Genomic DNA, 72,089 nt, shown 5'->3' with positions numbered 1-72,089 from the left:
ACAGCCACCCCGAAGACGTACCAGCACAGGAAAGCCCTGCCACATCTCCTTCAGGTCATACAGCCAAGGTTTCTAGAGGGTGAGATGAGATGTGAATGAGACAGCAGAACAACTGGTGTATTTATATCAATGGACTCAGCATGGCGATGAGTCAATGCTGCACCTCTGACAGTACAACAGGTGAGGCTATTGCAGCAAAAAAAAAAGACACGACTACCACGGACACCGCCACGTTACAATGGCAGGGGGGGTGACGGATGAGCATCGGAACATAGAGAGACAAGGGGAGAAGGAGGAGGAGGAGGTGGGGTTGAGGTTAAAATGGCAGTACTCACATCGATGAGGGCAGCCAGGCCAGCAATGAAAGCAAGAAGGTAAAAGGTAAATCTCCAACTGCAAGAGAACACACACACACACGCACACACACACATACACACACACACACACACACACACACACACATACAATCACACTCTCTTTTCAGTCAATGGGGCAAAGACAATAGACAAAATTTCTATCAGCAGACATAAATGCATCACTAACACACACACACACGCACACACAATGGAGAGAAATAACAGGCTGAGTGGACAGTGGGAGAAAAATCCCATGAACTACGCTGAGAATGTCAAATTAGGCCTAACACACAATGATAACTGTCAGACCTAATCCTCCCAGTTAATAAGCTTAAACAGAGATAATGAGTGGGTCATTCCCGCTGCAGCCACTCATACAGGTGTGGAGAGAGGATTTCAGACAGAAGAAAGTGTGTGTGGTAAAGTGTCTGAAAAAGGGACACAGAAAGAAAGAAACAGTGAGAGTGAGAGTGAGAGAAATATACCAGTGGGGGGAAGGTAGGGAGCGAGACAAACAAAAGACTGATTCAGAAGACAAATGTCGTAATACGCACACACACACACACACACACACACACACACACACACACACACACAGTGAAAGTCACACCATAACCAGAGAGTGAAAAACATGCAGACACAAGTAACTCACACATGCTTATCATATGCAGATCATCAGTCCACTGCAACATTGCTAAATTTGAATTTTTACACACACAAACACACAGATTGATTAACGGATCATCTATGAATGTAACACATATCACATATGGTCACGCTAACAGTATCACACTATCGAGACATAGATGTGTCTGTCCTGTTGTGTTGTGTTTATGTGCCACCAGTAGCTACAGTGTGAATCCTGCTGCTGGGACTAACTTCAGTAACATTGTATTATCAGGTTATCTTGCTGCTTCTGTTCCCCAAGTAATTGCCCACACAGCGGTGGCAAAAATAAACAACAGGGGTGACAGAGCCCCGGTTGCTGAGGCCCTGTGTTAATGAGTATGTTGATGTTTGAATTTGTGTGTGTGCGCGTGTGTGTTTGTGAGGGGCTACAGGCATGGCAGCAGCCGAGTAGCATTGTAATGAGTTCATGTTAAAAATAGAGGGCTACTTTTGCCCTCAGAAATGTCCTCATATAGCAAGAGGAACGCAAGGGTGGGCAGCTGTGTCAACCCTTAACTATAGCTCTACAGCATATACATATACATATATATGTGTGTGTGTGTGTGTGTGTGTGTGTGTGCGCGCGCGTGTTAAAAAGACAGAGAGAGTGTGCGGTTGTGCGTATGTTAACCTCGCTTCTCGAAATTTTTTGAGCAAACTCGGTCTGTCCTGGTTTCTCCGTCTCCTGAACCATCTCTGCACGTGTCGTTCCGAGTTGCCAGTCTTCTTGCTAAGACCTGCTATTGAACTCTGAGAAAAGAAAAGAGGCCAGATTGAAGTATTTGTTTTCCCGACAACACGTACAGTATAGTAGTATAGTATTTAAGTGGTTATGGGTGACTGTGCACCTTTACCTGTGTGGGGTTTTTGGTAATGTTACAGTAATGGGACTCCAGTGTGGGGTTGTGAGGGACCTTGAGCCGCACAGTCTCTTTCACCCCGAGTAGAGAGGCCAGGGGTGTAGCCACTGTCCTGTAATTATAAAAAAGGTTGTTATGGGGGAAAAAAATTAAATAAAGTGAAGATGACACAGTGAGAAACTGAACATTGCGCATTGATGCAGTAAAGGTTGGAACCAATGAAATGCTAAGATACGATACTCCCTTATTAGTCCCACTGTGTCGTGTTCACAAGTGGAATTTCAAAATAGAAACGAAATACAATACGAGAACACAAATACAGGGAAATACAAAAAATAGAAATAATATGTAAAATGTATACAAAATATGTAGAGTGTAACAGGACTGCACAAAACATTTAAATTATACAAATAGAAAGTGAGAATTACCTAATTCTAGTTAAACCTGCTTTTAGGTTATATAAAATGACGCAACCAAATTTCAACATGAAATTAAAAAAATAACAACATAAAACTACTGTAACTGGTAATTTTACATGCACAAAACTATCGAGATGAAATGTCCTTGACGGATAATAGTTATTAACAGTAATTTATCATGACACATCATGAATAATGATGGAATATCATTTATTATTTCATGGGCTATTGGGATTTCTGTGGTACTGCATAATAATAATAATAATAATGAAATTAAATAAATAATAATGACAAAATGCAGCATTGAACTACTGATTTGGACGTTGATTACCATGGCAACAGTGGAAACTTCAGGTTGGCTCTTTTCATGTTTATATATGTCAAAATGTTGATATTGCTGTTTGTAATCTAATTCAAGATGGAAAACAATAAAAGTCACTTGGAGGAGATGACCTCCTCCTTACTTGTTATAAAACAGGGCACAGCGTGAGGCGGATATAATATTTTCTAAGAAAATTTACAGGACAAAAAACGTATTCTGAAGTGAAATAATGTAACAAAACGATGAAAGGAGAAAGAATGGAAGCGAAAAACAGCAGACAAGACGAGTTAGATGGGACAAGAGGACAGAGACAAATACATGAATACAAAGGAGTCAAATGTTTAAATTAATAACCAAAGACAAAAATGAGGAGCACAGATAATGAGTAAAAAAGGAACTGACCTCTCAAAGATCTGACGAATAATGAGGAACACAAGGGCGATGGGCAGTGCCACCCACAAATCTTGGGCTTTGGCATAAACACGTCCATCCCGATCCTCCAGGTCAGCCCAGCCCAGACCCTTGGGGAACCACAGCCGCTCCTGCCAGAACCACTCACTCAGCTCTGACAGCATCCTGCAACACAGGACACACGGGCAGTCAGCGCCACATGTACATGTTTGTAAGGCTGCAAAGATTCACATGTTGTAGAGGCAGAATGTCTGACTCTGAATGTATATGGGGGTTCTCTTGCTGTTGCTTTACCCAGCTTTGTTGGGGGCCGTGCCAGACTGGCAGCCAGACATGCTTCATTCACCTCCATAATATGGTGATGTCACCATCATACGGAAGTATCGGCCGGACTACTGACGAGGTGTTTCAGTGTTTACTGTATGGGAGAGGAACTCCCTTTACCATGGACTTTCGGCTTTTTAAATATGCAGATGTTTTACATACACAAAAACCTATATAACACACTGGAGTAAAGGGAAAAACTGAAAAAGCACATTTCTCCTTTAAAGGCATAGACTATACAGGCCTAACGAGTATATGGGAAGAAATCTCTCATTAGGAATGTTTGGCACCATGTCATTAAGAGAATTGGATGATGATGGTTGCAATGTCTCTCTCTTATTGGAAGCCTGCCTGTAGGTTTTGACCCAATGCATATAACAGAGGACATGGAGCATGACGGGAGTTCAGGAGGCCCACGTGAGGGAGGAGAACACAGACCAACAACTGAGCAAACTCTCTCCTTCATGCTTTTAACACCAGCTCGCTCCTCGGCAGCTGACAGCAGCTGTGAGAGTCAGGGAGTGGCAGAGAGAGAGAGGAGAAGGGTTGGTGGCGAGGGAACGATAAGCGTTTGAAGGATGTGAGTCATGTTTCACCCATGTGTGCAGAGCCGTGGGAGCACCCCCACACACACTCCATCTCTGTAGTCTCCTTGAAGATCTACATTAACTCCCCTCCCGCCCACTGCAGCTGTAAATGCCAAAACCATGTAACCGCCTCACTTCCACGCCCATCCCCAGCCGGCTGCTCCCCGCCAGCAATCAAGAAGGATTCCCTCTTTGGCCCAGAAAGGCAAGCCATTTGTAATGCTGTCCCTCCCCTGACTATCACTAAAATATGCATCTTAAATTACAATTTGGAAATAATGTTGTTATAAAGGTTCTTCTGAAGAGGACGCAGGGTGTGGTAAGACAACACTGACTATTCGCTTAATGAATAAGACAAACACATATGATAAATAAGTGCATCTCTATTTGTAGAGCCTGACAGATATACTGGTTGTTCGGTTTAGTGGCCAATATTGGCCTATCACAGGTATTCTGGTATATGTTGTCAGATATGCACAAAAAACTTTTTTTAAGCACCAAGCTGCTTTTAGCAGTTTGCACGGCAGCTTGCTAGATTTTGTTGGCTCTCTTGTTCACAGTGTAACTTTAATTGCAATCCTGCTTCTGTGGCCTGAGCTATGTACCAAGTTCAACATACCCAAGATAACTCTTCGTCGTCCAGGTTTCACTAACAGTAACCTCAGCCATCCTGGACAGACTGTGTTAAGCAACTGGGTTCTGTACTTCAAAGCGAGTTTATCATACACAGTTTATCTCTCCGTTATCGAGCTTTACTAAGACGAACACTAGCTGCCCTGATGACCTGTTGAACAAAGTTGCCTATCAACGTTTTCCCTTGACTTGGGACTTGTTAAGTACAATTTAAGTATCTGATGTGATAGGTGGATGTGTGCAGGTAAATTGTTTCAAGGCCCCGGCTAATGACATGGTGTAAATAATCAGAGGGATTTTATTTGACATGTAAAGATTTTTTTACTGTATTTACATTCTCTGAATATCCATCTCTATATTATTTTCCAGCTTTAGTGGCAGAGGCAGCCATTCCCTCCCTGGATGGACAACAACAGTGTGAGTTTGCTCGGTTGCACTGTAAACAGATGCACCAGATGCTCTTATGTTGTGTTCCTGACATAGTAGTTGCTCAAGGAGTGTTTGCTCTGGTACTAAACTGCACTGGCTATTGCTATGTCAACCACTGGGGTCCATAAATCCACTGGCTCTGAAATCTTACGGATTCCACCTTTACATGATAACCAAATTATTAAAAACTATTGCTGTCTATTTTATTTTTTTTATAATTTAAGCTTGAAAAATGTTAAACAGTGTCTACACTAATGCATAGGTACAATAATTTTGCTCACATGAAATAGTCTCAGCATGGCAAAATCTTGATGGAGATAATGATCTATATATATATATTGCTGCTAACCGTAGCATCTGACACTGCTCCTGAGTGTCATGGTTGAGCATGTCAGCTATTTTCCACGTTGTGTCATGTTAGTCATGGTCCCTGTTTCCTGTTGCAACAGCACGGCTGGCTGATCATTAGGCCCTGGGCTCTGCGAGGAAATCTGTGTAATCTGACCAAAAACAGAAAACTGAATGAGCTTCTGAACACAAATAAAGACGATCCAAAGGGCAGAAGTGCTGAGGACTGTAGACAGGTAGTCTGTATTGACTTTACTGTATGTAATAAATAATTTCCCAATAAAAACTAAACCGATAAACGGTTAATAAGTCCATCAAGTATTATTAGGTGGTATAAAGTTTACTCTCACACACAGTCCTGAATACAGATGTGCACACACCTATAAAAACAAAAACCATAGGAAGTAAAGTCTGCATCTAAACAGGGATAGATTTTTAGGGTTACATGTTGAGGTCATCCAGTAAATTCTGCATGTTAAAGCACTTTTCCCCCCACAGCTTTCCTAACACCACACTCCATTGGCCAACAGGATCATATGATCATACTCTGGCCATTTTAAAGGTCCAATAAAAAAAAGGATGCATCTGGCAGGGGAGGGAGAAAGGAAGTTCTCTGACTGTCTCACTCTTCCTCACTATGAATACACATTACAAATATGTGGTGATTGTAAACAGAGATGAAGCTGACAGAGTAAAGCTCCAGCTGCTGCTCATATGTCTCTGCCTTTTGCAAACCCAAAATGCTGTTTCTCAAAAATGAAGAAATAAGGGGAACAGCCCCCTGAGGAAAACCTAAACAGACCAGACTGGAACCTGGTGCAGAGTCCTAGAATATCCAGAGAATGTAAACATACTGACACCCCACCGAGTGAAAGCTTCAGCCTCCCCATTCACTGTCCATGGATGAATAACATCTGATGGGAGCCCCCCCCAAATCCTTAATTTGTCTGGAAACTGAGTCGACAAAAGGAAACAAGTCATAGCAACGGGCTCCGACTGTGAGTCACTCATAACATAACCACCCATTTACTCATATCCGTCCATACTTAAGTTGCTCACTGACTCATTCAAACCATAACCTCAAAAATAAATGTGTATAGGAGACAGTCCCAGGGAGATGAGACAGCTAAGACAGCGTTATACTTTGAGAGGTCAAAGCTGAGCTTGCAGGTTTTGGAGGTTTGATAATTCAGAGACAGAATGGCACATTGACGAGGCGCTGATATCACAAAAGGTCACAAGACTGGAGTCAAAATGGAGCAGAGTCAGTCAGATAAGTCAGGAGCCCAAAAACAAAAGCATGGCCTTGGATATCACTATCAGTCACATTCGGTTACATATTCAGTTCAGCATTGTATGGACTCATTATTGCCGTGGAATATCCTTGGGTATTGGAGTGTTTGTTATATTGAGCATTTTTCTCTGTTTATTCTGTAAGATAAACGCTGATACCGATATGCCTGTGAAAGGCTCATATCGGCCGATATTATCTGTCAACCGATATATTAGTCCATATTGCTCTATAATTCTTAATTTACACTATATTCTGACAATTAATTGTAAAAAAAAAAACACTTGGGCAACTAATCATTAATGACAATGAATGTCAGTTACAAACCTTGTTTAAATACTGTTTTAATGTAATTTCAGCACCAACAAGAATAAAATGTTTGCCAGAAACACTGGATACAAGTATCAGTCAAACTGTCGCCCAGAGTAGATGATGGGTATTAAGACTGTGAACCTTCAGTACTGAGGGCCTTGTTACTTCCTGAGGTTTTCGAAATGCAGCCACAATTTATAAATCCCAGTAAAAACCATGACGCTCTCAATACAAATGTTGTGGGATGAAGTGTCAGTTCAGGAGGCTCGCATACTTTCTGCACAGGGGTGATTAGCTGTAACTCAGGTCAAGCCTTGGACATTTTGAGGCGGAGGAATTCGAGGGTGAGTCATACACACATCCCTTCACGATTTTCAGACGTTCCTCAGGATCGCGGTTTCACAGAAAAACAACTCAGCGTGGTTTACAGCGAAGAACAAGATATACTGTAAGTGGTAGAACGCGTCAACTCATCCCAGGGGCAAGACGGTCAATCACAAGAAAGTCTACATCAGGCTGTTTGACTCTGTGACCCTGATGAATTATTAATGGAGAGATTCAATCAGTGAGCATACTGATTTGAATAGGCCTGTTCTCGAGGTGTGAAGGGTAATATTGTCATGCTGATTCACTCCTACAGTGCTATCTGTTGAGCGCTGCAGTGTGATGATAAACCAAACACTTAGAAAGTCATGGCCACATTCTTGTCTTCAACAACATGTCTGATTACTCAAACAGAACTGAAGAAGCAGAAGAAGTACTTATTGACAGATGGTGGCTGAAGTTATTTTTTCCCCCAGGTTAGGGAGAGAGGGACCTCCAGGTCAAGTTCCACAGGAAACAAAATTCTGCTACACATGCTTATATTACTGTTTTGTACATTTCTCTAATCTTTACCTTTTTTTGGTGGATGATTGAATATGTGTACCTCTCTGGGCCTCATTTCCAAATGAATTCCTGCAAGGTTTACCAGAGAGAGTGAGCGGTGTCATTTGGTGCTAATCAAATGTGATTACTTTCAGTTTATCAATTCCAGATAACGTGCGTAACAATCTTACAGTCGGTGCTGCATGTGCAAAATGCAAACTTTGTCTACAGAGAAGCTCACAACCCAACATGTATGGAGAATCACGTCTCCAGTTACTAACTAAATGGAGGAGGATGTGCTAGGGAATTTATTCAATGTCCCTAAGTACAGTATTTAAGTTAATGTACTTTCCACCAGGGATGAAGAGCACAATGATGTCAGGGTGAAAAAGGAGCTACCCACTGATATCAATGTTAAGGGTTTACATATTGTTTGTCCCATAATGTTCCTGTTTGTATCTCACAGTGTGTGTGTGTGTGTGTGTGTGTGTGTGACCTGAGTGTGTGTGTGTGTGTCTGTGACCTGAGTGTGTGTGTGTGTGTGACCTGAGTGTGTGTGTGTGTGTGTGTGTGTGTGTGTGTGTGTGTGTGTGTGTGTGTGACCTGAGTGTGTGTGTGTGTGTTTGTGTGTGTGTTTGTGTGTCTGTGACCTGAGTGTGTGTGTGTGTGTGTGTGTGTGTGTGTCTGTGCGTGTCTGTGACCTGAGTGTGTGTGTGTGTGTGTATGTGTGTGTGCGCGCGCCTGTGACCTGAGTGAGTGAGTGCGCGTGCGCGCGTGCGCTCACAGTGACAATGTGGTGCTAAACTGCGCTGCAAGCTAGCGAACTTCCCAGAGAGCCCCCGCTCAGCCAGGCGCCGCCTTCACATCGACGTGTAACGGTTATCAACGCTCTATCAAACGACAACAGCTGAACGACGCCGTTAGAGATTCACAGTCGTTAAAGAACCCCCCCCCCCCCCCCCCAGCGTTACATTTCGTCCACTGGACTCCTGCTACACGAGTGCGTCATGACGCGTGAGCGCCTCACGCGCACAGAACGACCGTCGCCTCGTCCGACATGAGGCGGACCCGACTTACTCTGGCGTCTTCCCCCGCGGCGACTCGGGCAGCAGACAGGCGCTCCCGGGGCCTCTCGGTTGTGTTTGACTCGTCCTGTCCCACAGAGGGCTCCGGGTCCCGCCGAGCCGGCTGCACACCTAACGGTCCTGTCGAGTGAGCCCAGCAGGCGCAGTCGGTGTCCCAAGTTTAGTGTCCGGACTGATTTTTACATCTTTCCATTGCGTGTAAAGTTGTTGGGGTTTTTTTTTTCTCCCCTCCGAGGAAAAAAAGATGAATTGAGGGAAAAAAAGAAAAGAAAAAAAAAACACAGAGGAAGCTCCAGATGGGAGAATGTGTGAAGTGCTGCAATGCGATCGGAAAAAAATATTGTGTCCCAGCAACTGCTCTCTCTCCCCCGCTCCCTCGCTCCCTCTCGTTGGGTCCGAGCCGACCTCTCTTGAGTTCCCCCGGAGTCAGGCTGCGTGTGGCCGGCCAGAGGTGGAGGCCTGCGGGAGAGCGGAGTGAAAGGAGGAGCAGACAGAGGAGGGAGGGATGAGGGGATGACAGAGAGGGAGGGACGCGGATGACGCTCAACACACACGCACACACACACACACTTCTGTTTCCGCTCGGGCAGAAAGTCCCCCCCCCCCCCTCCTTTGTCTCTTGCTTTCAACCCTCCATTTTTTTTTGTGATCCCACGTTTTAATGGACAGTAAATGATCATGTGTTTCTTTCTCCTCTGATATCCTTGTTGTTTGCAATTCACTGCGTAATTGTTCAATCACTTTGGTTAATGCCACGTTCGGCCAATTCAATCAAATGGTTGATCCACAGAATACTGATGTGTAACTATTGTGTTAATCAATAATTGTCTTCAGTTATCTTTTTAAGAAAAAATGATCAAATCTTCATCTTACATTACTTTGGTGGATATTGGATATCTTTAGGTCAGAAAAAAACAGCCAATTGAAAACATCACTGTGGCCTCTGAGAAAATGTGAATGACATTTTTTTTCATATACAATCACAGTCTTGTAGGATTAACATTTAATAAAGGAAATAATTATCAAATTGAGTTGCAGCCCTAAATATAAAGATCCTACAGTCGCTATAAAACAATTGGAATTATCTTATCGTGGCAGTTTGTCTTCCTATTTTGTTATATAGTCAGAATGACAGCTTAACTTTCCATTTTTATACACATGTATTTTTCAGGGTATTAAACTGTGATGAAACTTCTTCAATTTATATCTATATCACATATAAGAACAGCAACAGTAAGTATATGGCATTTACATTTTGAGACAACAAACGACCCTTCTCAAATACAGACATCTAAAAGTGTTGGCCTTCGCAGGTTAATTTAATTCTGTGCGAGGTCAGTTGCAGTTAGCCCTCTCAAAGCCACAGACATGTCTTTTTCCATCCTGGTGACCCATGAACTATTAAAAAGAAGCATGTGGGGTGACATGCTGACATATGTTGCAGTGTGACTGAAGGTGTGCTTCACCAGCAGCCTGTAAAAGACCTCGACCCAGATAGTAAAAGTATGCACATGTGCAGCAGCTTCAAATGGACACAGTCGGTGAGGCTGTTGTGCTGTGGACCATTTGACATTTTCTTGAAAATAATGAATGAACAAAGTGAATGGAACCTTGCTCTTGAAGATAAAACTACACAGCTGATATATCTGCTGATAAACAAGTGGTCTTCCCTGTAAATGAATACAGTAGATTACAAGCATGGCACAGAAACTTAGTGTTGGTGAAAAATGCTCCTCCTCTGATCACATGCTCTCTACTTACCCCCCCTTCTGGTCACAAGGTGGCTGTGCGCTCTCATCCCTGTGGCAAATTTTTGTGTTGAATCATTCCAGAATATTTTTTTTGCGAAAAATAAATCATTTAAGAGTTCTTTACTACTTCCTGTCTTTTCCCCTCACACGCACACACACACACAGACACACTCAATGAATCACACGAAGGACATTTAGTATGATATTTTTTTATTTTAACTTAAAAAGAGAGTGGATCAAAAACAGGATTCAATAAATTAGAAATAAATATAATTGCTGTAATAATTAATACATACATTATAATTACTCGATTGCAAGAGTCTGACAGAAACAGGCCCTCAAAACGTTTTCTCTAAAAAATTCTAAAATGAAAATATTTCAACCCACTCAAAACCCTTCTCCCAATAAACAAAATAATTGATAAATTAGTAAATAAATAAAAAATAGCTCAAATATTAAACCACCCGAATAAAAGTGCAACCCCCCCTCCCCCCGTGATTCAGCTAAATTCTAAGTAGAAATTTAAAATAGGTTAGTGATTTCCCATTTTACAATTTGGAATGTAATATTCCTTTATAAATGATGTTGTTACTAGTGGTAATAATAATAGTAATAACGATAATAATAGTAATAATAATCATAATCATAATGATGTTGCTGTGTCCTGCTCAGTGTTTATCTAAAGTAGTATTCTTTTTGCATTTTTTCTTGTTTTTTAAATGCTGCTCTTTGTAAACTAAATTATTTACAGGTCATTAGGATTTTTTCCAAAGTCTCTCTAGCCTACTCATTTAATTGTCTTTTTTTTTTGCATTTTCTTTTTTTTTTATTATGAAAGTTCGGTCCCTCTATATTTGTCATGTAGTAGACATGGTATAGACATGTTTGAGTCTATTGAAGTGATATATCAGCATTTTTCGTCAGTAAATTCCATACACACTTGGTCTGAGTTGTCTTGACTGAACTAAACACCCTGTTGGCAAACTCCACACAGACTATCGTCAAACCAAGCTCTCGGCTGTATGGGTAAGAGTACGGATTCACGTGAACCATGTGTATCTGTGTGAGTGTCGGCAGACGTGTGTGTTTGTGTGTGTGTGTGTGTGTTTGTCTGTGTGTGCGTGTTTGTGCACTTTATGTACATTTGTATATCAGCCTTGTACCGTTTGAGGTTCAGTGTTGAGAGTGCATGTGTGTGTGTGTGTGTGTGTGTGTGTGTGTGTTTGTGTGTGTTTGCGTGCATGTGTGCGTGTGTGTGCGTGCATGTGTGCGTGTGTGTGGCTGCACTCTCCGGACACTCAAAGGTAGCAGACAGTCTGAAAGCACAGTGAACCCTGGGATTCCACCTCGGCTGGACTCTGAAGCGTCACCTGTGAAGGGAGGGAGAGTTGGGAAGAGGGAGTGATACATAAACATAGAGAGAGGGACAAAGAAGGAGGGAGAATGTGTTAGAGTTATAAATCCATTGGAGCTCTGCGTTTCTGTCTGATCTTTTCATCTTGACAAACATGCCCCTCCCATCAAACAGAACTCCTCTGTAGGCATGACTTGAACCACAATCACCTCGGGATGCTGCTACTTTATTCTTTGTTTCACTTTCATTTTGGTGAGTTAAAACAAGAAGGCGTCATTCACAGTTGTAAAGCTCTGTCTTTCAATAAATCATGGTGCTTTGACACATACACACACAGTGTCTGGATCATGCAACTCAATACAGTGAAAATCCATTATTTGTGTACTTGTGTGATTGGCAGTGTGTGTTTGGAGGTATGCATGTGTGCCTGTGTTTGTACAGCTCCAGTATCTGGGCATAATGTGTTTATGTGTGTGACCTTATGAGCATGTGCTGCACTCCTGTGCCTTGAATCATGGCAAGCAAACACTACTACCGACATGCATCACTCTCTGGCATTTGCAGTATAGAAATTCTGGGTGAGAGTTTAATCCAGACTGATGTAGGAGCAGCAGCTTTTATGGGTTCAAATATAGAATAGTATTTAATGAGATTTATTTCACATAAAACTTTCTTATTACCCACAAGGATTTGTTATGTAAAGGTTTATCTAGAAATAGAAACAGAATCCTTTATTTATAATGTGTGCTGCCATGTGACGGTGCCTCCACACTCTAACTTGACAGCAGCTGCACATTTTCTCCTCATTGGTAAAGGTTAGGGGTTTTTTGGAGGATTAAATACCCAAAACTGAAGAGATCCTCTATTCTCTCTGTTACATTTCTCCCAGAATTCCTATAGTTGAAGGCTGTTCTCCAATAAGCAAGAGGCACTTGTTTTTCCACCATGACAACCACATACTCTTTACCTTAAAACACGAGCTAGAGGGATAGAATGAGGAGGCTGGGATGGAGAGAAGCGAAGAGAGATTTCGACAGAGAAAGGGGGGAAACAAGAGGGAGGACGAGGAGGGAGGCAGTGAAGGGGAGAGGGAGGAAACACCACAAAAGCAATGACAGAAGATGTAAAAAGAGACCAAGGAAGAGAAATGAAGGAGCAAAAAAACTAAGGTGCCACATTAAACAGTGTCACAAATCAGAATCCAGGATTACAAACTCAGCCTATCACAGTACAGCTCAACAAAATGCATGCTCACCCAAAAATAGTGGGCTTGTGTCATTAAACTTACAAAGGCTCGTCTGCTCGGCTCTCCTCCTCTCCTATACTGTATGGCCCCTGTTGTGGACCGGTTCGTAGCAACATTTAAAATTAGTGTGTACTGTACTTTTTATTATCGTTTTATGGCATCTTGTCCAACATGGCCTTCCATTGTTGTATTTTGCATAAAATCAGCACTTAATGATGATATTGTGCAGTAAACTATAATGCTGCTCTGTATTTCTTCACCAGTCCACCTCTGGAAAACCTCTCTATACACACACCGACACAACAAGAAGTATGCTCTTCTGTATTACACACTAACAGTGTAACACAGACACATATGTACACACAGATGCCCGCGCTCACTACTGTACCCAAACAATTTGTTCAAATAATAATGACACCAAACATAACACTACAGAAACTGATCAAAAACAAAGCTGCGAAAAAGTAACGAGCGTTGCTACAGAATTTATCAAGTTACTATGCAGGGATCAAATATCCAATCCAATCAATTGATTCTGAGTACAGTCCTGGCTATTGACAGTTATTGATCAGTATGTGCACAGGTCAATACAAAATAAAGTCACAATGCACCAAACACAGTCTGTGGTCACTACAGCAACAGGACATGCAAGTCAACGCATGGCTGGTTGCTCGAGGTGACAGAACAAAAATTGCCAAAGGCAACCAACACAGGCAATCAATCGCCACAGCAACCCAAACACAAGCCAACCAATCAACTTACAACAATGCGAGAGGAAGGGGGGGTCAGGGCTTTATCGGTCACTAGGCAACCATTGCCATAGCGATGGGGTCCTCGTGAATTATGATTGGACGGAAGGGTCTTGGGTGAGGTAAGTTGCCGTTTCAGGAAAAGATCAAAACAGCAGGAAAGAAAATAAATAAGATTGTGAAAGAAAATAAAAAGGAAAACAATACTTTAGTATTTTCACTTTTCCTGAATTGAGTAACCCAATGTATATTCACTAATATGTCATGTTAAGTTTCTCCTCTTAACTTTTTACCATCAGTTAACATTGTAGTGTCAAAGCTTAAGTTACCTTCTTCACCTTTTTTTCACACTAACCTAATTTCAACGTCCTGCTCCCCCAACATACAACACCCCACTGCCCTTGATGTCGTGTCACTCATCACTTCCTGACCACCACCTCACCTCTCTTTATTTCTTCCTCCTCCTCTTGGTTGTCAATCAGTATGGGCGGTTGGCATCTTTAGGCCTTTTGAGCTGCACTTTCAGTCTTTTCATGCCAATCTGGAAACCATTCATGGCCTGGATGGCGGCCTGAGCGCTGGCTGGGTTGTCAAAACTCACAAATCCTGGAAGGGAGAGAGAGAAAAAAAACTCAGGTTACCTGAGTTTTCCCTCCACAAAGCCATCACCTGGATTTATCATTTGTCCTTTCTTATCTCTGCTACATCTGCTCTCCCCTTTCCCTCCCTCTTTCTCCCCCCATCTGTGTGTCTCACCGAAGCATTTGCTCTGGTTGGTGGCACGGTCCACAAACACTTTAGCTGAGATGACATTGCCAAAGGGCAGGAACATCTGCAGCATCTCAGAGTCACTGAACTCCTGGGGCAGGTGGTAGATGAAGATGTTACACCCCTCTGGACCTGACACACACGTATGCACACACACACCCACACACCGAAACACACACACCCACACACCAACACACACACACAAACACACACACACACACAAGCAAACACACACACACACACACACACACGCACAAGCACACACACACACACACACACACACACACACGCACACACACACACACACACACACACACACACACACACACACACACACACACACACACACACACACACACACACACAAACAAACACACACGCGCATTAGGTAGAGTGTTACAAATGACCTCAGGCTGTGAAATCCTTGTGATAAACAACTTTAAATTGAATAGAGGAGTGTGGCCCCAGTCAGACAGGAAGTCACATCACCTTCTCTCTGCTGCTGTTGCTGGGGTTGCTGGTGTTGCTGGGCAACCAGTGTTGGCTGCTGGGGGAACGGCTGCCCAACCAATCCGTAAGCTGCAGGGTACGCCGCTATTGGGAGAGACAAGACAGTAACAAAATCTGATTGGGTAAAAACAACAGGTGGCAACATAGCTGTGTCCAATAGAGTCATTTCATTTGAACTGAAACGTCTCTTGCTGAAGGTGAAAACTATTAACTGTAATAGCTGAATGGAGCAAGTCTGTTAAACAATGACACCATAGATCTGAGTCTGGTGCTCACACATTCAAGTCCCCCTTCACCATATGCTAGTGAATCATATGAGGAACCTGTCAAATTGTGTAAAAGGCATATCAATCATCACCAGCCATTAATATGTCTCTTGCGTTACAATTAAATCAGATAGATTATAACAAAATGTATGTGATCAGCTGTCCTTTAAAAAATGTCCCTCCTTGACACGTTGGCAGTCAAACTGAGCGCAGACACATTGACCTTGATAATTAACGGGTTGAAATTTGTATGGGCAGGCGTGTCTTTACTTGAAGTGCAACTGAAGGGATTTTCAAAGCATCTCCCATTTACACCAGGACCTTTTAAAGATATTTCACATTCATCCACATACAAACTCAAACATATGTTATTTTAGGGGGGCCTTACAGTGAGAAGAAGTCACTCACAGGTGAGGTCCAATGGTACTGTCCATTCAGTGGGCTTCCCCTGACCATCCTTGTGGCCTGTACACTTTTATCAAATTTTATATAGTTTACATAGAGTACATATAGTGAGCACTTGTCTGATCGTCTTGAATTACCGGAGCATCTGAGCTGCTGCATTTACAGCTTTAAAAAAAAGAAGCACTTTTTGTTTGTATGCCTCATGAGCCTGCCCAGTGATCAAGTAAAGTGCTTTTTAACCCTATAGTGAATCTGCTGTTTCTTCTTAAGGCTTGGCTCCATTGTTAAACATAAGAGTATACTATACATTTTATGTACAGTTATCTAGAGAGTAATATTTTTGAAGAATCCAGACCAAAATTACATGTTGTCAGTGCTTTGATCTGTCTATACACCAACCTGTGTAGTGCTGCATACCAGCGTACGCCTGCTGTAAAGGGTCCAAGGCTGCTACTGGACTTTGAGCTGAAGAGTGAAAAGATGAGATAAAACCAGTGAGGATGATAATAAACCGATTTTCCTAATTAAATGTCTAAATTGCAACATTCTAAACATCTGTATGACTTTGTTAAAATACCTTGATATGGGTGAACACCATTTGTGTATAGTGTTTCTGTTGCTTGCTGTCCATTAGCTTGGGCTGGCAAACTGCTGTAACCGTTCACTCCTATTGGTGGAGGGAGAGCTGGTACAGGCGTTGCTGCAATAGTTGGTGGAGTGTTTGTACCTACAGACATAGATAACATCCCAAACAAGTCTCTCTCATTGCGAGTCTTTAACTAAACCTCCAAACCCGTTTTTAAAGCCTAAAAATCCTTAGCTGTGCATCATTTGTGCAACTAGCTTGCTATATTTTATGAAGATTTTAAGGAAAAAACAACATGATTGACTAAGTACATTGCCCATTACTTTTATGTTGATGAGGCAAAGCATCTAAACGAAAAGTTGCCTTGCATAATAAAGACAAACTAAACATTTTGAGCTTTAATTTACACTGCTCTACCCAATACAGCACCTCTGAATGTGTCTGACCATGCAATTCAAGTGTGTGTGTGTGTGTGTGTGTGTGTGTGTGTGTGAGAGAGAGCTTACCCGAGGATGGTGTGATGGGTGTAATGGGTGTGGCGATGATTCCGTTGGCATTGAGTGCTGCCATCTGCTGCATCTGTACGGCGGCAACTGTTGCCACAGGAGACAAGTATGCTGACTGGGCAACCAGGGCCTGCTGTTGGACAAGCTGTAGACAGGGAAGGGAACAGAAAAAGAGGAAGGACATGGGGAAAATGAAGGAACGAGAGAAACGAGAGACGGTTAAATGGATATGGGAAAAAGGCAGAGAAAGAGAAAAAAAGAGGGGGGGAAATGGGAGGAATAGACATGGAGAGGGAGTGATGCAGGAACAGATGAATAGAGATCTAATTACAAGGCCATTATGTCCTAAGTCAGTAGGTTAATGGTTGCGTGTTGCGGGAAAGCTAATGCCAGATGACGTATGTTCTGTTGTCTGGGTAATAACATTAGCCCCAATTAGACCACTGATAGCCTCTTCAAACTTATTACATCCTTTCATAAGCACAGCACTCGCCTTACAAACTTGGTGTGTGAGTGGAACAGTGAATGTTCCTGTGTGCATGCGCAGCTTGCCTGTGCGTTGACCGCCTGTGTGTAGGCATTGTAGGCGGGGTAATTGAGGGTCATGGGGCTGAAGATGCCGAGCTGGGAGGCCACCTGTTGCATCCTCCTCAGCCCCCGCTCCTTTTCTGTGTCGGCGAACTTCACCACCAGACTTGACGATGCTCCCTGTGAGGAGACAGATGGAGACAGACCTATTTTTCAACTGCAATTACAAGTAAAGTTATGTGTTATCTACTTCATGTGTTGAAGGGACTAGGCTCCATAGTTACTCATTCATTAAATTAAAACCATCCATTTAATCCCTTTTAGAGCCAAGGTAAGCCTACATTACATTATTACCTCCATTAAATACACAAGTCTTTGCAAGTTAGCCTTGTCTGTGTTATATATTTCTGTTTTTAACCATTTATGTTCATGTGCATGCAACTTACAGGCATTGTGCGGCTTCCGTGCAAGCTGTTGATGGCAGCCTGGGCTTCAACGTGTCCTTGGAATTTTACAAAAGCGCACCCTAAAACAAAAAAACACAGACTGCATGAAATTACAAAGTACTGATAAATTAGAGCAGGTAGTGTGCGGAATGCATTTTGCGTGGGTCCTACCTTTGCTGGTGCCGTCGGGTCCTCTCAACACAGTACACTCGTCTATGCTGCCGAAAGGCTCAAACAGCCTTCGGACATCCTCATCACTCTGTTGCTTTCCCAGCATGCCCACAAACAACTTCCTGTCCTCTGAGGGACCAAGGACATGTGGAAGAAAAGAATACAAATTTTCATTAAAGTGGTCACGTCTCCGATGATAAGCCGGTCAAATCTAGTGTCAATAGAAAGCTATCTGTATCTGTGGAAGCTTTAATTTTTTCTCCACCAGGGAGCAGTATTGACTACAGAGAATAGTGATGAGCGAGCGGAGTGGAAATCTATGTCTGTGTGTACAATTGTGTGTATTTACAAAAAAACACAAGTCCAATAACCCTGCAAAAAACTCCACTGACTACTTTCCATCTCACTCTTATCCATCTTGACACCTACCTTTCTCTCTGTCACTGTGTGCGTGTGTGTGTGTGTGTGCGCGCGCGCGTGTGCGTGCGTCTCACCTCCTCTGCCCTCGCTATCAGCTGGTTTCACCTGGATTGGCCGATTCATCTGTGGCACAAACAAGCAGGAACATTAACACAAATGGTCGACGTAAACAAGTCTCCTCTCATTTATCTCTCTACAGGACTCTCTCTCCACTTACAGTAAACTGTGATGACTTTAGTTTTGTGTTTTTTTATTTATATACAAGGAAAAAATGCACAATAATAAGCATTTCTTTTAAGGTTTCTGACAGTGTGAAGTGAAAAGGAAATCTAGTGGAAAATGGTGTAAATGGCCAGATTTCAGTTGACAAACTAACAGTTTAGATAGAAGATACTGTATATCGAAAAATTATTTAGTTCCATATATAGTGTGATTCAGAGGTTTTTGAACCAAATTTTTAAACCTTAATGAATCTGTGAGTGTATGTGTGTGTCCATGTGTTTTTTTTAGACCCTGATAAATAAGGTCTAGCAGGTGACAGGTGTGTCTAAACTCTGTCCCTGGCTACTGTCGTTCTGTCAAAACACACATCTTACTCTCTCTGACTTCTCTCTCTCTCTCTCTGACACACACACACACACACACACAGAATGGCGGGGGATTGAGAAGTGATGAGATTAAGAATGCAGGCCAGCTGAGCTGGATTACAGAAGAACTAAGGATTAGATGAGGGACAAGAGTAGGCTGAGATAGAGAGGAGGGAAGGGGGGGAGAGGGAAGGAAGCAGGGAGAGATTGTAGTGGGATGAGATGACAAGTGTGAAGGGAACAGGCGCAGTCAGCTAAAAATAAAAGGATGGAGAACGTGAGACAGAGAGGGAGAGAGGCCTGGGGGACCCCGACTGACTTCGACCGACTAAAAGGGCAGGTGGATGGCCACCCGGGGAGTGAATGGAAAATACTGGAAAAAGAGGCATTACATGAAGAGTGAAACAGAGACACAGAGAGTGGGAGGATGAAAGCAGAGCAGCCCCTGAGAGGATGATTCAAAAAGAATAGAAAGAAAAAGGAGGAGGGAGGAGTGGGGCGTGATTCAGTCGTGACTCGCTCTGTCTAAAAAATGTCACGACTACAGAGATCCATTGCCTTGAGAGTTAATGCATGCCTGCACACACATACTCTGAATGGCTTAGACTATCTACACATACACACACACACGGTTTGCCTCACACACGTCCACAGAAACATACTACACACAGTGCTTAGTCATGGCACTGAGGCAATGAGACAAAGTGTTAATGCCAGAGGGATGTGGTGGGGGAGGAGAAGGACTACAGAGTAACGGCGATGAAAAGTGGCTAGAAGTGCAAGGAAGGGAGAGACGAGAAAAGGATGGATTCAGAGAAAGAATGGAGTGAGGAGAGGAGAGAAGAGGGGCAGAAGGGAAGAAGGGAGTGACATCGAAACACAAACCAGAGCAAAGAAACAAAAGACGACGGGATGTTTTTCAAGGAGACTCCAATCTAAATCAAAACAACCATCTTTTATTTTTTTATAATAAACACTGACATCAGTCAGGCTCATATTTAATCTTCACTCTTCACTGTTATGACAGAGTGGAAAGTGTTTTTAATTAATGCATTGTCTCGCTCCCAGTCAAAATGTGATTTGTAGTAATAGTGGTTGAATTACTGCACTTGGCAACTATGGACAGTTACTCAAAGACAGAGAGGAGAAAAACTCTGAGGGAAGAAAAGCGAGATGAGAGAAGCGTCAGGAAGGAGGGGAAAGGGAGGGGATGAGAAGGAAGAATGGAGAAAGGTCCCAGTGGGGTGTTAAGGCAATGTAATGAAGCTGGTAATTGAGGAGAGGGCAGAGCAGAGAGAGACTGATCCATACATTTGATTAATCAGCTCTTAGCTGTCACCACAAAGCTATTGATCTAAGGCAAGGCCATCACATAGTCAGAGACACAAACCCACACAGATGCAAACACACACACACGCACGCACGCACGCACGCACACACACACTGTAGAGGAAGGGATGATGTACATTTTTAACCCCGAACCTGTATTGACTGGAGCTGTCAGCTTAAACATAAACTTACAGAAAGAATACACACACACACACACACACACACACACACTCACACACACATACATACACACACACTCCGCCCTAACAGTTTTCTGCGACCTTGGATTCACACTGTCCGTCCATCCATCCATCCATCCATCCATCCATCCATCCATCATATCCCAGGCCTGGTGTTACTGCTGTCCATCCTCGCAGCCATCCATCTTGCGCTATCAACTCATCGATCAGTCCCGTCTTGTTCATTGATTTTGGGCTGTGTTGTACAGCAGGCTGATTGTAGCAAGATTTGTGTCCACTAACCCTTTCTCTATCCTTCCATCCATCCATCACCTGTTCCATTTCTTCCTTCATTAGGCCTATTCAAGCTCATCCCTCTGAACTTAAACAGGCTGAAGAGCAACGCCCAATGATTACAAACTATGGCTTATCAATGAAGGCTTATCAATCTGTGTGTGTGTGTGTTTGCGTGTGTGTGTGTGTGTGTGTGTGTGTGTGTGTGTGTGTGCGTGTGTTTGACCTTTTGATATTTTTAGTTATGACAGAATATAGAACATAATAAAGAAAGATGTCAGCAATGGGAGAGGAGATAAAGACAAGCAGCTGGTGAGATGTGCACACTGCAAAGAAGACACAATGGCATCGGATAATTGGCATGGCAACCAGCTTGTTGTCATGGCAATCGTATGACGGCACACAGGGTAGGTAAACAAGGATGCTGGTTGCCAAGGGCGACTGCTGTGCTCTTTGGATAAACAAAGAATTTGTGCTGCAGAGTTCGCTGGCTTCACGCTGCTCTTTCTCGCTCTATGAACTGAAGAGATATGGGACAAATGAGCACTGGGTATTAGTAAAAAACATATGAGGACAGGTAAACAGATTATGATGAAGAGATGCGGGCAGGATCGAGAGGGGGAAGTTGGTGTGAGATAACTCTGAGCAAAAGAAGGTGAAGGAAAAGGTGAGAGAACTGAATCTATATTATAGCAGAGTAATTAAAATTCCCTCGGGCCCAAGAGAAAAATGCAAATAACGTACAGTCCCAGCTAGTCAGTTACATAGCACTCCCCTCCGCCTTTCTCTCTCCAACACACATGAACAGCCACACGCTCCTTTCAAGTCAAATTATTCTCTAATTACTCACGTTCCAATTAAGCCTTAATTAACAGTAGCCATCTGCAGACGTGTGCGCGTACAAGGAGCTGCCTGAATACAGTAGCACGGTTTCATCCACCCTGCTGCATACTAAGAAGCCCTCACTGGGAGTTTCTGTATCTCTGAGGAAAGTGGATTCGTGAGCGGCGGCGCGGCCATGCATGAGGGGCGAGATATGTGATATATGATCGTGTGTGAGCTTGCATGACCATTTGCACTCAGTGGAGGCACATCCGCTCACACACGCATGGCCAGACCCTGCATGCAAATACTGCTCCATTCGCATGCTGTGGCTCCAACACAAACACAGTGCATGTCACTCACATGCCGTGCATGCGCCCACGCACGCACAGTATACACTACACTTTTCCCCACTCCCAGAGTACCCGCCCCTTTGCCTACACACAAACAAACACATACTACACACATACAGTTAATCTTACTCCCTGCAGTAATGCAGAGAGGATTGTGCCAGGATTAGGGGATATTAAATCCTTGGATTATCCAATCAAATCGTATTCTACCCCCTTCCCCCACCTACGCAAAATCGGGGGAACAAACCATTGCACCACATCATGAGGGTAGGGGGTGGTGTGTGTGTGAGTGTGTACATTTGGAACATAGATTATATTACAGTGTTGAGTTTTATCTTTTTGGTCTTTTTTGCCAACAAAACATTGAAAGGCGGCTCTCCACAAATGTTCCTGCAAACAGTAATATTAAAAGTGATTACAGTGCACAGCCTGACAGCAGACAATGGTGAGTGTGTGTGTGTTTGCGTGTGCGTGTGTGTTTGCGTGTGCGTTTGTATTTGGATGAGGAATAAAAAGAAGAAGAGTTTTTCCTCATACAAACAAACACACACACACACACCCACACACACCCTTCACTCTTCGGTCCCCCTCTCCATCCACACAATTTCAGATGTCCATTTTCCAGAGTGCAAAAGAAAGGAAAACTATTTTTATCCCTCCTCCACTATTTCTCCGTCTTCCTCTCTGCTGTCCCCACTTCCCCTCTTTCCACTCCCAGCTCCATAATCCCTCATCCCTCCATACCCTGACATGGGCATCTCTGCTTTAAAAAAAATCTTTTTCATCCTGTCTCTCTCTATCCTACTCTCTCTATTCCCCCCCCCCCCCCCCCTCGCTCCATCTCATATTTTTCTCCATCATTGCTGTAACATGCCTCGCAGGCCTCCAAACTCATTATCATCAGTGTAGTGAAGCCTTATGTTGATTTGACAAAATCAGAATTGAGCTAAGTAGCAGCAATGTTAACCCCATATCCTTCTCTCTGTGTTTAACACAAAAAAATGCTTTTAATGTTTTTTTGTTAATGTTTTTAAAAGGGCACACGTTCAAATCCATGTAATCAGTCCAAAATCATGTTCACTGCACATGGCTTTCTGAGAGAGAAGAGCAAAACTTAAAAAAATGAATGATATAATATTTCTCATTCAATAGTTTGTTGACACTGTGCCCATATGTCTGTTATGTCTGCTGTTGTTTTCAAAAGATATTAACACACAAGTTTGACAAAAAAGGAAATCTGTAGTTTGGATGTGGTGATTATACAGCTACAGGAACATTTGTTTTTAATTTCTCTCAAATAGAACGAACAGAAGTTTTTCAGCTGGAGCTGAATCAAGAATGAATCTGCAATTACTTTGACAATGAATTAATCATTTGAGTCGGGGGGTTTTTTAAAGAAAAAAGTGGAACAAATCCCAAATGTCAATAATTTCAATTTTTTTCTCCATGACACTAAACTGAATATCTTGTGTGTGTTTTGTTTGTTGTACGAACCAACACATTTGAAGCTGTCGTAATGGGCTGTGGGAACATGTGATGTGTCTATTTCAGGATTTGCTTCGATAAATCGAGAAAATAACTGACCATCAAACCATTATGACAACAAGCATTGGTTGCACTCCTATTTTCATCAATTAGCTGTAACTGTAAAAGGTAAAAGGCAGAAAGATCATATGTCATGATAAATAAAACTAAAGACAACATTTAGTCTTGAGTCACATTAACAATTCATCTACTCATCACTCAGCTCTGTTGCATGTATCATCTGCGTATGAATAATCAATAACAGGAGTGTTTTTTATGAGCTGCGTTTGAGCGTATTTATATTTCAGTAAAACTATGGCACGTGCCATCACGGCTCTCTGAAGAGCTGGAGTTTGTGGCTCTCAGTCACAGCTGGATGAAGACACAGAGATGAGAGAGGGAGTGGGAAGGTGGAGAGCACAGCTCTCCGCCCCACCTCTCTCCCTTCTCTATCGCGCCACATTAAGGCTTTGCATCCCCCGGGTTACCTAGCAACCTGGCATCTTGGTCGGCTCGGTTGCCTGGCAACGGGGGCCCGGCAACCACAATACAAGCTCCTGAGCGGCCCATCCCCCTGCTCTCATCCCACCTTCCTCTGTCTCTCTCTCTCTCATTCCATTCTTCACACCTGAGAAGTCTGCCCTCCTTCTCCTCCACTCACTACTTTATCTGGCAGTTTACCCTTCATCAGCCTCTCTACTGGAGCATCGATTACCAACATATTCTCCTCTCTCTCTTCCCTCTTTCTCTTTTTATCACTCTCCATAGTAATGGTACCAAACCATGCATATAGCAGAACTAACTACCCTGTTGATCCCAATAATATTATGCTGTTTTTGTCAAACCCCAATGAGAACACTTTTTTCATGCAGCAGCGGAGCACTCACTGAAATTTGATCCTCTGGATTTAATCCAACATAATCCAGCAGCACTATAACAGATAACTATTAGACCTATGCACTTGGACCTTCTTTCTATTTTAGGAAGTGTAAGTCCTTTGGGAAATGAGCTGGTGAATTAAAAAGGCTGCTCAAACCCATACAAATTCATGATTGCTAAAATCTCATGTTCACTGAGATTATATTCAAATACGGAGCCGGTGACACATTTTCAGATGCTCAAACTGTTACAGAATCAGGCATAAAATTAAGGCAAGACAATTATGCAAATGCTCTGTATGTTCTTCTAACAGCAGAGCTGAATGGAAAAATATCTCACTGACTTCTACAATGTCATAGTTTGTTTTTTTAAATCTTACTAATTTATTTTTCCTGGGGTTCAACTCAAAATGTATACTTTCAATTTCAAAAAATGTACACTGTGTTAGGCTGTACTCCCTTACATGCATGATAGATACAGTATCTTCATATCACATCATAAAATATGAATCTGCTTTAAGAAAGTAAATTTGGCTAAATTCTATCACTGTTGTCTTTATGATTTTACATCTTACTTTTGCTGTTGGTATTTTCAAATTTGGTCATTGAAAGTGACTTATAATAGAGAAATGATGCAATATTTTGAGTAGTAAGACTGAAACATGATGAAAACGGAATTACATAGTCAGACTACATGTTTTAAGATTACATTTAGGATTACATTTGTAGATTATTTATTAGAAGTTATATCCTGATCTAAATCTGAGAAACCACATCTATAAACCTGAAAATGTCATAAACCACACACGTGTGCACAGCCTTACAATCAGCAGTTCAGAATTTGCTTAAAATCTTAATCTATAAAAAACTAGAATGGCACTGGAGCGCCTACAGTAACTTCGCCAAGGCCCAACAGTCTCCTTAAATTTAATCAAGCTGCACTAGAATGCACACACTCATAGATATCAGTCCCCTGAATATACCGGATTTACTTTATCAAGATCCATGAATTCCTCTCTGGGAAATCAGAGAAAATGTTTTTAAAAAACCTGCAATATCACGGAAAGTAATAAAAAAAAAGCCATTGTCTGGATGTGCGACAAGATTCAATGGGTACTTTCTTGGCCCACGTAACATATTTCCACAAAGCTTTGTGGAAATCTGTAGAGTAGTTTTTGCGTAATCCTGCCGAGTAACAAATAAACAAACCAACAAACCAACGAAGGGGGTGAAAAAATAACCCCCTTGGCGGAGTAATGAACAAAACCTAAAATTGTTTAAGCATAAACCTAAATACTTCATTTTATTTGGCACGGACCCACACTCGTACTCCAAAGTGCATTGCCAGAACAAAGCTCCTGTCACACATTAACAAACCAAAGAACACAGACACACACACACACACTGCTGTTCCATTCTCCTGTCCTCTGCTGTTGTTCGGAGCACTGTGACGTGTGGTGATCTACGCCAATGTAATCTGGTGGTATAAAGCTCCAGCTTTTCCCTGTGGTCAGTGTGAAAAGGTCATTATGTAGACAGCAGGTTGAAGTGTGGTTAGCGAGGGGAGCAGAGGTCACACCCCAGGTGCAACCAAAGTCCCGTCATCCCCTTGCCTACCTAATCACACACACGCGCACACACACACACACACACACGCACAGACACACACTAGTGGCCCCCTCTGACAGATGTCTCTGTTTAAACTGACAGAAGTGCACCCGGACTCCCTCCCACTCCTCCACCACCCAGAAAAGCCCTTTTCTTTCACACACCACCCGCCTGCCCCTTCCTCCACGCTCATTATAGACAACTTTTGTCTTGTTTCCTCTTTCTCTCTAACCCAACCTCCTCTGCTCCTCCCCTGTCTCACCCTGCCCCCTCCCTGTCTATACATCCCTATTAATGCCAAACCTCTACATGGCCCCCCTCAATTGCTATTAGCCCCTTAACTCATTCAGATAAATTCACACACTTCAGCCCTTACACCCCCCCATCCATCCGCCCACCCCGTATGGACCCTGTTATATACGTTCCACTCGGTGCAGACATGCTGAGACAAGGTGTCTGGATTCCAGGCAATAGGTTTTAGTACATCAGTCTCACAGGGACAGAGTGAAACACACTAACTCATGCCACCGCACACTTGACTTGGCATTATGCATATTGTAGAGGATTGTGTGTATGTGTATATGTATATATGTTGAAAAACATAAAAAATAAAAAAATAAAAATATTTGTTTAAATGCGCAAAAACTACAATTTAATGTAGAAAATATATATATATAGCTGTGAAATTAACTATAAAACTTATTGGAAAATAATTTTGTCCTTTCCACTGGGGAACTCAGCCCATGTATATTTAACCCAATGAAGGTTTGAAAACAATTAATCTGGCAGCATCTGCATCTACTTCAATTCAGCATTTTTAAGATGTCACGTGTTTCTGTCCATACAGACTCTGAGAGTTGCAGCACATGCATGCAGTTTGCAGCTCCTAAAGCATACTGTACCGATCTGTGCTTGGAAATGGAAATGAAAAGGGCAAATGTTACAGTAACTGGAACAAAAAGGGAGTGATGTTTGCTATATGATCTGGCACTGGACATCAGTGACACTACTCGATGATCAAAGCCCTACCCAAGTGCAAATGCTGAGATCTGGGCATCTGTTAAGGTCACTGTATTTAAGTGATTTTTTGGCACACTACTTTCTGGCACTTATTTTCCTGTTAGACAATTCCTTAAAAACTCAAATATATAAATGGCATTCTCCTTGTGGTCTTACAACAATCAGCCAAATTCCCTTGCCAATTTGTAGCTGTCAATCTATAGTATTAATCTTTTACATCTACTTTAAATATGAAGATTTCAATAGACATGCTTTGATTTGCAGATTTAAGTGTGCAGCTTGAAGTAAGCCAACGTGTGAATCCAGGATTTAATGGGCACGCTACAGCTGTCCACGCGGCACTTCAGTCAGGGTCTGAGGCTTTATGTTGCCAGAACAAAGCATGGATCAGTCCATCAGATGCAATAATGATGACTGGTAATTGCAACTAAATAATCTTTTTCATTCTGTGATTGTGGAAAACTAGGCCGGGCAGATTTTTGGAACTGGTTGGATTTACAAAACAGATGGTGTGCGATATGGACTCAACTCAACTTAGGGCTACTTTAGAGCTCAGCATCTGAGAGACACGGATTTGGCAGTGAACAGTCACATACCCTGGTAATCATGTGTCCACACAAACATAATTTTCAAACTGGCCGAGATACAAATGTTCCTCTGTGTGCATGTGCGTGCGCATCGGGCCTTACAGAGGCAGGCGCTCTCCAGGGTCAGGCTTTTATGAGGCTATGATTAGATTCTGCCTCAATTTGGTGGTGAAATATGAGGCAGGCACTCTTTCTCTCTCCATGTTGAATGCAGAAATGCACTCACACTCACACACGTGCGCGAGCGCACACGCGCACACACAATACGCACACACACACACACACACACACACACACACACACACACACATACAGACACACACACACACACACACACACTCAGCAAAGACTTTTGTTTAAAACAAACATGCTAAATCCCCCTTGGTCTTAGCTATACACACCCCACACAAACACCCCTCTGCTCTGCATATACCCCCACTGCATCACTGTCTCTGGCACCTCCTCTATCTCTCAACTTCTTGCAGACACACCGACACACACACACACACACACACACACACACACACACACACACACACACACACACGATTCTACACCTGTCTCTCTTACTCCCTTCCCATCCCACACACAGTGAGGATAAAAATAGAGAAGGAGCACAAGGGAGGGGGAAGCGATACACATCACAAACCCCATCAGGCGGGGAGCGATAGAGGCAGAGGGAAGGCAGAGGAGGAAGAGACAGAGAGAAAATAAAAGATAGAGGGAGTGAAAGAGAGGGAGCAGGGGTCTGTTCTAAATTGAAAGTGCAGCAGTAAGCAGTGAAGGGGAATAGTAAACAGTGCTGCTGACCACATAAATATGCTAAATTAGCCTACAAAGTCGCCCTAGTGGATAATTGCTCATCATAGCTTTGCCCCATAGGGAGGCTGCCTGCCAGGCATCTTAGATTCCACATGGAAACACACACAAAACATACACAACATGCACATTTTACACCTCCTGAGTGGATCTGATGAACATCAACTCAAAGTACTGGATGATGGACACTAACTTGAACTGGGCCTAACTTTCCTGTCTCCTTAGTAGTTCGTTACACTTCTAACATACTTAAGTAAAAGAACGGTTTTGGGTTATGAATGAACCAAACTGCCATGTTAAATGTAATGATAGTAATGTTTGTATTTGTCTTTCCTCCCATAATTAAATGATGTAGAACTAAGTGTAAAGAAGTAGGGCTGGTAATCAGGTGGCTGCTGCTGCAAGTACCCAGCTGAGTCCATGTGAGTCCATGCTGTTCATGCATACTGTATTAAGCATGGCCCTTTGAGCCCAGGACATAAATAACTTCACTCCTTCTCTCTTCGATCCAGGCTCAATAAAATACAAAACAGCTCCTGACATGTTTGCACAATCCAGCAGCATCCATGGAATAATTCTAATTTATTGGCATCAGAACACCGTCATATCATATGCAGTTAATCAATATCCACAGTACAAACTTTTATTATATTTTTTATAAGTGTATCGATCTTCTGCTGTATCAGTTATTGTTAACTACTTGTCCTGTAGCGCTTCTTTGGCCTTTTCGATAATTCAGTGGGCATCCAGTGCGTTATTGGATGTATGACGTGCGTGTGTGTGTGTGTGTGTGTGTGTGTGTGTGTGTGTGTGTTTGTGTGCGTGCTTCGGTTTGACTCTAATCAAAGAAGAGAGAGCAGAGTGCTGCCTTGAGAGCAGTGAAGCATGACAACACACACCTGGTAAGCTGCTTATCACACTTTAATTTCACATACACTGAGATCTGCGGATGCCAGCGTGACCAAACTGATGTGTGTGAGTATGTTTGCATGTGTGATCTTGTACACGTTTGTGTGTGTGTGTGTGTGTGTGTGTGTGTGTGTGTGTGTGTACGAACACTTGCGTTTAAAGTAGGACAAAGATGAAGGGATTGATAAACGCAGAGAGAGGAGAGTGCAGATTAAATGGAAAGAGAGATACTGACACAGAACAAAAGAAAGATAAGGGAGGAAACACAGCAGCAGTAGGCCTGGGAGAGTTAGAGCGATCGACGGAGGGTGTTGGGAGATATAAGGTTAAAATCTAAACGGGCTGGGAGTGAAGTGAGGCCTGATGAAAAGAGGGAGAGAGAGAGAGAGAGTGAGAGAGAGGAAGAATGGATTGGGGGGGATTAGGATGAAGCAAGGACAGTTGTATGAATTATTACTGTAAATTCTGTGCGTGTAAGAGCGAGGGTGTGCATTTATTAGTGAGTATGTGCAGCTTTGAAAGGTACATGGGCAAGGGCTGTCAATGCTGTGTCCCTGATGTGAGTCAAACCCCGAGGACTACTAAAAGGAAATGAGAGAGTAAAAAGAGAGAGTAAATAGTAAAATTTGCAAGTATGTGAAGTTTTCTGATTGCTAAAATGTTCCTGTTCATTTAACTATTTAATCATTAAAATGATTTGTGGCATTTTTGTTCAAATATAGATAAATTGGTAATGATATACAAGCCAGAGAGGCTAACAAAATGCAAATGTAATTGGCTTACATGGTAATACCATCTCCAATTACACTAACAGGTGCATCATTACATCGTGTTTCTCGTACATCATTCATAAATCACCTAAAAACGAATCCTGCCCAGAGAGCGTTAACTCCCGAAGAATACTTCTAAAATGACACAGAAATGAATTAAGGACATTCTAGCATCCAACTTTCACTTCACCATCCACTCGTCAGCAATCTGTCTGCATTACACTAGTTAATGTTGGTTCCAAACACTTGTCACGTCCCTCTAATGGTTCTCCTGGTAGGAGAGTTTAAAAGCTCTTAGACAAGCCCTCATCAATTTGTTGGCTAGAGGCTGACCCCGACCTCTGACCTTAGACACACACTGTCAGCCTACTGCCACCTCCTCTGGCCCGACGAGACACACCCTACTCACAAAACCATTGTACCTCTCGTCGCGTGGAGCACAAATGAACCTTTGTCTGTCACACGATCAACATTTTTTCTTTTTATGACATTTTATGGACCAAAATCGTTTAATCAAGAAAATAGTGGACACATCGATCGATAATGATAATGATTGTTAGTTGCAGCCCTAGTTATGTAGATATGATAATGACTAGCACAACCTCCAGTCTCAAGTTCAAGAAGTTACAGCATGATTGAGAGTTTATTTTCTTATTCGTCCTGTCCTTGTCACCCCATTGTGTATTTCTCTCATCATTCCCATTTGGTACAACACCAGCATTCAAAATGCGAAGAAGAAAATACATTTTTAAATGCAAATAAGCAGTGATATGCCACGGCTAAACATGAGCTCTTTCATGTGGATGTGTCCCGGGGGAATCTCTGCACCACATCTAATACAACAAAACATCTGTATGCTACAGTGGGACCTGCGAGTGGTTCCACTGATAGATTTCTGCCACCGTGACTAATACAAGGCATCTTTTTCTCTCTCTCTCTCTCTCTCTCTCTCTCTCTCTCTCTCTCGTCCTCCGTTGTTCTCTCCCTCACTTCATCTCGTGCTTCCCTCTGTGCTTCTCTTTCCCGTTCTGTGTCCAAATTAAACACAAGGCGCGGGACTCTCCGATAAGACCATCTGTTCATCTCTCTCCCTCTCCCTCTCTCTCAATCTCTGTCCTTTTTCCTCATTTTCCAATCTGACAGTCTACTGCCCCTGCTGAAGCTATATCTGGGGACATTTTCTCTGTATCCCTATGTGTATTTATCTCTGCCCATTCATTCATCTACTGGCCGGTTGTAACTGTTAAATCAGTGTTAAATCCCATCAGGGAGTGACAGACGGGAACAGCGCGAGTGCTGTGCAGCATTGAATTGGTGACCATGCCTAAATTGCTTGGCAATGCGTGTAAGAGAATCACATCTGTATGAATGTGTGATGCTACAGTTCTATTAAAGTCGTATGAGGTGCCTGACTTTCCACCAGTTCCCTCAATTAAGAGTGATCCCTGCATTCAAGTCCCACTCAGCCAAGACGACCACGCACGCACACATGCGCACACATCTCATAACCCTTGCCCCGCGGTGAGTCCAGGATCGGACTATGAAAATGAGTTTGTGAGAAACTAATCATGCAGCTTAACAAGTGGAGCCAGGGATGAAGGGGAGAGGGGGAGGATATGGAGGAGATGGGGGTGTGAAACGGTCAAAAAGGTCAACTAATCAAGAGGAGGGGAAATGAGACGCGGAGTAGAGGAACTGCTGTGGTGGGGGTGGGGGTGGAGAGAGGAGGACTGACGTTGAGAGGAGGACTTGGGAAAAGGGTTACCATAAATGACTGTGAAATGAGAATCCGAGGAATAAGCGTGAGTGTGCAGTGAGGGAAAAAAAGAGTAAAATAGAGCGGGAAAGCAAAAGGGGGGGTGAGGGGGAAAGGAACAAGGGATGAAAGGGTTGGGGGTAGTGAAGGGAACATTCTGTGATATTCTACTGGTGCAGAGAGTGTGGAGGACGTGAGGGGAGGAGTTGAACACAGGACAGAGTGGATTTGAGGGGGTAAAATAAGAGATAAAATTGGAATGAGGGAAAGCAGACAGCGAAAAGAATGGGACAATGGGGGGATGAGTGAAAGAGAGGAAGAAATCCTCGAAAGTCATTTCTAGATCCTGTCAAAGAGGGCAACTGCCAGGGAGGGGGAGGAGGTAGAAGAAGAGGGAAGACTCACAGGACATAGAAATGGTAAAGACAGGTAGTGGAAAGTGACAGCAGAGATAAATCTTAGAAAAGATACATAGAGAAGATGGCATCCGTGCTAAATTAAATAACTGAAATTAGTATGTGGAATTATTTGGAGATAAAAGATGTTGATTTATCCTTTTAAAGTGATATCAAAAAGAGTGAAAGCGATCAACAGGGTCATTAAGGAATTGCGTAAGAAAGAGAGTGGGCTTTGAATATTTGGTGTAAAACTGAGTACAAAGCCTCCATTAATTATTATTAATCAACCAACTAACAGTCAAACTCCCCATCAAATCAGCTCTTCTCATATTTTTGCAATCCTCTTAATTTGCTCTGAGGACATTGGGCTCAAAATGGATAGAGTATCTCCATCTCAGGCAGGATACTCCAAATCGAGGGAAGCCACATACAGGAACAGTAATGTTACTCATTAATTGTTCAGACCCAGCACATCACAGCCACACCCTCACTTCAGTACTTTTCCTCCTCGGGGGAGCGCTGCTTCTGATTGTTGTGTGCCGGCTCTTTAGTAAATCTGTATCACTAATGAGCATCCACCCTGAAAATGTTTCTTCCGTGTGTCCAGAATAGTGGAAATTCTGATAAAGCAGGCGCATTGGGTAATTTCCCTTTTCTAAGGGGAGCCTGTTATTGAGGTCATCAACAGGAAAGGATAAAGTAAAAGGGATGAGTCGAAAAATGAAAGGGCAACACGAGGAGCGGAACGCTACACAGCAGACAGTGGAGAGGTGATATCTGCAGAAAGGTCAGTCCCCTTAGTAGGCCCTAATTGGATTAACGTCATTGTTAACACGCTGTGTTTATGTGTGAATACGTATGTATGAATGCAGAGGCCTTTCCCAGTTGCATGGAAAACGCAAGCATGATCGCAATATGTATGTATGTATGCAGGGATTTGTGTTTGAGTGTGTCAAAACATTTCCCCTCCCCCAAAGCCTTTACTTCAGGCTCTCCTCCAACCATTTTCTCACAGAGATCTTATCAGCACCCTGGCTTGTGGAGAAGGTGCAGTAGCTGAAACGCTGATCAGTGGGAGAGTGACATAGAGAAAATGAAATAGAGGACGCCTCAGAGATGGTAAAGGTACATTTGCTATTCTGTTATAGCTATAATCAAAGTTTAGATAAAGCAGAGGAAAATGTCATTTCTACAAAACGGACGATACTTTCACAGCACTTCGTTGTCGCTGGGTCGTTGTGCGCACTATACTTTTAGTCTAAGAAATAGGTTAAAATGACAAAATGTCTCAAAACAGCTACTGTAAAATCCATTGTAAACTGCAGCGGAAACCAGGTCAGAGAGAAAAAAAGGAAAAAAAGAACGAGGGAGCGACAGAGAGGTACAACGTACGAGACAGTCACTGATCTCGCAGTGCCCCATCCATAATGAACAGTGTCCTACCCCTGCCCAGCCGCAGCACACGATCCCTCACCAGAGACCGAGGGAGACTGGGATGAGACAAAGGGGAATGGCCACATTAATTACACACTCTCAGGGCGGGAGCTATCACCGGAGGCTAACAGAGGGACCGGCACAGAGATGGAGGGACAGTGAAAGATAGAGAAATGGAGATGATCACGCTCACTGAGTAACTTATGTGTCTCCGGTGAGAGGGGGTGTTTGTCCTCGGCAGCAAGACGCCTGCTGGCTGTTGTGTTGTGTTATGTTATGTCACAGTGTTACTAATGAGAGTGGAACATCCAATAGTGTGTGTGTGTGTGTGTGTGTGTGTGTGTGTATACAAGGTAGTTGGCAGTGGCTGTGCATGTACAGGGGGTGGGGAGTGGGCTGTGGGCAGTTTTGTGAGTATACATGCAAGTCTGTGTGTGTTGTTGCACATGTGTGAAGTGTGTGCCGTCTGGGTACGCGTGTCAGTGTGTACGTTTGTGTACTTACCCCTGGTAGTGTCTTCTGCTCGTGCAGAGCACTCTGGGCTTTCAGTGCCGACTCCCTCGCACAGTACGTCAGAAACGCACATCCTGTCAGACAGAGAAAGCGAGAGACGGAGAAAGAGAAGGACAAGGGATGAAGGAAGAAAAGATCAGTGATCGCTGTTTCTGTCTCTGTATCACTCCCCAAAAAACACATACAGCCACAAACCATTTAAGTCATTTAGACGTGTCCTTTTCTGATACCTTCCCTGATTACTCGTCACCTATTCTGAATTTCCCAAAGGCTTGCTGTGTGAGAGGATAAAATAAATATATATTCATGCACTGTAGCTGCACTTGACAACACCATGATGATGCACTCGAGAGCAGAGAACGTCACGCCACGGCACGGCACATTTCAGAACGGCACGGCACGAGTCAGCACACGACAGCACCACAGACGTGCGCTGGGCTAACGGGGCCTTACAGGCTGGGAACAGTCAGGTTCCTGCCCTATACCAACCACTATGCATGCCTCACGATCACTCCAAATACACTCCCTCTGTGCTCCTATGTGCTGTACCTGTGCCTGTGTGTGTGAGGGAGGGGTAGGTAGTAGAGCCGGCTGGCCAGAGCAGTTTACTACACCTGTCACCGGCACTAAGACAACAAGATTAGCAGCAGGTTAGCGACCAGTGTAGATTCACAGTGAAGAAGAGAAGATTTGACCATTAGGAAGGAAACATGTGAAGAATTGAGAATGACTCAACACATAATGCCATAAGGAAAATAAAATACACAGGACACACTTTAGCACGCACAGGAAGGCACACAACACAAACTGACACACGTGCATGCATCTTATGGCCCATCTCATTGCTTCATGAGAGGCTCACTCTTGAGCGTGGGGATTCTCAAAACAACAGATTCTTTCCCCTGTGTCACCCGGGCTTACAGGCCCATTACACTGATTGGAGCATACAGCCTAATCTGGTTCACAACACACAGGACCCCAAGTCAGTTTGTGTCTGTCTGTGTGTGTGTGTGTGTGTGTGTGTGTGTGTGAGGGAGAGAGAGGGAGAGTGTATTTGCTACAGCCTATTCCTGATCGCTTGTTAGAGGTGGCCACTATTTAAAGGCTCCTTGTGGTTAAGGAGACCCTCAACTTTATCATAAACCCCCAGAAAATCACACATTTATCATAACCTATAAAACACGCATGTTCACACATTTCCATAAATTTTCTACACAGGCACCCAGTTTTATTTCACTCCCACATAAAAGCTCTTTCGCTGCGCGTAGTAACTGAGTTTGCCCATGGTCTCACATTGCAGCGTTAACGAGCGGCGGCGACGAGAGGAGGTGTGACAGTAACCATGGAGACATGTGACACTCGGCGCAGGAAAATCCGCCCATCTATCCGCCTGACTGTCACACGTCCATCTAGCATCTGCTATCTATCTCTCTATTTGTCTTTTTGTCTTTCCGTGTTTAGGCGGTGTTATAGATGGCGAGACCTACCTTTGTGCATGCCAGTGTATTTGTCCTTAATCACAGTTAGCTCATAGATTTTGCCAAACTGCTCGAAAATTGGCTTGAGGTCCTTCTCTTCCAGATTCCGGGGAATCTGGCCCACAAACAGCTTGATGGCGTCGGCCTCCTTCATCGGGACAGAGTGGAGAGGGTGACTGGGTGACGGCGGGGGCTGAGGGGCAAACCGATCCGGAGCAGGTATCCCTGGTGAGGAGCGACCGACGCTGGACCAGTCTGTGGGTCACAGCCAGTTGGGTGGAGACAAAAAGAAAACAGTGGAATACGTTGATCAAAATGCCTTGAAAGTGTATAATGAACAGTTCATAAGTAAGGCACTTAATATATTTTAAAACTTCAATGGTATCACCATCCCGTTTGTAGTATTTCGATAGGGTATAATGTTTATAATATTATATTCATAATTTGTTTAATATTATTTTAGTTGTAAGGTAAGAAACAGAAAAAAAATAAGAATAATAAAATGACAAACTTGCTAACATATCCTATTTGAATGTGCTCTTACACTATGAAATATTCTCCCCAATTATGTAAATAAATGTGAAGACAATCAGCGATCAGCGTGATTATTTTCAGTATTTATTGCCCAGTCTGATGACAAAGGGCTCCGGTGGCTTCTGGCGGAAAAGAAAAAAAACAATTATGCAAATGTTAATTAGCCAATCAAAAAACAATTATGGTACTTTCTGCCAAAGTATACAAAAATATACATATATACATCATACACATAATTCGTAGGTGTATGTGTGTGTGTGTGTGTGAGAGAGAGAGAATATGGAAAATATCTTTGAGGGATAAACAGGGTTCAGGATCCTTTGACACGCAGAAAGAGGAGAAGGATCGTGATCGGGAGGAGATCCGTGCAGTAGAGCGGTTTCTTTGTTTAGCCAGCTGTAGGTTACAACATACACACGGATGTCATGGGGCTCCCTTTGCTCTTTGTCCGATCTCCCCTCAATGTACACACACACACACACACACACACACGCGCGCGCACGCACAAGCACACACACACACACACACACACACACACACACCAAAGCAAAATAGCATATACGTTGAGCTCCTACCGTTCACAGACGTTCGCTTGTGAGCACAGTGTTGCCCGCGCGGAGGGATGATGCTCTGCTGTCCGTCGGGTCCCCGTCGTTGTCCTCCCTCAGAGCCTCAGTCCTCCTTCCTTCCTCCCCTCTCTCTCTCTCTGGATGCTCTCCGCTCTTTGTGCCCGCTCTCCCCCTCGTCTTCTCCTCCTCCTGCTGCTCCTCGCTGTTGCAGACGCTGCGAGCTCGTCCGTGTTTTTTCCAGGGGATAACGAGAAGCCGGAGGTGTGGAGGAGAGAGTCCTGGCAGGTGGGACCACAACCGCAAGCTCGTCACCGGGCACCGCGGAAATTCAACCGACCTCGTCTCGACTCTCGCAGAGTTAGTTGTCACTTTCGCGACTGTTCAGGTCCTATTCACTCACAAAGTGGCGGCGGGCTCACCAGGCGAACTTCCAGCTGCTTCCACTCGCTCGCCTCTCGGGGTTAAGCCTCTCTCGGCCTCGCCGTCACTGTTTCAGCCGCGTCTCGCTCAACGTTCTCGCTGTTTCTTCTCGTTTCCTCGCGGCGTCTCACCCCTCCGAAGGCTGGATGGCTTTTCACGTCCTGCGCCGTGTCTCCCCCCACTCTCCGCCCCCCCCCCCCCCCCCCCCCCCCCCGCTCGCACCGAAGCGGTTGCTAGCGCGTGACGTCACTCCCGGGGACCGTCGACAACTCTGTTCGCCTGAGCCACGCGAAGAATGAGGCACAACGTCGCGGCCCGCTCGCTCAATTACCCCCAGCAGGGGTCGATCTCACCACTGCCGTGTGGTGTGTTTATATCTACAGTTTTATTTATTTTTTTCAGAACAATTTAAAGTCATTTAAAAGAATCGCTTTTCCCGAGCGAAGATTTTGCGGCTGGGACTTTTCAGACGTTGCCTAAGCGACACGGAGCGCGGAGCCGCCTATTGTTCTCGCCGCGAGCCCTGGCCTTGGTGCTGAAAAGATGCCTCTTGACGTGGAGCCGAGCGCGCGCCGCCGACGTCGTGCACCCAATCACGACTGCTACAGCTGTTCACGCCCGACACCGAAATCACGCTTACACCCACACAGAGTGAAATGTGTGACGGTGGGAAGAGGAGACGTAGCTCCGGGTTGGAGTTGGCCTACTTTACAGCCTGTACTTTGGAAAACCGGCCCACGTCGGCCTTTGGAAAGAAAGGCAGCTTCCACATCACACACCCGTGGAAAAATTATAAAATAAATAGCTTCAAAATGTGAGTGCGTGACCAGTGTTGGAAGTATGACTGGGTGAAAAGAGAGAGTCATAGGGTTCATGGTAATTTACTCCCAAAGGTCACCATCTGCCTGCCTTGCCTCGTGCCCTCTGTGAGCACACACACACACACACACACACACACACACACACACACACACACACACACACACGCACACACACACACACACACACACACACACACACTCTTGCATGTATATCACTATACTCCAGGGGCTTCTTTACAAAGCCAGAAGTGGCACGCAACAGCCCCTGCGCCCTGTGGATGTGAGCGATGGATCACGCCATGCACCGGCCCGATGAAGGAGTCACAACACACGCAAACGCAGGACCAGGAATGCTGTATATTACTCAGCTCTTTTTGTGAGCCATGTATGCAGCCATCCTTTCATCATAGAGCAGCAGGAAACAAATTATTATTTTTTATAAAAATGTAATGTAATTATAACTGATAATGCGTACATACCCCACAAACCTCCCCTTGGCCCAAAACTAATAATCTAGCCAACAAGTGCAATGGGCTAATTTTCTAGAAACACTCCAGCCATCATCTGTCAGGGCCTAAACGACAGAGAGGTCAAGTCCAGTTATTTCCTGAGAATTTGGATGTTGAGTTCTACAGTTATATGATGGGTATCTTACAGAATGATTCAAGTAATCATACGTTCAAATGTGACTACTTTTAGGCAAATAAATATCAATTCATTCAAATGTTAAGCATTTCTTTTTCTATACAACATTTTTCTAGAAATAACCCATTTAAGTTAAAATGTAACATTTAATTGGACTTTTAGCTAAATAAATACAATATTAAGAATTCAAATATTTGAAGTCCTGAAGGGTGACGGCGTTTCATTGGACCACTATGTTTCTAAAGCAGTAGTTGAACCAGGCCCACTGTACTTTAAGCAGCATTATAATTTTACAAAGCCGCTATGCCCTTTACATTTTCAAACTCTTCTTCTCTGCTTTCACTTTGTTTAACTGTTGGCCCAAGTCATCATATTCCTTCTCCTCCAGCCTCTCACCACAGACAGCAAGACAGATATGACCTTTCTCAATTTGGCAACATTTGTTTGTTTGTTTTTTTCCCCACAAGGGACCTTGGAAAATCTCTGTGATAAACTCCTGTGATAAACTGCATCAGACACTTATATAAATATCACATAAAAAAAAGGCTACTCAGTGAATGTGATTGTTGTGGTTGAATGAAGCAATGGTTTTGTTTATTTCGGGTTTTATACTGTCCTATACAGCAATGTGGTAAAATGACAGTGAGCATTCTCATTTATCTACTGATCTGACCTATAGTACTGTGTCATTTTGGGCGTCTCTCTTTATGAAACTGATACTGTAAATACAATATGTGATAAGGGAGTAAATAAAAAATGGAGTGCAAATAAATCAGGTATACAACTAGTCTCAATGCAAATCTGGCACCAGAAACAAACATCTATCCTGTTGGAGACTCATTTCTGTGGACAACTGGGCCTGGTCATGAATGAGACTCAATGGCGCCATCACTTGGAAGAATCTGGCTACATCAGCATCAGTCATTGGACAAAACAGATAATGCGAAACACACAAATTAAATGTCTCTGTCGTTTCAGTTTTATTTAAAATGAGGGTTTCAATAATTTTCCACACTGCCTTTTGTTTTTTTCCATGATAAAAAAAGATGTCCATGTATCAATAACAACAATCTCATAAACTCTGGTGGTGACAAAAAAAAATTGCTACAGCCCCTTAAAAACAGAAAATAAATTACATGTTCTTTAGATAATAGATAAATTACTATCTTTTTTTGTTTCTATATGAAATGAATGTTCTTTTACTACAAGGGATAAGAGACAAGAATAACACATTCAAAGCCATGATCGCAAAACAACCATTTGTACACACACACACACACACACACACACACACACACACACACACACACACATACACACACACACACACACACACACACACACACACACACACACACACACACACACACACACACACATATCATGAACATCCAAAACGCACGTTTACTTTTCAAGGGCAAAATACAATAGTTATATGAAAGTTAGATGTGAATAAATGCAGTCTACAACAACACTTCTGATAACTCTATTTAGTTATAAAACATAAGCGCCTACTATGTTCAAAAGAAATTATAGACATTTAAACATATCTGACAAATATACAGACTCCTCCTCACCTTTGTGTGGGCAGAGTGTGAGTATATGTTTCTTTGTGGGAGGTGAAAGAAAAGGAGAAAAAAAGAGAGCCAAGTAAAAAGCATTGTAAAGGAAAAAAACATGAAGATTACTTACACACATATACAGAGGTTACCACTTCGAAATGTAATATATTTACTTTCTGGTCAAAGCAGAATGGTTGCATTAGATCCATATCGTATCTTAGCTTATTAAAAGCAGCCTCCTCAGTCTTCATAACATTTTTCTTAATTCTGGCATCACCTAATCTCATCGGACAGATTCATCACTTCCTTCCAAGAAGGTAATGATGGAAAGGATGTACGGAGATGAGGTGAGGAAACAGGGAGGATATTAAGATGCCCCAATAGTCATGGTGTGGTGAGCTCACTAAAATAAAAAAATGGGTCGTTCAGGAGTTAATCATTATACATTGCTTTCTTATTGTCAGCAAATACCATTAAAGACCAAAACTAACAATGAACTGAAACCTAAACGTATAGGCTACGTAACCAAGGCTTTGTGTAGTTTTGAAGATCATTTTTTGTTAAAAGCATAAATGAGCCACAGTGTGGCACTGGGTGACGCGCTCTCCTTCACTGTGATGAACGTACACACTAGTATATTTCTAAATCTCACACACTCTCCTGCTTCCATAAATATTCAGTAATGTATTATTCCACAGCATAAAATAGTCCCTAACAAATGCACAATTTCCTCCTGTTTGATAAACATTTGTTAAAGACTAAATTGAAAAGTGGTTTTCAAAAGTTACTCAGTCTTTCAAAAAAAGAAGCTATTTTGAATAGATTTACTTCTTCAGTATAGGAACAAGTGAAACCAGAGACATTTGTCAGGAAAATTCAATTCTTACAGATGGACTAATCATCGACGGGTTTGGGTTTTTTTTCCACGTGATTTGCTGACAAGAAGAATAGTTCACAGCAAGCAAACAACAACAACAACAACAACAGCAACAATCACCATTCTTATCACTTGATAATATATATTCTTTTACATTTCATTTAGTGAGCAGCATTGTCTTAAGCTTAGTAAAAACATAACTGCAACTATGAGTCTTCACACCTTTATGGTAGAATTTAACAACACCACAACAGCTCTCTTCAAAAGACCTACATGTATAGGGAGAGTCTGTGCTGCTTTTTTAACATTTCCTGTCTAATGTCCTTCTCGTTTGCGAGGCCCCTCACCTCTGACCTCCAGCTCTGATACTTTTTATTTGGTCACTAACTGCCATGGTCACCCCACTCCTTTGGTTCATCTGTCCAAATACTGATGTGAACAATAAAAGGACACTTGAGGAAATATTTTGGCGAACAGAAAAAAAAAGACTATACATACTATATGTAAAAGAAATCCTTCAAGCTCAGTTGGGGGTCGCCACTGTAGCTCAGTGGGGGACATCTGCAGCATACAGTAACACAGTAGATCTATTCCAGTAGATCTTCAGCACACATACAACTACAGTATACACACTTTATCTAGCACACATGGTAATTATTTGTTCAGCACATAATTAGTGGTATGCATGTCTGTCTAAATCTGTTTCAGGATCCCGCAGATTAGCATGAATCTTAACAAATGCTCAAGTTGCTGTTGAACCACAGTGGTGTCCTTCCATTATAGTCTCTCAGCCATAGAAATGGGCCTACAAGAGTGGAAGACACACCGACTCAGCCCCGTGTGACACACTGTGAACCTGTTAAACTAATGCACAAAGTAAACCGAAACAAGCTCAGTGGAATATGCGGTTCTAAGGGACAATGTTAAAGTGTATACATAGTAATGGCAAAAGGAACCGGCTGCTTTCACAGTGTTTGACCTGAAGCCTCAGGAGAAAAGAGCTGAATGTTATCTGAAGCCATTGCCTACTCTGGGCTGTCCATTTCTACAGACTCGTCATTTAGGGGGCGATCAGCGCTTTTGACCTCACCCTCGTCTTCCTGCACACCTGAGCTGTCTGTTCTTGGCAGGTCATTGCCTCTTGGCACGCTGAGCACTCTGGGTACACGAGGCACAGCAGGCGGTCTTGTAGTACGAGTAGACGCACAGTCTGGCCTGCACCACCATCACACAGTTGTGACGTCTGTCCCGGCAGTTTTCATCTGTGAACGAGGAGGAGGAGAGACATGCTGGTTGGGTTAAACACTAAGACACATATAAAGACACTGTAACATCAGTGCACACACCAACCTGAGACTTGTGGACTGCAGGGTATTGTGTTGCATATTTGCTCCTGTTCTGGTTTGGTGTTGGAGTCACATTCGGGGCTGTGTGTTTTGTCTGGTGTTAGACACCGCACCTCCCTCATCTGTAAGCCTTTTCCACAAGAACGTGAGCACTGAGAACAGAGAAAGAGAGGAAGTATTATTAGAAGTATAAATGCAATACTATTAAATGTGTTGTGACTCGTCCTGTGATTTCAATTTTGATCACGTTATTCTCAGAGCCCCGCGTCCCTCACCGCGCTCCACTCTGTCGTGAACCACTGTGCTCGACACTCTCCCATCTCACACTCCTGGACCGCAGCAGGCTTGTCCAGGTGAGCACACTCGCTTGCTGGTACGACAGCAAAATCGTTCCCTGTCTTGTGGACACAAATTATGTCTCGCCGCTGAGTTCCGTTTCCACATGGGACGTTACACTGGAAAAAAAGCACAAAAATGAGTCTTCTTATTTACAGCAGGAATAGAGACGCTGTTTTCACTGTAAAATAAATCATTCAATACTTAAAAAATTAACCAAAAAAAATCCTTAAAACACAAATGAACAACTGACTAAGAATCAAGGTGATACAAAAGACTATTTAAAACACAAATTGAAATCAAGTTAATAATAATCATGAAGTAATTATCGTATTTCCTTCCATTTTCATTCCCTATTTCCTACCTGTGTCCAGGGGCTGCTGTACCACATGGCTGTTGGCACACACAGGCCCCCATTACAGGCCTTCATCTCTGCCGGTTTATCTCCGACACATTCCCCTCCTCCTTTACCCTCTCTGACTCCTCCTCGAGTCAGACACACCACCTCTCTCCTCTGCACCCCGGGGCCACACTGTGCCGAACACTGAGGGACACAAAGTGGAAGTTGGTGTTGAGGATTACTGTGAAGTGCTGTGTAAGGTCGTTCCTTTGTTTCTGTAACTCACAGTGCTGGACCAGCCAGTGAAGTACCAGTTGGTTACACAGGGCCCCATGTTGCACTCCTCACTTCCCTGTGGACGGAGCCTGGAGTTGCACTCCTTGTCGTTCACCACGCTGCCTTGATCGCTGACACATCGCACACCCCTGGTCCTCCTCCCGACGCCACAGTCCACTGAGCACTGTAATAGACCGAGAGGAGAAAAACAAGAGGGAGGAGAAACAGATGAAATGAAGAGCATAAGCTCTAATTCAATAAAATCCCCATTACCTCGTTTTCAACGGAGAGCAGAAAAAAATTCTAGTCAAAAAAAGGTTCATGATTGATTATCAATAAATTACTCGCTTTATTTGTACCCAAAGGGCAATTGGTTGTGCAGCATTGAGAACAGAAACAGATAACAACTTAAAACACGTAACACAAATACGTACACGGTATGAGCACACAACAGAAATGAGAATGAGTGTAGACAATTTAAAAAGAAGTTAGATTATGAATAAAACATAAAATCATGTAAAAGTTGTTGTTGGCCTTATTGAATTACTTAAGATTCATCACTATTACAATATTTCGATTATTAATGTTTAACCAATAAGCGTTAACCATTAACCAGTTTTAAAAATGATTGGCTGCCAGTCACTTGTGCTCACCTGATGAAGGCCTTTTACAATTAAAGAGACACTGTCATAATATCAAAGCACCTACATTTAAAAAAAAAACTCCACGAACACTCATGCTTATTTTTAACCAGACTCTTTCTACCTGTGTTATGTTTACAGATAGCGAGATACATTACAGTACAGACACTAGTACAGATCCCCCTCATGTACAATGAGTGTTGTGGACCTACCATGCTCCAGTCTGAGCTGACCTCCCAGTGGGAGCAGAGGCCGAGCTGGCAGGCCTGTGTGGACTCTGGTGGGGTGAGGTTGGCACAGCGCTGTGGGTGGACCATGGTGGAGCGGTTCCCGAAGCTCTGCCTGCACTGGAGCTGCCTCTGCTGCATCCCGGGGCCACAGGACACGCTGCACTCTGACCATGCACTGGCCTCCCAGCTACAACGCAGACAGTTGGATGAGTTCAATGTGGAATTTTGGACTTGTTTTAGAAAAAGGAGAGTGTGGTTTGTGTGCAGTGAAATATCAGCTATGAAAAATGCACAAGCTTTTCTGTGGGAAAATAGAACTTTTTCTCACTTCTGGAAAGTTGTGGGGGAAAAAACAATGACTATATAGTATGTATCCCTTCAATGTTAACTGTGTATAAGCTCACAATGGTGGGCAGGAATGTGTGTTACAAGGCTCCTCCTCAGGTGCAGGTTTGGCCGCAGAGTCACACTTCCTCTCTGGTACTTCCTCGTCTGTATGACGGTTTATACACAGTATCTCTCGGTACTGAAAACCTGCAGAGACAGACATATGGAGAGATTTTTGTCCAATGTCCTTGTACTTGGATTTACCAACCACAGGAGGGAGACATCACATCGTTCAAAAATAAGCATGTTTTGAGTATAAGGGAATGAATTTTAAAATGACACATATGTTGCAACGTATGTGTCTTATCAGAATCTGACCTTTGCCACAGGAAGCAGAACACTCTGTGAGTCCACCTCTTTTCCAAACAAATGGCGGTTGAGTGTCAAGTGGCAGGTCAGTGCGAGGGGGGATCCGAGCGTTTCTATTGGGTGCAGATCCTCTTGAGCGCAACCTGTCAGGTGTCCACCGGTCCGAGGATGGGGAAGAAAACACGGAGGAGGAGGATGAGGAGGAAGAGGAAGAGGAGGAAGAGGGGAAAGAAGGGATCGAAACAGGGAGAGGAGCAGGAAGAGGCTCTTCTACTGACACAGTGAGAGGACCTGGGAGAAAAGACAAAGCATAGACGGACATATTAGAATGGGGAGAAAAGGTGGGAGAGAGAGAGGCAAGGATTGGGAAACAGACACGGGGAGAAGGGTAGAGGAGCGATAAAGTGTGAGTAAAGCAGCAAAACACAAATGATGAATTATGGAGAAAAGGAGGAAGGCGGTGAGTCAGAGGCCAGTGATGTCATTATGAGGTCAGGGTCTCATGACAGCGAACATGTGGACAATGATAGCCTCCCATCTAGGTCATACACAAACACGCAAGCACACTTTTACAAAAGTCCCTCCCACTCTGCAGACAACCACACCCATCCGAATCCATAAACGCGTCAATCACTCTCCAAGGATACGAGTTGTTGTGTTCTACTTGACTAATTTGGAAAGAATGAATCTAGAGAATGTTGATTTGATTTAGGGTTCAATTCTGCCGCCACCAACATTAAGCTGCACATACAACTGTACGGAACATGGAGAGAACACAGCCATCAAAACCTTTGCCAAACAGAGGAGAAGGTTTTTAACGGACGTACTGCGAAGGGGTGCCCTCGCTGGCTCTCGCTCCCTGGGCCTCTCTCGCTCCATGGGCCTCTCTCTCTCCGTCAGCCTCTCCCTTCCTCCCTCCTTCTTCTCCACAGGGATGTAGAACTCATAGTCGATGCCCGGGTTCTCCTTGTGGAAAATGATCTGCAGAGCAAAGACGCACAGAAAGACAGGTGAAAAGTAGCCCGTTACAAGGAAAAGTATAAAACAATTTTAATGATCCCCAAAGAGAAATGTACCTCTCCCCTTTCTTCACAGGGAGGTCAGAGGTCACACTGAGCTTCAGGGAGTTAGAGTCATGCACCCCAGCAGGGTGTACACATGTCACTGTGTTTCTCCACCTACTTTAAAATCATGTCTACAACACTAAACATTGTAAAGGTCAATCAGACTTAATGAACAGGGGTCTCGTGATGAGATGAGATGTTCTGAAATGAGATGAGCTTTTCTTTGGTACGACCCACAGAACAAAGTTTCTTTTGGATATTTTTTGTGTGTGGCTATTTTAAGCTTTTATTATAAATATTTGGGATAGTAACAAGAGAGACAGAAATCCAACAAAGGCTCCTTGCCAGACTTGAACCTGGAACATTGCAGTTCATGGTCAGTGTCTTTACCCCAAAGCTCGGGGGGGGGGGGGGGGGGGGGGGGGGTGCGCCCCAAACATTTGTTCTCTCAACAGTGGCGAGGATCTACAGATGGCAGACGTGTCTTTCAATTTTAATCCATTCAACGATGTCTTTTCCAACATGCAATGTTCATTTCAGCCTCACGGTGCTGCTGGCATGGTAACAGTTTTTCAGCCTTTCTCATGCCTTATGTCTACATCCCACTAAGCCTTAAAAATGCAGGTGATTCCAGAAGAGATCAAACTCTGGCTCTGGTGGATGCCTGCTGTTTTTTTTCCCCCTCGTGGCCCGTAGCTACTGGATGTAAAGCTACGTTTGATTTCTGTTCTTTAATAAGATCTTAGCCTGAGGTAAGAGTTGTTATTATTAAGCCATGGATCGTCTGATGTGGCTCAGGCTAAGCTACAGTGTAGCTGCGTTTATCCCACCTCAATGCTAAAAGAATGCAGACTTTCTGGAGGATCTTCTTGACACAGAGCAGAGAGCACAGCCTCAGGCTTACAACAATGTTATAGAGATGTGAAATAGTCTGTTTATACATGTGTGTGTGATTCTTATCATTAACTCAATTTTGTCATGCCCTGGTTCATGTTTACTTACAGGGTCAAAATAAAAGCCATCCTGTGTTCCAGTACTTACATATAGCTGTAGCTGTGTGCTGGTAGGTCCTGGGGCTTTGAGGGACTCCCCCTTCTCTTCCTCCCCCTCTGCATGTGTCCTAGGTCGGGTGTAGGTGAAAGTTGTCCCCCCTGCCTGGTACTCCCCTGGAGGGTCCACAGCCCAACGCCCATTCACCACTGAAGCCCCTGTGCCACTCCTCATGGCTGGAGCAATTAGTAGTGGGTTGGAAGGTCAGATGGGAGGAGAAGATCATGGTATGAGAATTATTTTCTTATTTTGACCTTGTTTAGTCTACATGGTGGTGAAGTCTTGGGAAACCCCCAAAAGCTCAAACTAACTTTTATACAGCCAAACACAGACTCTGGAGTGTTGTCTCATTACCAAACAGGGCGCTGGCAAGACAAACACACACATACAGTACACACTTCACTAGCTGCTTTGAGGCTCTGACCAAAATGAGCTTTATGCCCTGAGTCCGCAAGGCCACAAAATTTACAGTCTTAGTTCAAGCCATATGCTCATTTCCAAATCTGCAATTTCCTTGCCAACATCTCACTTTTACTGGAACTGCAACCAATATTATTCAAATACTCTTAAACTGTGTGTGTGTGTGTGTGTGTGTGTGTGTGTGTGTGTGTGTGTGTGTGTGTGTGTGTTTTTACGGCCATTACATCTTACCCAGGTAGTTAGGGCTTGCTCGCCTCTCCGTGATGTTAATGAATGTAGCTCCGGGTGGGATGTCCAGGACCTTGTGGTAACCAAGGGGAACCACGACATTTTGGAAACTTCCCGTCACCTTTCGACAGGAGGTCTCCTGCCCACCACACACGCCACACTTGTCAATCACAGAGCCAGAGCCCAGTACCCCATCGCAGCCCTCGGTCTGGCGGGAGAACAAAGTGAAAACATGTGAGGGAGGGGTCGGACAATGGGGGAGAAAGTGGGGTAGGGAAGCAGGGGAGACATAGGCGGGGCGTGGGGACAGAGCAGAGAAAGGCTATTCCAATCTTCTTGATTTCACATCCAATGCAAGTATCTCACTGTTGTTTGTGCAAATGGTTAACTGTCGCTCACCAAATTCCTCCCAGGAGGGTGGACTGTCGGTGAAATTAGAGAGTGAGAGTGCAAATGAGAGAATGGGGGAAAGATACAGATAAAAGAGGCCCAGAAAAGGGTCATAAAAGAAGATTGGAGAAGCTCAGAATCTGAATGCCAGACGTGAGACTAACAGAGCCAGTTTCTGGAAATTGTCAACCGTGACTAGACAGAGGGGACTTGGAAATGGTAAAAAATCTCACACATGCACATTTGAATCCACTCACCAGACATCGCCCCTCTACGCACACGTCATTTGAGCTGACGTTGAAGCAGGGAGTTCCATCTCGGACACGCTCGGCCTGACGAACGTAGAAACGATAGCTGGCGGGTCGACAGGTCAGCTCACACTGCTTGTCCGCACCAACTGCAGCACAGAAACAGAGCATAGCAGGGGTTTGCGCGACATACATGTTTGTCTTAAGTGCGTGTGACTGTGAGATGTCCTGCATGACTCTGTGCAGTTTCTTTGTGCCTGGCGAGGAGAAGGCGCAGCTGGGTGATGAACGTCTTTCCATGTGTTCAGGAAACCAAGGCCAGACCATATAGCACATGACTGTCATACAGTGAGAGAGTGATTTGCTGTTTCCCACTGCTGCGCACTTGTACAAGTGCACTCAGTGCTGCACCTTCCCAGGAGATACGTACCCAGAAGAGAAGTATAAACGTAAGGTGGAGGAAGGTTAGATTTATGAGAGGAACCCAATGGCGCCCATTGCAGGGAGACATGTATGTGGAAACAGAGAGCAGGAGGAAAGAGTCAGAGAAAGAGAAGAGGAGTGCTGCAAGGTAAAAGAGGAAATGAAAAGAGTAGGCAGAAAAATAGACGAGTGGAGATTACAAAGAATCTCTCATAGGGGTGAGGTATAAACAAAAATATGGGGGAAGTAAAAGAGAAGTGTGTCTACATGATGAAACACAATGAGTAGGTTTAAAGGAATAGTTCAAATGGAATGAGAAGAGCTGTGGTTTTCTGCTGGTCTCCCTTGCAGTAAGGCAGTGGATAAGCATATTTCGCAGTTTGTCAAATCATTGTTTTAACAAAAAAAAGAAAGAAATAGACAAATGGGGGATGAAGGCAGGAAGGGACAAAGGGTGGCTTGACTGTTCATCATTCTAGACAAGGGGGTGTAACAGGGGTTAAAGGCCTCAGGCATAGCTGTGTGTTGGGGGCGGGGGGCTGCATTTGTGTGAAAAAAAATATGGACATTAGCTCAAAGCATGAGTAAGGGGTCATAGATTAAATTGTAGATGGGAGGGAGGATTTTCTGTAATTGGGAGTTCAAGGGTTAAAAGGACAATCTCTGTGCTCCTGAAATGGTGACTTCCCACTGTGGTGTCATATTTCTCTGTCGCATATAGACAGAAATGTCCCTATTAAATTCTATATAAATATGAACAGCAGGAAAGTAAAGTAATGAAGTTGTGGTTTATATTACATTGATGTTACTCCATGGAAAGAGTTCCTCTCCCAGTTCAATAAGACATCAAAAGGCACATAGCCCAAAGTTCCAACACCACTTTCAATGCCAAAAGGTTCCAAGGAGACGGTCAAGAACAAAGACCAAAGGTCAAATACCAGACCCCTGGTCTCACTTCGTGTCCAAGGGACGATTCAAAACCTCCGCAGTATGTATAGAGCACAAGGAAATTCCATATGTTTTCACAGAATTTTTGAATTGAATTTCAGAAAGTAACAGCTTCATTTTGCCAGGTGTAATACCAGTAGTACACAAGTCAACTTAAATGATCATGAATGAGTCTTTGTTTACCTGACCGAATGTGTAAAGACATTACGGACTGTATTTAATCTCACTAATAGGGTGGACGTGGTGAGGAAGTGGTCCACGTGAGGCAATTGACCCAGACTGGATGTTTATCTTTCCACAAGCTTGCAGAGAAATTAAGGTCACACATAACTAGGTATATCATTTTGCTTACAAATATAAAATTTTAAAAAAAGACGTATCCAAGGCGTATCCAAGGCTCTTCTGACAAAAAGTCAAACGGTCTCTATTCTGATGTCTATTTCATTCTTTAAAACATGGACCACACAAGATAAAAAAAAACTACACATAGTGACACAGACAGCCCTCTTCAGGTCTTGTTCATAAATATACGTCAGAAATGTAGAAGTGGTCCCTCGGCACTGGTATACATCAGCTCCACGATGAGTAAATTATTTTGCAAGAGTTTAGGAAGCAGTCACAGGTTCAATATCCATTGAATTCTATGAAAGTTTTTAAAATATAGTGAGAGAGCAAATAAATCAATAGAAAAGAAAGTGCTTCATCTACATACAACAGTGTATCGTCAGCATATTGTATGATCGAATGTTTAGTGCCAGTTGTTGAGGTGTTGTATGGATTAGAAAAATATTGGACGAAAACTCTCATATAGAAAAAAGCCATCAGTGAGTATTTTAAAAATAAATATGATATATATTCACACTCATAACTACTTCTGTAATAGCTCAAGATGACTCTGGCCTTCAGTGGCTTACTGTTATCTGCTTCATTTTGATGGTATTTTATTAGAAAAGGAGATAAATAACCCATAAATGTTTTATCTGTATTGATTTTACCAATACATTTAATTGGTTTTCAATGGTTAATCTAATTTGTCATGTATGGCTACTGTACAATGACATGAATGAGATCACTGTCCTAGGGCCAAGTGTTATTTCGCAGCACTTGTCTGCTACCTTTCTTTTGCGACTGTTTAATAATTGCAGAGAGACTGATGTACTGTACAGTACTCAATGAGAGAAAAAAGAGAAAGAAGTAAAGAAAGGGCGGGAGTTCCCAACCTCTCTCTCTCTCTCTCTCTCTCCACCCTTGTTCCCTCTTTCAGGCCGTCATAGTTATCTTTGAGAGATTAGACTGGAGACAGTGAAGGAGAAGAGAGGGGGAGCTAAAAGTGGGAGACGTGTTGCCACCCATGTACTCCCTGCCCCTCTTTCTCTGTGTATTTTTATTCCCCATCTTGTTAATGTTCCATCTCCTCTTCTTCAGTTCCTGTCCTGATGTCATGCTCGAGTACTCGCCAACTCTTAATCACCCTTAATCGTTTCTCACTATTTTGGTCCTTATCTTAGATGTGTTTCTACAGCTACTTCTCTCAGTTTCTCTGTTTCTCTTTTCGCCTCGATCTCTGGCCTCTCTTTCAATTCCACTGTCTCTCTCTCTCCCTCTCTGAGCTTAGTGTTCAGACAGTGGAATATATGTTGTCTAAATATACTTCCCCACTATCTCTCCGTCTAAACAAACTCCAACAGAGAGAGAGAAAGAGTGAGGCAGTGGGACAGGAAGAGGGGAGGATGGGTGCGCGGAGAGGGGATGAGGCCTGAAAAAAAGTAAAACAACACCTGCACGTGCAGCGATTACAAAACTACATTGGTGCTGCTTTCAGATCTGAGCCTGTAGGGGGAAATAAGTCAGGACTGTCACCTCTGTAGTTTATAACTGCAGTGGCAGCTTTACAGTTTTAAGGTCCCAGTTCCAAATCACAGGCCACAACACTTAGCACTACATATATAACAGTGTTGTCACCTTGAAGGCACGAAAAACTTACACAGAGCAGCGAGAGCACAGTTCAACATAAATACTTATATATGCAGGAGTGTACAAAGTCCTAAACAGATGAGTGCAGCTGGAGAGAAATGACTAATACACACACACACACACACACACGCACACGCGCACACGCACACACGCACACACACACACACAGCCTCCAGTGTGTTGATGGGAAACTAGATATGAAGGTCTGGGCTGCAGCCAATGGGACCGGACTGAAGTAAACAGTACGATACAGTTTACTTAGCAGAGTGGAAAAGGATCATCTCCAGCCCAGATCGAGTGTGTCTGACCCAGCTGACGTCATCTGCAAATACTTCACAGTAAAATAACTGAACAGTGTCTTTCTAATGCACGTACCATGAGTGATTTGATTTACCTCCCCATCAGGGGTTGTCTGTGTGTTTCTTCCCTGCCTTTCTCCGTGTAGTCCTCTCCTCTCCCAAATCCCAAGGACACGATGGGTTTAAAAAGGACCCACAGCAGATTCAAGAGTGGCTCAGTTCAGGATGAATAGACTAATCTATCTCTTTCCCCTCACAAACACACTGAAACAGGGGTGGTGGACATAAGGAAAGCCCCAGTGTGTTTTTGCAGACAGTCTGACTCCAGCTGATACCCTGGTGAGGACTACCGGTACAGATGTACAGCATGGATGGTCTAGATCTGCCTCCATCCTCAAAACTGCCCTCAGTCTGCTCTGACAAGACCATTGACCAATTTTTTAAATACTATCTAACAGCGGAACACCTGCCTCACTTGCCTTTCAAGTGATATTTCAAATTGAGTAGAATGGCCTTTTGAAATATTGTCAGCAACTTTATTCACTGGATTACGCAAAAAACAGATGTTCTCGTCGGGTTATTCTATCCAAAACAAAAGCTTGTCAATTGATTTAGCAAGAAAATGTAATAACTATTTATATAATGTTATAAATATTGCGAATACAGTGATATTTCACCCATACTGCCCACTCTTGTCTGAACATCTTTGGCTTTTTTAAGGATGAAATTGAAGTCGCTGTTATGCTACTTTGTGTTATTTTATTAAACTATGGACCAATTCGACCACGAAAACAGGATACAAACACTGGTTAAGAATTATTGCAACTAATGTCCCTAGTTTACACTCACATTAATTTATCAAACTGTTGCCTATTTACACATCTAACAGGCACAAAATAATATTAATATTTGTCCTCTGTTCTAACTATGTTCACCTGGAAGTCGCGAACTTTGTCTGTCGGTAGTTTGGTGCTGAGCAGGAAGCGTTCAGAGAGTGTACAGCGGATTTATCATGTCTGTCTGTCTGCGGTTGAAAATAGGGCTGACAGGAGCAGTGAACCATTACAGTAAAGTTGTGGCCTGGAAAAGCAAAACAATGAGCCTGAAGTGGGAACTGCAGAGTTGGGTAATAATTATCTGTGGGATTTGTAATTATGAGCAACCTTGTTTATCTGATCTATAAAATAAAAAAAAAAATTCAACACGGGTGAGTGCAGCTTAAACTTTGAGTTTTTTAATCCTGTCATAAAAAATAATGTTTGTGTGAATCTCAGTTTTTAGTTTTGTGTTTCATGTTTATTTGGATAAGTGTGTTATGTATGTGTGTTTTGTTTTACAGACAGAATGAAATCAAACTAATGCATGTGGTTGAGCTGCGTTGCTGATCTAGGGTTTCTGGCTCTACAGTCTCACACTGTGTGCCGAGTAACTCAAGCCAGCTGATACAGTGACCACAGACAGATACACAAACATACGTGTGCAAACATTTTTCCACATATTATCTCACATCCATTAAGCCGTTTGTCCACGGTGCCGATAAAGTCATACTGTAAATACACAGAGGCCCATACACATATGAAGTGTCATGAAGAATAGTGTTGATATCATCATATCACAGCTGTGTTGCTATTATCTTCTCTTTACCCCTCTCACTCCCTTAACCCCCATTTTTGTAATATTCTCTCTATCTATTCTTCCTTTTCAATCAGATTCCTCAAATATCTGTTCAGTGCTCTCCCTCTCTCATTCTTTCCCTGCAGCAGTGGAAAACAAAGATAACCCAGCGCATCTCAACTGCGCTGAACTTTTGTACACTCAACACAAAAGTAAACACACATAACCACACATGGACACACACACACACACACACACACACACACACACACACACAGGCGCGCGCTATGTTGTCTCCCTTTGCTCCCAGTGGTCATGTGACGAAACACTTGCATCCCATCACCTCTCACCTCCCTCTCCGTCTCTCTCTGTCCTTCTTTCTTTATCTCACTCAGTAGGAATCTGTGTGCTTAGTCAGAGCAGGGAGGAGAAGCTCCGCAGGAGAGGAATGGAGAAAGGGAAATGCTGAACAAATGAGAGGAAAAAAAGAGAGGAGGGAGAGTGTTTTGTGCAAAAGAATAAAAGCGGACAGAGTTCCAATCATTCTCTTTTCCTCTCTGCTCTCACCACGCGTCATGTAGATATATGCCTGCTCCAATGAGAGGAGGGGATTGTGGTGGGTTGGGCAGGCTCTCGAGACCTGCAAACACATACTTGTGCCAGAGCAACTTTAACTCACTCATTTTATAGACGCTTTTTCACCTTCTCCTCTCCTCACATTGAAGCACTGGGGAGTTGAAACTACTGTGTGTGTCAGTCCTCACCCTCAGTGAAAGGTTCCCAGTTGTAGAGGCGACCCATGAACTCCTGGGTGTTAAATGCTGCACATTGCTCTGCTCTGGAGTCCAGCGCCGCTCCTACACACACCTGGAGGACAGAAACAGAAAGAAATGTTTTTGGGTTGTTTTTTTATTATTCAGCGCAACACGTTGAAATAATATGAAGTCACCCAGCTAGTAAACCTGTTTCTCTCCCAGTCCCAAGGGAATAAAGGGCGGAGCAAACTGCTGCAAGGAAAAGTGAGGGGAAAACTGCTAATAAAGAATTGGAGCATTAACATAATTAACTTGGATCATAGTGGTAAGTGCAAACATACCATACTCTTATATATACACACACACACACACACACACACACACAAACACACACACACACACACACGTACACTCACACACACATTGTCTCCTTGCTGCTTTTGGCAGTCAGCGAGTGTATTAGAAGCATATGGAAATAATAGACTTTTTGGAAGAGGCAGCTCACATAAATCCACCGTGGCTCTCAGTGCATGACCACAGAATGCTAGTGACTGTGTGAGCACGTGTGTGTGTGCGTGTGTGTGTATGTATGAGCACATGTCCAACTTGTGCTCATTCATCAGAGCCCTTATGGAGCCGTACAGTGGAAATAGTTTTAGCATACGTGCACTTAAACAACAGCTAAAAGATCGTCACACACAACCCTGCTGCTTTATACTGTACGGACTATAACTCAGTGGGCTTTACCCCGGTCACACACTCACACACACACACGCACACACACACACACACACACACACACACACACACACACACACACACACACACACACACACACACACACACACACACACACACACACATAACATAAACTTACAGGTATTGTTACTTTGGGAAACCACAACCATCCCGCCTGGTCAAAAACCCACTGATTTTACAACCCTCTGATACACAGCTGGTTCAAACACACACATACTCCTGCATACCGCACACAGAGCTCTCAGATTCCCTTGCAACTCTAATCTCTGTCAGCTCCATGGTCTTCTCATCTTTCCCTCCGCTCTCTCTCTCTTTGATTGGTTTCTCTTGTCCTTGCTCTTTCTCTTTTTTTTTCTTCAAAAACGCACACAGCTGTCACAAACAGCTGGAAAAATTTTTCATCGAGGGAGACAAGAGCAAGGGAGTAGTCAAATTTATACACACACACACACACACACACACACATACACACACACTCAGAGGCATGCAGACATTTCCCATGTGAACCCACCTCTGCGACAAAGTGTAACTAAAAGAGTCTCATGGATAAAAAGGCAAAGCCTGCACTCGTCGACACTGGGCTTGCTGAATTTCACACACTGTGTGAAGGAATGCATGTGGCCGTCACGTCACCAGGCGCTCACTCATAAGAATCGTCCTCTGTTCCTGTTGTTGTGAGGTGTGAACCCTGCTTGTCAAACTGTATGCAGTGTGCTCCGCTGAAACAGACTTGATTTTTGTGTTATTTAGGGCCCATTCATTATCGTCGCGTTTAAGCCCCTTGTGCGAGTGTGTGTGTGTTTGATCTGTGTCCAATGAACATGTGAGCGTGTGCAGGCGCTTGAGAGTCAGCGTACACATGTGACCATGTCAATCTGCTCGGATGTTTGTGAGAAAAGCGGTTGGTAATGGTTGCACATATTTCTGCTGGACATAAACATGTTGGACCCCATTATAAACTGAATCGTTTCTGTGTACCCATGCATGTGTGTGTGTTTTTGTAAGACCATAAACAATGAGTGGACGACAACACCACACACATGCACAAGGATGGTGAGTGTGCAGCAGTGGGATGTTTTAGTATTGAAAAGAAAGAAAGAAAGAAAGAAAGAAAGAAAGGAGGACTCTCCTATAAAGACAAAAAGGGCAAAGTCAAATGAAAAGAAAGAAAGAAGAAAATGTCAAGAGTGTGCATTCATGCGTCGGTGATTGTACGAGAGCTACAGGGCGAGTGGATTCTCCTCCCAAAAGAGTTCAGGGTGTGTAAAAACAGAGGGAGGCTAATGGGCTGACTGAAAGAGGAGGGAGGGGAGGTGAAGTGAGAGTGAAAACAGAAGCGAGAAGACCTTTTCACCGGGGTTTCATGGTTCTGTAGGAGGTTTGTGTGTTATTGTAAAGGCTGGTATACTCTAGTCGCCCCCCACCATTTACTGCGAGATCGGGGTGAGGGGGTCTCCTCATAACCACCAAGGAAAGAGAGAGTGAGCAGAGGGGCAGGGGAGGCGTGGAGTGACAGAGGGGAGAGTGGCAGTTATTGAATGGGCCAAAGTCAGAGAGAAAGGAGAGCGATGGCTTCAACAGAAGCAGGATACTTCAGAGATGTGGTGAGGATGGGTCTGGGCCTGTGGATGAAATCAAAACACTCAAACCACAGAAACGCCTGTCACACAGTCAAAACTACTTTATCATTTGCCAACATGAAAGAAAAAAAAAGTAAACTGCCCCGGCCTCATGCCAATATATGAACCTGTGTATCAACTCATTAAAACTACTGTAAATACACTTGCATTACACTGGAAAGAAAGACAGGCTGTTCCTGGCTGTCAGATTTCTGAGGGCGGAGTATTGAACTGAAATGTGTCGTTGGCAACGTTTAACAAAAAAGAACTGGCAGCATTTACTTGTTCTTTTAAAGATGCAAATATCAAATCAAACTAAAACAGACAAAAGTGCCACAATAGACATTTGTTGATAGAGTAGATAATACAATGACAGCTATAAGTTGATTCATTTGCTATTTGATCGACTAGAACATCTATAGTTGTCCATATGGTTGTGCTTTTACACTAATTTCATTTAAGTGAAAATTACAGTCATCTCCTATGTGGGTCTTCCATTCGTAGCTGTGTCAATCATTTACACTCCAGGTGGAAATCAGTCAGTAAAGACAACAGTGTGCTCAATGAAGTCATGACTGAGAGCTGCGAGCGCTGCGATTGCATCAGTACGGTGAAGAAAACACGGGGCAAGTGATCACTTGAGTGGTCTGACATTCAGACAGGAGGTAAACAAGAGTTTAGCCAGATCCCCCCAAAAAACACTCTAGAGGTAAAACTGAAAGTGAGCATGAACAGAAAGTTGCTCATAAACCCTTGAATCAAGACACCGGTCTTTGAACTCTTTCTGGGAAATCATTTAACCTTTTGCCCTCATTTGGGTATGGTTTGGGTAGGTCTGGGTAGCCTGAGGGGTTGTTTATAATATGAATCCTAGAGTTCCCACATGTCAGCGAGTAGCTTTATTAATACTATGACATAACTACAGACATGATGTGTAAAATGTGTAAAATATGTTTTCCCTTTAACTTTCGCCACCCACCCCAAGTCATTCCTGAAATACTGTTAGAGTACTCGAGAAGGAGCAGCTTAAAGCCCCAGTTAGGCTTATGAAAGTAAACATTAAAGAAGCATGAAATGAAAGACGTAAAAACTGTATCTTACTGGATGGCGGGCTGACAGGGTGAAAGATGGAGTGGAGAGCAGGTGAAAGGAAAATGAATACAGCTGGTGAAAGAGGGACTTTCAGTGTTTTTGTACGGGAGCTTGCAGATGTGTTTTACTGCCAGGGGGGAGGGGGAGGGAGGGAAAGTGTGTGTGCCTGCCTGAGGGCTGAAGACTTTGTTCTGTGCAGGCACACACACTCACACACACAAATAAGATTGCCACACACATAAACACACACAAGCCACGGCCTTGTTCGCATATGACACCGATACGTGATACGCAAACAACAACTCAGGCAAGACTGATGAGTTTTCAGGGGGAACGGATTATGTGGAAAGCGGGAACCTTCCACCACGTGTGAGTTTTTCGTGGGGGAAAGCCCAGGTGACACGTCGCTGTCGCCGTGCTCAGTGCTCAGTCCGTCTCCATGTAGGTCTATGTCTGCACAGCTGATCCTATCGCCTCACCGCCACGTACAGGTTACGACCGGCCGGTCATTCCTGAAGCATTACCGCAGCGTTACACAGACTAAACAACCGGCTGCTGGTCCCTGCAGCCATAAAACAACATCCTTCACATTCACACGCCAGGACCAATCACTGCATGCACACAAATCCATGACATATATATTAATACCGTATGCATGTGTGTGTGTGTGTGTGTGCGCGCGAATGGGTTTGTCCTCAGCGATCAACATCCTCTGGCTAATCTTGTGGCCCGAGGCCGTGTGTCAGAGCTTTGCGGGCCACCAGTCAGCCGTCAGCCTCGACCCTGGGAGGGAAGTCAGGAGTCCTCCAGAGGAAACACTGCTCATCTATCAACAACAGACACAGGGTTGGAGGAGGAGGCCCTGTTCTGTGCTGTATAAATGGAGAGATACATTGCTGTCGCTTTCAGGGAGAAGAGAGAATAGTTCAAGTCTTAAAAACTTGAACTTTTCATCATTTGAGATAATGAAAAATAAAGAAACATTTAAATAAACACGTACATGGTAACCACAAGATCAATAAATGAAACCAGAACTTCACTCAAACCCACTGAAAAAGACAATATTTCCACGTTCCACTTTCCATGTTCGACAAATATGTATTTTATGCAAAGTGATAACTCTTGATTTAACACACATTTCTATAGTGTGAGCGGGAGAATGGCGAAGTGTGGACAGCTTTGTTTTTTCGTTCCAAGGTCTCACTTTTACGAACCGATCCCAAAATCCACACTGAACTTCATAAAAGAGCTTTTACTGCATAGTGCTGCTTCCTCTGCCTGGAACCTTCTGCAACTGGATTTAAAATTGCAAAGGAAAAAAAAAACCTGCGGCAGAAACTCAGACATTTGTCTTCAGGCTGCTAACGTTTTGGAACATTTTCTTATTAATCTTTTCAGTTGTTGTGAAGGTCCAGTTTAGTTGTTTCTGGGACTAAATGTTTGTGTACGATGGCATTAGCAATTCCATTCATTATTTTCTAATTGCATTTTTGTTTATTCCCAATCTTGTGGCATCCCGGGTTATCTGTCTTATGTTCTTTATCTGTAACTCAGTTTCATTGATGTTGGCCAGGACACTACTGAAACAGGGATCTAAATCAGGTCTTCCTGGTTAAAGAAACTGTTTGACATTTTAAGCACACAGAGAGGAAACACGTGGCGGGGGGGGGGCACATGCAGCTCTGATGGTTAGAGATCCTCCTCCTAACAAATTGTTTAATATGTGTACAAACAGCATGTTTTACTTTATGCATGGATTAAACAAACAAGATAAAACATATTAATTCATGTAATTTAGAAGGCCCGTCTCCGAGCTAAGTGGTGGCATTAGCCCTTTCATCTAACGCTTAGCAAAAAAATGTGAATAAGTGTATTTTGAAAACTATTCCTTTAAATAAAGTTTCTTAAAATAAACCAGAGAGAGATGACTGAAAGGCTCGGACAAAAAGTGAGAGGAAATACCGAAAAGGGATGAAAAGGAACATGAAAGAAAGATTTGAGAGGAAATCGGAGCACACAGGAGCTAATATACTCAGACGTTAACAAGCAGACGTGCCTTGGTTTTGTTGAAAAGCGGGTACCGCCGCTCATTAAAGCACCAAAGCAAAAGCGAGTTGCCGATCGGTCTGAATGAGCGCATGTGTTCGGGTGTTTGTGTGTATGCGTGTGCCACAGTCCAACACATCTGGGCCTGTTTGCCACTCGGTGACGACGGCAGCAGTGGCAGGGTCTGCACACACAGTCATTAAAGAGTGTATTGCTCAGTGCTGACAGTCGTGATCGTTTATTTTCTGGCTGTGTAGTGACATGCTGTGATTAGATCCACGGACTCTCGCAGCAGCAGCAGCCTGAAGCCAAGTGTGACTGGTTGGTTCAACATAGACTCAAACTGCAGGCGTGACTATAATAAAAGTATTACATGTGTTCTTCAGCCGTTGCATGTTTTGTTTTTTTCGGGTGGTATTTTACCTATTGAAGGGCACTAGTTGCATTTTAGAAGAGGTTAAGAATAAAGGAATGCTACAGCATTAAATATGCATAAATCAATCTAGAAAATCACAAATTATCCATCAAATCAGATGCACTAATCCGGCCGATAATCATGTCTGGTTTTCTTGACAAGAGGGCCCAAAACCTTCTGATAAGTATTGTGTTATCATATCCACTACGAGGGTTGTGGGAGCAATTTTTACAGCCCAGAAAACATTGGCTGAACTCAGGACTAAACTCTGGCTGCATGTGACCCCAACAACCTCCATCACTTTGTCGTGCAGACTGCATAATGTATGATGAGATGATTAATTGATCGCCAGGAAAAAACAACAACGCTGCACTGGCTTTTAATCACAAAAAAAGGAAAAATTTCTCTCTTTCATATTGAAAATGATCATTAGCTGCAACCTAGAACCATATGTAGCCTGTTAGGCGAGATCCAGAGCGAGATCCAGAGCGAGAAGACGCTGCGCTGCTCGTCAAGCTACAATAACTTAAATCAACTCCAAGCTTCTTTCATCTGGATCTTGGCTGATGGACAGTGAGGAGGACAAGAACCCAACATTTTTCAGTTGTTACATCAAACTGAGTCAATAAAAATGGGAAGGGACATGTCTCCGGCGCCGCCGCCAGTGGAAATTGGGCCCTCGTGTCAGCTGGTATCGATCTCATTAGGGTGTGCGCTGGACTACACGTTAAATCCACATGTTTCTGTTCTCCCCTCACTTGCTGTTGCAGAGGCATGCACTGTTAGTGAGTCTCTGTAAATATTTACTGCCAAGAGGAGGACAGAAAGAGGTGCTGAGGCGAGAGCAGGAATGCTTGAATGTTCGTCAAAATGTGGGTATGTAATACTCCAAAGGCCGAAAGCAAAGGACGAGAAGAGCAGCGTGGGTTTCAGTGAGACGTCTGCTCCCAGCTTCAATGTGTCTCTTCTTCTTCTCCTTTTTTGTTTCAGACAGCTTCTTCTCAAATTCCACCTTTTCCTCCCGTCTCCCTCTGACAGAATAACTTCTTCTCTGGTTACACTCGCTCGCTCGCACACACACACAGACACACACACACACACTCACTTTTCCATGAATCCTGCTCTTCCTCTGACACAAACTTCCTCTTGTTTTCCTGCAGGACCATCCCAGCTCTATCTGTTGCCCCTGCTGACCATCCCTCCCGTTACTCCTCCGCACCCTCCTCCACTCACACAATTCTTTACGTTCCTTTCACTCACGCACACACACATGCACACACACTCATCATCCTCAGCCTTCATCCTTTCTTTGTCCCCCTCCCCCTCTCCACCTTTTCTGTCCCTTTGCCCTTTAGCTCACTCTCCCACTACTGTGTGCAGATTTTCTAAAAACAGTACTTTCTTTCACTACTACTTATACTTACCCTCCCACACACATACGTGTACACACACACACACACACACACACACACACACACACACACTTACACACACACACACACACACACACACACACACACACACACACACACACACACACACACACACACACACACACACACACACACACACACACACACACACACACACACACTCAGCCCTTCTCATTTCCTCTGTCCCTCTCCCGGTTCCCCTCTTGCTTCTACGCAACAGTAAAAACACGCACATACACGCAGCCAATCACACTTGCGATGGGCCTCAGTCGCGCTGTGTTATGACAAACACACCTAATAGATAATAGGATGTGTCACTCTCAGTTTGGCTCACTCCCCTCACTCCATCACAAACACGCACGTACACACATGCACACGCACACATACATATGTTTATGTGCAGGCCTGGGGCAAAGTCTTGCATTCATCACATTCATCAACACTTTTAACCTATATTTAAGCAATGTTCAGACATCTAAAAATGTGGACCAACTATTCACTGCAGGAGCAAACAGGCTGATGTTGTGTAAATATGTAACCCGATGAGTCAGGCTCAGCCCTCGCAGGACTACTATTAGCACCGCTGGCACACAGACGACCTGTATGCTGCCAGCTGCTAAATCTGTTTTAACACAGGCACCGTCGCACAGAGTCAGACACAGCATGAGAGGGGGGGTGACACACAACACGAGAGGCTGCCAAATCATTGAGCAAGAGAAAGAGTCAAGGGCCCATGAGTGCTAACCTGTCTCCAGACTGAAGGGTCTACTTCCGCTCAGCGAGAGGAGCTGGGTTGTAGACGTGATGTGTGAGAGTGAAAATGAGTATGTTTGTAGGCGTCTCTGTGTGTGTGTGCGTGTGTGTGGTATTTGTTAACCTCAATCTTATCATCTCCCTCTACACTCCCACTTACGACAGACCTGCTTTGAGTGGCCTGCTGGCGTAAATAACCCGGTCACATGTCCCTCATGGGGCACATGGGTTATTTTAGTCGCCATGATCAAATCTTAAAAGGTGCTATAGATCCGTTTCCATCACTTCGTCTCATGTGTCTGTTGCTCCCTTCATCATGTGCGATATCTCACTGATGGCTCATCGATTTAACATGAAACCAGAGCAGGAATCAAACTGCTCATTGCTGCATTTTCTTGGTTTGTTTTTTAATGTAACTCAGAGAAGCAAGAGGGATGTTTTATCATGTTCTGTTAGTTCGTCCACATACCTCTAACTATCGTCTAAAACTTTGCAACACTATGGACGATATTTCTTTCAATACTTTTCTTTAAAGAAGCTTTACAACTTTTTCTCATTTGGCATAAAAAAAACAACTAATTCCAACCAAACTAATATGTTGTCTAAAAACAACATATGATATGCCCAAAAAATGTATCCATTTAATCCATGACTGTTCATGTATCATGCATAACTGTAATCATGTACATCCATTTTTGTTTTGCTTGTTAACTACTCTCAAATCATACTGTTAATTTAAAGCCGCCACTGCAAGAGGTGGACAAGGCGTGAGCTGGTCAAATTTTGTACGCTGGGTTGTTGCATCTGATTTTGATTAACATATGTGAAATTTTTCACATGTGCCTTCGAAAACTGGCTGACGTTTTACAGTTTTTATGCTTTGAAACATTCCACCGTACCAGCAGACACATTATATTACCAATTTATGAAGTGGATACGACCTCTGAGAGAAGCGGCCGGTCATTAAAAACTCACAGCGTAGTTGAAAAACTTCATCCACCACATTCACTCAGTCTCACACTTAATTGAGTGAAATCGAGTGTGGCATTCCTGTGTCAGTGGAAACTGAGTTACAGCGAGGTCGCGCTCAGATTCTCACCTGTGTGTTGAGGGTGAGTTTGGCCCGACTGTGTCTGGCTGCTCTTCTTGGCAACACACACACACACACACACACACACACACACACACGCACACACGCACACACGCACACACGCACACACTCACACACTCACACGCACACGCACACGCACACGTTGATACTGATGCTGCTTTTACTGTGCTGCACTGAGAGGTACAGTACAGGTCGCAACCCGGATCATCACTGCAGGCCACGAGTCAGGACAGGACCTTATAGCAATACACACTGTGCTACTGACACTGACACTGACACTGACACACGTGCACTGAGACACGCACACACACAATCACAAGACTCAAGTCTTGGCATGCATTCCTGCTTTATGTATGTGCCATCACCATACTGAACGCAGACACATGCATTCAATCACATGTTTAGCTTCACAACTGAGGTGTGACCCAGAATACACACATGCCTTCGGGTAGCCGGGGCACTAGCGGCCAGTTTCCATCCGAGTGCTCAGAGACAACCAGCTAGTGTTGGAGCTGGGGAATGATCTGCCTATCAAATACTCTCTGCTGACCTTCAGCTCCTCATTTTACAGCTGCCTAACTGCTCCCTTCAACACACGGCATGCATATAAATCAAGAGCAACTGCAGGCGATACACAGATGAGGTGAATACAGCAGAGGTGAGCATTAGGCCACCTGAAGCGAATTACTGGGGTTCTAAAGAGGGTGTGGAGCCAATAAATTAGGAGGATTATTCCTTTTGTATCTGGGACTTATAGGAGGAGGTTTTTACCTGTGAGAAGCACCTGCGGTACTCGTTCTCCGGGCCAGAGCATCTGAAGACCTGAGGAGCGCCTCTCCCTCCGTCCCTGCCTGATTCCGTCCCCAGGTGCGGGATGTGGGTGTGCTGCAGAGGGTAGATGTTCCCGGCGGATGGGGCCTGTGGGCTGAAGCCTGGGTGGAGTTCCCTGTCTCTGTGCACAGGGCTGGGGCGGTGGAGAGGTGGGGAGAAGGGCGAAGCGATGGCAGGGGAGTTTGGGCGTGCGAGAGGAGAGATGGGAGGAGGTGGAGCGGTGACGGAGTGCCAGTCAAACCGGTGGTGGTTGGACACAGATGGCGATGAGGAGCGTGAGAAGGAGCGAGAGGACGGGACCTGCTCTCGCCCCCTCACGTGCTCTGTATGGGTGTGTGAGGGTCTGTCAACATGGCGGTGTGGTTTGCCAGGTGTTGCGGTCGATGTGGGCACCTTGTCAGCAGCAGGCGACTCGGTGCTCTCCTGCTCTGCGTTCCTCTTCGCCTCCTCTCTCCTCACCACCTGCCCGTCTCCTCCGTCACTCCCTCTGTCTTCCTCTCTCCTGTTGTCCTCTGCCTCATCTTCATTCGCAGCAAGGCCAGGGGTTGGCGTTGCGGTGCCGTTAGCTGTGTGGCGAGCCTGTCGGTTTGGGCGGTGCAGAGGTAAAGAGAAAGGCACCCTGCCATACCCAAACTGACCTGGACGGATGGTGGAAGGCCTGCGGGTCAGGGAAAAAGGGGAAGAAGGACCAGGCAATATTTAATTCACACAGAAAGATTCACAGAAGGCCAGAAAAGAGCCAGAAGCAGATACAGCTTGTTAGCTGTCCAGCATAATTATAACCGACATTAGCGGGCCAGAGGCACAGATGGGCACACCTCCAACTCCAATACTCATAATAACAAACGCTCTCTAATGCCAAAACACGCCAACACTTAAACTAATGGCACCTCAATGAATCCTAAACGTACATGAAACGATGATCTGAGGAATCAGCATTTCTTTTATTACCTCCACCAATGTTGTTTTTTTTGTTAGCAGGATTACTCAAAACGTTAGGGGCATATTTTGCATGAAAACTTTATCAAAGATAGGTCTTGAACATGGTAACAGGTGATTACATACGGTGGCTATCGCTCCTCATCCTAACAACTGAGCTCTTTTTAGTTATCCCTGACAAACAAATACCGTTGCAACTGCCAGCGATGCAAAACTCACTTCCTGTGTGCTAGAGATGTTTTCCTGGAAACGACGAGCTCAGGCTGCTGAGCAAAGCAAATGCTTCGATACCAAATCAGTCACATAACGGTTTATAACTTTTGTCTTGAAAAAAACTCTGAGGCCGATGCCAATACTGTATCTATATTTGTAAGTTAAAACCAGCTGGTAACAATGTGTTGGCTATTGCTTGAGAAAAAACACACCCATGAGACAAAATCCTATACATTTAGTTAAAGAATTGTGACCAAGAAATGGGCTGATTTTTCATTTTCCAATTTTCCTGATTAGACATATCATTTTATGGTTGATTATTTTAAGAGTTGACTTAAACAATCTAAACACAAGGTCCAGACAGTAGCTGTTGTGGAGCTTCTCAGCAGATGGGGGAGATGTAGCAGATGTGGTCCATTAATCTTGGAAATGCAGATTTATTTTTCCAGAACTTCTCATCCATGTTGCCTTATAAGCTTTCAAAGTGCCCAGAAGAAATGGAAAAGTCAAAATCTGCAGCAGCATCACGCCAGGTCAACTCCATCTGCTGAGGGACGATTGTGTGATACAACTGAAAGCTCTGGAACAGCTGCTGAATGGGCCTAGTGGAGAAGTAGTTTTGTAATATTTCCTCTAACATACATTTGATATTATTTTAGTGTCATTTCTATTATTATTAATCGGCCTGATCCTAGATATATCTGTGACAGGCTCATCCAGTCTCACCTCCTCGCTGGCAAACCCTCCCGATTGGGGGAGATGGACCTTCTGCTTCCGCCTCCTCCACCTCTCGCTGCACCTGGATTGGTCGGTCTCCTGATGATCCGTGCCGGCTGGGTGTAGCCATGTGAAGGAGTGTGATAGGGTGATCGGTAAGCGGACGCACGGTCCTGATTGGCCGGGGGGAATTCTTGTTGGTAAAAAGGGGGAGGTGGATTGGCCTGTTCAGGAACAGGAAGTCCTCCACCTCCTGCGGGGGTATTCCGATACAGAGACATTCCTGGGTTGTGACTGGCGGACATTGGCTGGGAGTGATAGGGCGGGTGTTGTGCGGGGTAGCGAGGGGGGTAGTAGGGGTACACAGGTGATATAACAGGTCCTCCGATGCCCCCGGGCAGATACCCCGCCCAGTTAGGTGGGGAGTGGGAGAGGGGAGGGGGCTGTGGGGGAGGTAAACACTTCCTGCTCCTTTGTGAGACACCAACGCCGCAAGTGTGAGAGCATTCTGACCACTCCCCCCAAATAGACCACACCCCCTCCACAGCCTCCGCCTCAAGCACCTGCCTGGACCGTCGTCCTGCCACCTGACACACACACACACACACACACACCACACACACACACACACGAACACACACACACACACACACACACACACACACACACACGAACAAGAAAGAAAATGACAGGAACAATTAAACATCTTTTAAAGGCTAGGAGCCCTGGATTTAATCAACCAGGATTTCTGAGAAAGGGGTTAGTAAGTTTTTGTTTCCTTCCTCCTTAATTTTACCCTGCCAGGTAAAAAGTGCACTACAACTAACTGTAGCCTTAACTCTGCTGTTAAATCGGTCAAAACAGCAGGCCTTGGCAATATTTTACAGAAGTATTTAACTTAGCAAAACTGTTGCCACTGCAAAATCTAAAATCTCTGGAAGGATTTATTTCTTCACAGTAACCAAGTCCATTGATGAGCTGCAGTCTCGTGAGTTTCCTTTCTCAAAGGCCAAAATATAAGTCCTGAACTCTTCACAGTTCACCCAGGATTAGAAGAGACTCAGTAACCTGCCAGCAGCTTATGAGCAAATGGATAAATCCAGTGGAGTTGGTGTCGTATGAACGCAATGCAGAAACGACATAATCAGGGGTAATCTGGCTGTGAATTTGTGTTTGTATATACATGTACGTGTGTGTGCGTGTGTATACGTGGATGCCAGGTCGTTCCTTGATCTCTTCCTCTGTGGCTGTAGATAAATGTTTCTCCTCTCATTTAATAACTGAAGCACTGGCCAGGTTGGCAGACCAGCAAACATGAGAGCTGAACAAAAGTTTCCATTCAGAAAGAACCAGTACATTAATCTGTGCTCCACTTCTCTCCCCTCTCTGAGGAAATGCGTGTGTACATGAGCAGAAATGTGCTCATGTACACACATGAATAAACATTCAGTTCAAAGTGTTTGTGGCTGGAAGTGAGAGAGAGGACAGGTGTAATTGGCATGCATGTGTGTGTGTGTGTGTGTGTGTGTGTGTGTGTGTGTGTGTGTGTGTGTCTACTCTCTGTCAAGGGTTCCTGCCTCTGTATGAGGTAAATTGGTGGGAAGCGGGGAGGCAACGAAAGAAACAGGAGTGAGAGAGATGAGGAGGGGTTGACGTAGACAGTCTTGATGTGTGTGTGTGTGTGTGTGTGTGTGTGTGTGTGTGTGTGTGTAGGGGAGGTGTGGTCAGTTGTAATGAGTGACATCAAACACACAGCTGCCACATAACTGGGACCATAATGAGCTGCGGTGCAGTGACCCTGCAGCAGCCGTCACCGACCTCTGGAGCTACTGGTTAAACTCCTTCCACACTGTACCACCGGCCCTGAACGGGGCTGCGCGCGTCAACTTGAGGCCCATGTGTATTTTTAAGAGTGGTGTTACTGTGGACCCTCTCCAGCTGTGGGTCCCTCTAATACATAACTTCAGATTTTTTTGTCATAAAACAATACTCGTAAACAGTGGACGGGATACAAGTCACTGTAATTATCATTATAGCCACATAGGGGCAGCAGAAACAAGTTCACGTTGGCATCTCATCGATGGTTAATTTGACGAACTTGTTCGCAAACAGTTGTGCATGAACACATCAAACAGGATGTGGCAACGTTATCGCTTGTTTGGAGACATTCGTCTGGAGTCCAATATTCACTCTTTTTTTTTAGCTCTGATTTTAGTCTCCACCGACTTCTGTGGGAAATATCTGGCCTTTTAATGACTACATGCTCCACAACGTTCACCAGCTTGTCACTAACCGCGTCTGTCTGCTTTGTGGTGCTGAGCAGGTGACGTACAGACGGTTTTTAGAGCATTTTAGCTGAAAACAGCTGAAACAACACTATGAGAGTGGTGAGAGTGAACCCAAAAACAGTAAAGTTGCGGGTAAGAAAAGATAAACACTAAAGGGACCTCTTCCACACCATCACAATGTTTTCAATTTGTAATTGAATGCAGAGCTGTTCGAAAAAAAACCCTATATAGCTGCTTTAGGTTGAATAAACCATTTAAAAACATAGGTACTAAGGTTTAAAATAAGGGCTTGATGATAACAAAAAAGGAATTCAGATGCTGAGCTGAAGTTAATGAGGGTATTCAGCAGTCGGAGTTATTTAAGTGGGTATAAACCAAATGCATAGTTTTATTAGTTTGGAATTAGAATTTGAGACTAGAAGGATAATATCTCTCTAGTTTTGGCTGCGTGTCAGCAAAGAACGAGGATTTGAATCATGCCACAAATTGAAACAATAACAGTGACTACTTAAGCCTTCAAGGTCTTCAGGTGGGCATTCGAGTGTGCTTTAAGGGAGACTTGAAAAAATCTATCCTTTAATTGTGGTCACCTTTGACCCCTCCACAGGGGTGCCTTTGTCTGTGGAAGGGACTTATGATGAGTTAATGACTCACCTTCCGTTTGGCAGCCTTGGTCACAGAGGTCATGACCACCACAAAGCCCCACAGCACATAGAGCCTGCAGGGATAAAGGCGAGAGAGTGAAAGAAGTTGCAGATACACCGGATTTTGAATATCAGCAGGTTGAATAGGCCCTTTCAGCAAGGACACGACTGTTCCGTGATCTAAACGTGAAAGTGCTATATGCTGTGTGAACTCGGACACAGACTTCCATTATTCTCTGTCCAGTGATCATCGGCTTTCTAGAACCTTTTCCTGTCGATGTACATTTATTCAAAAAAACAGAGTTGGATTTGTGGAGCGAACACCCTATCAAATGTTCCAGTGACCTAACTGTACTTCGGCGGCCAATTATGCCACTTTCTCTCCTGTCACAGGTGGTGTGTGGGCTCAAAGGGGGCGAACAAAGGTTTCTTTTTTCCCTTCAGGGTTCACAGGCCAGCGTCTCAATTAATCTGGGGAAGTCTGAGAGGTGCTAACAAACTAATGGGTTTAAACAGCAAGCATGTTTTCCCTCCGCATGCCTCTCACTGGGACTGTACACACACCCCGAGGCTGTGGTTTCAACACACACCAGCACACTGGCAGGGCGCAATCATTCACAACATCCCAAACCATCTTGTACCATAGGGTGCTTTTTTATTTGAGGTCTGATGTTCAAGGGAGGTGGTTTATGGTCTGGGATGGAGTTGAGTGCCTCCTTTAATTATGGGATACAGTCCTTAAATTTGACATGGAACTACTTCGGGGAGTCATTTACTCATGCATTGAGCTTTTTAAGTTGTATTTTCCCATGAAACTGAGTAAAGAAGAGTCAGGTGAGTGCACTTGTCCCAACAGAAAATCAACTTGTTGCAAGGAATTCTTTAAATCGCCTGGCTTGTCTGTAATGATATGAAAGCCGCGCCACAAAGTGGAGCGGACGCAAGTGTGTCGGAAACAAGTGTAATACCACCTCCGCATCTGCCAAGAAAAATGGCCCGAACACGAGACCAAACGATGGACTAAAGCAGCGCTCACCGCGAGAACCAAACCATCGCCACAATCACCAGTCCGCAAGCCGCATGTAGTCAGAGTAATTGGTCCCTTCTTCCCAGTGTGGTGCACCGCCCTGGTCTCTGGAAGCTTCCCCACACTGGACTCCACAATTACCCCGAAAAGCTCAGACAAAAGGTCCCGCACAGTCCGACACAACAGAGCCGCTCAGGCCGAAGTAACGACCCCCTACCCGCGTCCACGTTTCCCTGGCCGCTACAGTGGCACATTGTAGAATAAACTCGCAGCCGCGGGGACAAGGAAGGGTGGAGGAGGAGGGCGAGAGACGTGTATCTGGGGATGAATCTCGCAAGAAACAAAACCTGCCCCGGGGCGAAGGAGAGCGCGCCGACCGAACCCCAGATGCCTTCGGGTACATTCCTGTCACATGCGCGGCGCGGCGCGCGGCGCGCAACAAGAAGGCGTTGTGCGTAAAAGCCAAAACTTCGCCGCAAAACACAAACAACTTTGTGAGATATCACACCACAGTCACCGTGAACACCCGCGTAGCTCGGGGGAGGATGCGAGGCGAGCAGACTGGGGGGGGGGGGGGGGGGGAGCAGCAGGTTGCTGCTGTGTCAAGACAAAGTTTTACCTGAATAGTGAACCCAGCCGCATGCTCCTCCGCTCACGTGACGCGCCGCTACTGATCACCGGTATTGATTATCAGTCCGGTCCACTGGTCCGCTGCGGTCCGGCCAGTCCTCAAAGAAATGTGATGAGGTCCTGAGAGGGCTTCCTCCTTTTCTCCTCCTCCTCCTCCTTCGTCTGCTCTCTCTCTCTCTCTCTCTCTCTCCTGCTCCCTCTCTCTTTCGGTCGCCTTCCTCCTGTCACAGTCACTCCCCGTGATTTTTGGAGAGTGGGAAAGTTTTTCTCTCGTTCAGCTTCGTTCACTCCACAATTTTTTTTCTTCTTTTCTGGGTCCTTATTATTAACTGGTGTGACGCCTGGCAGCCAGGGGGCCAGGGGAGAGGGAGAGTGTGTGTGTGTGTGTGTGTGTGTTGGCGGGGTGGGTGGGTGACAGTAGACACAAAATGGACAGATTACACAACTCTCGTCTCTCCCTCTCTCTCTTTCACACGCTTAAGCCATCATACACTCCCACTGCCTCTCTCTGTGTGTGTGTCACACACACACACACACACACACTATGGGCCCTGACTAGCTATAATAACTCTGAGATCCGCTTTCTTAGTTGTACAATCCTACATAAGAATGCTCCATTGTACTGGGTCACACTGATCAGTAGTAATGATCTACTCCATGTCGGAAACAGTCATGAGCTGGCAGCATCTGTGGCGGGGACACTGCTGGTGGAAGTACAAAGCGTTATATGGACTTTTTATTGTGCCAGTGCAAACACCAATTGTTCAATCGCAAAGTTACAGACACAAGTTCAAAGTGGATAAAAAGAGATTCTTTCTTATTATGCATGGATGAATTGTGGCTGTTGACTCACTGGCAGCATGTAGTTGCCATGAAAAACAGATTTGGGAACGACATAAACACGGCTGTGTTTAATCACAGTCTAACACTTGGAACTCGACATGCCCCACCAGTGTGGAGCTAAGATATGTGCACCCCGGAGACGTGCT

General features: G+C 44.0%; 3 protein-coding genes across 10 annotated transcripts in view; all 3 read right to left on the bottom strand.

The window, feature by feature from the left end:
• The window catches only part of cers2b (ceramide synthase 2b), a 13,897-nt gene extending 4,486 nt beyond the window's left edge, over window positions 1-9,411 (bottom strand). Inside the window, exons 1-7 of one of the 2 annotated variants that reach the window (XM_035644292.2) lie at window positions 8,906-9,411; window positions 7,859-7,918; window positions 3,029-3,202; window positions 1,880-1,997; window positions 1,657-1,775; window positions 336-393; window positions 22-72 (exon numbers count right to left, since the gene is read on the bottom strand). In XM_035644292.2, the coding sequence (XP_035500185.1) occupies window positions 22-72; window positions 336-393; window positions 1,657-1,775; window positions 1,880-1,997; window positions 3,029-3,201 (519 nt within the window). In that variant the 5' untranslated portion in view covers window position 3,202; window positions 7,859-7,918; window positions 8,906-9,411. The remainder of the gene's footprint in view (window positions 1-21; window positions 73-335; window positions 394-1,656; window positions 1,776-1,879; window positions 1,998-3,028; window positions 3,203-7,858; window positions 7,919-8,905) is intronic. The other variant, XM_035644284.2, reaches the window with a different exon arrangement.
• A 2,043-nt stretch (window positions 9,412-11,454) lies between these two features.
• LOC118316419 (CUGBP Elav-like family member 3) lies at window positions 11,455-37,573 on the bottom strand. 7 transcript variants are annotated; one of them, XR_004795197.2, is made up of 15 exons: window positions 36,987-37,573; window positions 35,887-36,132; window positions 34,391-34,473; window positions 18,694-18,742; window positions 18,200-18,328; window positions 18,029-18,108; window positions 17,607-17,762; window positions 17,055-17,199; window positions 16,540-16,689; window positions 16,362-16,427; window positions 15,271-15,375; window positions 14,770-14,913; window positions 14,456-14,619; window positions 14,027-14,125; window positions 11,455-12,034 (listed from the first exon to the last, which is right to left on the bottom strand). XR_004795197.2 is itself a non-coding variant. In XM_035644236.2 (15 exons), the coding sequence occupies exons 3-14, from the start codon at window positions 36,029-36,031 to the stop codon at window positions 14,492-14,494; spliced, it is 1,380 nt and encodes a 459-aa protein (XP_035500129.1). In that variant the 5' UTR covers window positions 36,032-36,132; window positions 36,987-37,258; window positions 37,381-37,573; the 3' UTR covers window positions 11,455-12,034; window positions 14,456-14,491. The 7 variants fall into 7 exon arrangements, 6 of the variants coding, with proteins under 6 accessions (XP_035500129.1, XP_035500119.1, XP_035500136.1 ...); XM_035644236.2 differs by lacking the exon at window positions 14,027-14,125 and having other exon boundaries at window positions 36,987-37,258; window positions 37,381-37,573; XM_035644226.2 differs by lacking the exon at window positions 14,027-14,125.
• Window positions 37,574-39,822: 2,249 nt separating this feature from the next.
• Window positions 39,823-71,457, bottom strand: adamtsl4 (ADAMTS-like 4). Its single transcript, XM_035644182.2, has 17 exons — window positions 71,090-71,457; window positions 69,454-69,517; window positions 66,521-67,098; window positions 64,583-65,300; window positions 54,593-54,695; window positions 48,580-48,719; window positions 47,936-48,140; window positions 47,276-47,460; window positions 45,998-46,151; window positions 45,180-45,461; window positions 44,879-45,008; window positions 44,457-44,661; window positions 43,614-43,787; window positions 43,352-43,531; window positions 42,927-43,106; window positions 42,656-42,803; window positions 39,823-42,567 (listed from the first exon to the last, which is right to left on the bottom strand). The coding sequence occupies exons 1-17, from the start codon at window positions 71,110-71,112 to the stop codon at window positions 42,437-42,439; spliced, it is 3,600 nt and encodes a 1,199-aa protein (XP_035500075.2). The 5' UTR covers window positions 71,113-71,457; the 3' UTR covers window positions 39,823-42,436.
• Window positions 71,458-72,089: the final 632 nt, after the last annotated feature.

This window comes from Scophthalmus maximus, chromosome 1 (genome assembly GCF_022379125.1).
Source record: "Scophthalmus maximus strain ysfricsl-2021 chromosome 1, ASM2237912v1, whole genome shotgun sequence".
Lineage (NCBI taxonomy): Eukaryota > Metazoa > Chordata > Actinopteri > Pleuronectiformes > Scophthalmidae > Scophthalmus > Scophthalmus maximus.
Note: the sequence above shows the minus strand (reverse complement) of the source record. Positions and strands in the feature narration are given on the sequence as shown.

What these genes read in the sequence shown, in the direction of transcription:
- adamtsl4 (XM_035644182.2), bottom strand. Translation starts at nt 71,112, where the DNA reads ATGCGGCTGGGTTCACTATTCAG. An exon ending in CTGGGAACCTTTCACTGAGG is followed by an intron (nt 48,720 to 54,592) that starts GTGAGGACTGAC and finishes TCTGTGCTGCAG; the next exon opens with TTGGTGCGGACAAGCAGTGT. An exon ending in GCGTAGAGGGGCGATGTCTG is followed by an intron (nt 48,141 to 48,579) that starts GTGAGTGGATTC and finishes TTCTCCCGCCAG; the next exon opens with ACCGAGGGCTGCGATGGGGT.
- LOC118316419 (XM_035644226.2), bottom strand. Translation starts at nt 36,031, where the DNA reads ATGAAGGAGGCCGACGCCATCAAGCTGTTTGTGGGCCAGATTCCCCGG. An exon ending in ACGGAAGCCGCACAATGCCT is followed by an intron (nt 17,763 to 18,028) that starts GTAAGTTGCATG and finishes GTCTCCTCACAG; the next exon opens with GGAGCATCGTCAAGTCTGGT. An exon ending in GCAACAGCAGCAGAGAGAAG is followed by an intron (nt 14,914 to 15,270) that starts GTGATGTGACTT and finishes CGTGTGTGTCAG; the next exon opens with GTCCAGAGGGGTGTAACATC.